The sequence below is a fragment of the Mustela nivalis genome (genome assembly GCF_964662115.1).
Source record: "Mustela nivalis genome assembly, contig: HAP1_SCAFFOLD_1759, whole genome shotgun sequence".
Classification (NCBI taxonomy): Eukaryota; Metazoa; Chordata; class Mammalia; order Carnivora; family Mustelidae; genus Mustela; species Mustela nivalis.
This window is the reverse complement of record NW_028134905.1, coordinates 675-69,970: the sequence shown is the minus strand read 5'-3', so window position 1 is coordinate 69,970 and position 69,296 is coordinate 675. Positions and strand designations below refer to the sequence as shown.

General features: G+C 55.0%; 2 protein-coding genes across 3 annotated transcripts; both read right to left on the bottom strand.

Annotated features, from left to right (window-relative positions):
* Positions 1 to 22,755: 22,755 nt before the first annotated feature.
* ACR (acrosin) lies at positions 22,756 to 28,363 on the bottom strand. 2 transcript variants are annotated; one of them, XM_082750725.1, is made up of 5 exons: positions 28,234 to 28,363; positions 27,103 to 27,309; positions 26,602 to 26,885; positions 23,914 to 24,059; positions 22,756 to 23,390 (listed from the first exon to the last, which is right to left on the bottom strand). In XM_082750725.1, exons 1-5 carry the CDS (start codon positions 28,299 to 28,301, stop codon positions 22,863 to 22,865), a joined length of 1,233 nt encoding a protein of 410 aa, XP_082606851.1. In that variant the 5' UTR covers positions 28,302 to 28,363; the 3' UTR covers positions 22,756 to 22,862. The 2 variants fall into 2 exon arrangements, with proteins under 2 accessions (XP_082606851.1, XP_082606852.1); XM_082750726.1 differs by having other exon boundaries at positions 23,164 to 23,382.
* Positions 28,364 to 33,143: 4,780 nt separating this feature from the next.
* On the bottom strand, positions 33,144 to 67,448 carry LOC309858026 (SH3 and multiple ankyrin repeat domains protein 3). The gene is made up of 12 exons (XM_082750704.1): positions 67,130 to 67,448; positions 65,911 to 66,024; positions 60,746 to 60,821; positions 60,374 to 60,456; positions 59,695 to 59,819; positions 59,463 to 59,595; positions 58,460 to 58,540; positions 54,507 to 54,530; positions 50,651 to 50,781; positions 50,011 to 50,095; positions 44,025 to 46,278; positions 33,144 to 35,631 (listed from the first exon to the last, which is right to left on the bottom strand). Exons 1-12 carry the CDS (start codon positions 67,407 to 67,409, stop codon positions 35,034 to 35,036), a joined length of 3,984 nt encoding a protein of 1,327 aa, XP_082606830.1. The 5' UTR covers positions 67,410 to 67,448; the 3' UTR covers positions 33,144 to 35,033.
* Between the last annotated feature and the right edge of the window lie 1,848 nt (positions 67,449 to 69,296).

Sequence of the window (69,296 nt, the reverse complement as noted above, 5' to 3'; positions counted from 1 at the left end):
TCGCATGTATGTGCGTGCCTGTAGGTCTGGATTTCACTGAACAAAAAGCCCCAGGAGAGCCACGATCATCAGCTAGACGAATGAGGGCCCCTGCCTCCACCTGCCGTGCGGGGAGCCCGGTCAGCTCTGCCCTCACGGAGACCACTGCAGTGGGTTTGGGTTTTGGTTTTTAAGATTTTCTCAGAGAGAGAGCATAAATGGGGGAGAGGGAGGAGCAGGCCCTCCTCTGAGCAAGATCAGGGCATGGATGCTGGGATCATGACCTGAGCCAAAGGCAGACACCACCAACTGAGCCACCCAGGCGCCCCGGACTTTAGAGTCTGAAAAAGAACAAGTATTTGGGAAGAAGAAGAAATAAGAACAAAGTTTATCTGCCTTTAAATTGCTAATACTTACAATTTCAACTGAAAATATTTACTTGACCCAGGATTTTGAGGAATGTGCTATCCTGGTGAGGTGGGCTTTTAAAAACCACCAAAAAAATGGGCACCTGGGTGGCTCAGTGGGTTAAAGCCTCTGCCTTCGGCTCGAGTCCTGGTCCCAGGGTCCTGGGATCGAGCCCCACATTGGGCTCTCTGCTCAGCAGGGAGCCTGCCTCCTCCTCTCTCTCTCTCTGCCTGCCTCTCTGCCTACTTGTGATCTCTGTCTGTCAAATAAATAAATAAGATCTTTATAAAAAGTACCAAAAAAAAAAGCACTTTGGTGTTATAAATGACCAATAAGTATTATTTTGACATAATGCCTTTATCAAGATTTCCTTCAAATACCATTTCCCATCAGTATTAGTTTTACATAACCATTTTGCATCAGGTTCCCTCTGAGAGGGGAGCAGGAGAGAGCAGGAGGCCAGAACGCAGCAAGGGTGCGGTCTCCCCACCCCCAGGAAGCTCTGGAGGGCAAACTGCCCCACGGAATTGGTCCCACTTGGGACCAGGGGGTCTTTGCATGGTAGTCAGCCACATGTGGGAGGAGGAGGAGGGGGAGGTGATGGCGCCTAGCCTCCATGGCCAAGGGGCTTCCGCCCCCTGGCAACTTAGCAAGGGCAGCTCTCTGGGAACAAGGGCTGGTGGAACCCTCAATTCTCACAGCAGCCAGGGGAGGACTGCCTAGGCAGGGTGCCAGGAGCGGCTGTGGCCACCCACCCTCTCATGCTCAGATCACCTGCTCCTGGGAGTTCACTCCATCCTAAGACAGGGAACGCCACGCCTGGGTCTTTTTTTAAGTATTTTATTGAGGTAAGACTTACATAACATAAAATTAACCATTTTAAAGTAAACGACGCAGTCCCATTTAGTACAGTTACAGTGCTATTCAACTCTCACCTCTCTCTAGTTCTAGATTATTCCCGTCACTCAGAAGTAAAACCCCTTGCTTATCAAGCAGCTTCTCCCCCAGTACCCTCTCCCTTCAGGTCCTGGCAGACTCTCATTGGCTTTCTGTCTCGGTTTGTACGTCCTGGATATTTCACATCAGTGGGACCCTACACTGTGACCTGTGTGTCTGGCTTCTTTCACTTGGCACCATGCTTCCAAGATTCATCCACATTTTAAATAGTTCATTCCTTTTTAGGACTGAACACGTCCCATTTTATATACATCCCACAGTTGGCTTACCCATTCGCTCGTTGGTGGACATTTGGGCTGTTTCCACCCTTCAGCTGCATGAATGTTGCCGCTACCACCAGGCTTGAGTACGGGCTCACAGCGGAGACCTCAGTGTTCCGATCTGGCTGTCCGAGTCTGCTCAGGCCGCCATCACCAATCACCACTGACTGACATTTATTTCTCTCAGTTCTGGAGCCTGGGAGCTCCTAGATCAGGGTGCCAGCAGGGTTGGTTCCATTCTGAAGCCACTTTTCTTGGCTTCTCGGCAGCTGCCATCTCACTGAGTGCACACATGGCAGAGATCGCTTTCTCTTCCCTCCTCAAACAACCACACATCCTTTGACACAAAGGTTGGGCCCCAGCCCTAGGACCTCATTTAACATTAATTACTCCTCTCAATGCTTGGACTCCAAATACAGTCACATTGAAGGTTAGGACTTCAACATATGAGTTCTGGAGGGCCATAATTCAGGCCATGGTACAGTGTATATCTAGGAGTGGTCCTACAGGGTCATACGCTAATTACATTTAACCACAATTAAACTTTTGAGGAACTTCCTGTCTTTTCCAAAGTGGAACCATTTACAGTCCTACAAACAATGCACAAAGGTTCCAATTTACCCACTCCCCAGCTAGCCCATGTTGTTTTCTACTTTAAAGACAAATCGAACCCATTTCTAGTGGCTGTGAAATGGTACCTCATTGTGGTTTTGATTTGCATTGCCCTAATGCCATGATGTTGAGCCTCTCTTCATATGCTTGTTAGCCATTTGTAAATTTTCTTTGGAAAAATACCTGTTCAAGTACTTTGCCTATTTTTAAATTGGATTATCTTTTTTATTGTTGAGTTATAAGAGTTTTTTATATATTCTGGACCTAAATGCTCATCAGATTTATGATTTACAGCTATTTTCTCCCATTCTATAGCTTGCCTTTAAACTTTGTGAATAATATCTTTGATGCACAAAAGTCTTTTAATTTCTAAGAACTCCAGTTTGTCCTTTTTTTCATTTGTTGCTCATGTTCTTGGTGTCATTTCTAGAATCCATTGCCAAATCCAAGGTCATGAAGACTTAACCTTTATGTTCTTTTCTAAGAGTTTTATGGCTCCAGCTCTTACATTTAGGTCATTGATCCATTCTGAGTTATTTTTTGTCCATGGCATGAGGCAAAAGTACACACCTGTGCTTGTGGACGTCCAGTTGTCCTGGCAGCATTTGTTGCAAAGACTGTTTCTCTCTGAATGGTTTTGCCACCTTGGTCCCAGTTGTATGAGTTTATTTCTGGACTCTCAATTCTATTCTGTGGTCTAGATGTGTAACTTCACAGTGCAGTTTTGAAAGTCCTTCAACTTTGTTCTTTTTAAAGATCATTTTGACATCTTAACAATATTAAGTCTTCCAATCCACGAACCTGGGATGTCTCTCCCTTTGTTGGAATCTCTAATTTGTTCCAGCAGTGTTTGTAGTTTTCACGTACAAATCTTTCACCTCCTGGTCAAGTTTATTTCCCGGTATTCTGCGGATGCTATTTCCTTTTTTTATTGCTCATCGTTGCTTATAGAAACACAGCTCACTTTTGTGTGTTGATGTTGTACCCTGAAACTGCTGAATTCTTTTAACTCTAGTTTTCTGTGGATTCTTGTGCACTTTCTATAAATAGAATCATACATGCCTACAGAAAAAGTTTTCATTTATTCCTTTACAATTTGGAAGCTTTTTGTTTCCTTTTCTTGCCTAATTGCTCTAACTGGAGCTCCCAGTACTGTGTTGAATAAAAGTGGAAAAAGCAGGCGCCTTTGCCTTGATCCTATCTTAGGGGGAAGGTATTCAGTTCTTTACTGTTGAGTACGGTTTAGCTGTGGGATTTTTCATACCTTTATCAGGTATCATTTCATCTACATCATATAATTTGAGAGGTATCTACTTGTTTATAGTATTTTCTTATGTTTCTTTTTCTTTCTGTATAATTAGTAGTACTGTTACTTCTAATTTTTTATTTTAACTATTTTCACCTTTTTTCTTTGTCATTATAGCTAAAAGTTTGTCATTTTTGTTGATCTATTTAAAGAACCAGCTTGTGGTATAATTATTCCCTCTCTATTGCTTTTCTGCTCTCTATTTCACTTATCTCTGATGCTTATTCTTTCCTTTCGTCTGCCCTTCTTTTTCCACTTCCGTAAAGTGTAAAGGTAGGTTATTCATTTGAAATCTTTCTTCTTTTTTTTTTTAAAGATTTTATTTATTTATTTGACAGAGAGAGATCACAAGTAGGCAGAGAGAGAGAGAGAGGAGGAAGCAGACTCCCTGCTGAGCAGAGAGCCTGATGCGGGACTCGATCCCAGGACCCTGAGATCATGACCTGAGCCGAAGGCAGAGGCTTAACCCACTGAGCCACCCAGGCGCCCCTCTTTCTTCTTTTTTAACATAGACATTTATCACTATAAACTTCCCTCTGCATATTGCCTTTGCTGCATGCCATAAATTTTTGCATGTTGTGTTTTCATTTTCATTTGTCTCTAAGTATTTTCTATATACCCTTGTGATTTCTTCTGTGATCCATTAAGCTTGTTTAAGAGCATTTCTTTAATTTCCACATAATTGTCACTTTTCCAGTTTTTCTTTTGTTGTTGATGTTTGCTTCACCCATTGTGGTTGGAAAAGATACTTTGTATGATTTCAGTCTTTTTAAAGTTATTGAGAATTGTTCATGGCCTAAAACATAGTATGTCCTATGGAATGTTCCATATGGGTTTGAGAAGAATGTGTATTCTGCTCTTGGGGAGAGTGTGCTGTGTATGTCTGTTATAGGTCATTGATTAACAGTGTTGTTAAAAGTCCTGGATGTCTTCGTGGACTTTCTGTCTAGGTGTTCCATACACTGTTGAAAACAGAGTGCTGATGGCTCTGAATAGTACTGTAGCACTGCTTCAGTATGTTAATGTCTGCCTCAAATATTTAGGGGCTCTGTTGTTTGGTGCACATGGGCATATGTGTTTTTAGAGTATGTCTGTCTGTGTTTTACCCTTCATCTTCTGATCGTCTTCTGGATGAATTGCCCCTTCTTTGCCTCTTCCAGCCACCTGGACTTCTGGTCCCTCTTGTCTGATACGGGGACGGCCACACCATGTCTCTCCGGGCTACTGTCTGGATGGAGGAGCTTCTCCACCCTCTCCCTGTAGCCCTCTCTGTGTCACTGGGTCTCCAGCTCCTGTAGACAGGATGCAGCGGGATCTTGTCTCAAACCATTCTGCCAAGCTCTGCCTTGAACTGGAGACATCCGCTCATTTACATGAGAAGTAACTGACTCCCTTCAGTCGTTTCCTCTGTGTTTTCTGTATGTCTTCATCTTCTCTGCACTGACTCCAGACCTATTTCCCACCTTGGAAACATTTGGACGAATCAAAATGTGCTGCTGTCGTTTCTGCAGAGATTTTCAGCCGCAGAACAGTGACCAGCCAGCGGCCCATTGCAAGAGTTACCACGTCCTCGGCTATTTACCAAATGGACCGTGACGACAAAATAAGGCCACCCGGGACTTGCACGTCCTTGATGAGGACATCAGCAGCAGCAAGTGGTTCAAACAAACCAAATGCAAGTTTGTTTTTACACTTTTCATGTTTACTTTTGGTCTTTGCTTCATAAAGCCACTGATAATTGAGGCATCTTTCAGGAATGGGATTTCTTTTTTTTTTTTAAGATTTTATTTATTTGTTTGACAAATAAAGAGAGAGAGGTCACAAGTAGGCAGAGAGGCAGGCAGAGAGAGAGAAGGGGAAGCAGGCTCCCTGCTGAACAGAGAGCCCGATGCAGGGCTCGATCCCAGGACTCTGAGATCATGACCTGAGCCAAAAGCAGAGGCTTAACCCACTGAGCCACCCAGGCGCCCTCAAGTATGGGATTTCTAAAAATTTTTTTTAAATTTTTATTTATTTGAAATAGAGAATGAGGAAGGAGTGGGGCAGAGGGAGAGGGAAAAGCAGACTCCCCGCCGAGTGGGGAGCCTGACACGGGGCTCTTGATCCTAGGACCGGGAGATCATGACTTGAGCTGAGCCACCCAGGTGCCCTGGGATTTCTACATATTTTAATAAAGAAGAAATGAAAAAGCCACAAACTACTTTGTTTGCCACAAACTCCTAAACCAAAAAGGAAAACGTGACCAGCCGCATTATCCACATCCCTGCACCTCAACAGCAGTTTTAGATGTTTTTCTGTATACTTTGTCTCTTTTTTGCATTCAGTTCATTAATTTATGTAAATTAGGGAAACTGATTTATAATATCATCGCCTTTAAAGGTATCTTCTATATACTTCTCCCCACCCCCAGACGCCTACCAGATCTGTCGCTAAGGTGAATGATGATGCAATCAACTGTTTCAGGAATCCGAAGCGGTTGCAATCTTAGATTCCTAAATGTGCAATGATCTCAAATTTCTACCAGCGTAAACAAAAAGACTCAAGTGGTCAAAAATCGCATAGTTGGGGCGCCTGGGTGGCTCCATCCGTTAAGCATCTGCCTTTAGTTCAGGTCATGATCCCAGAGTCCTCGGATCCAGAGCCCCATGTCGGGCTCCCCGCTCAACAGGAAACCTGCTTCTCCCTCCCCCTCTGCCTGCTGCTCTCCCTGCTTATGTGCACTCTCTCTCTCTCTCTCAAATAAATAAATAAAATCTTTAAATAAAAATCATACAGTTGAAGAAAAATGTATCAGTATAAAGATTATTTAACTACAACTTTATTATGTATTTCAAGCTACAAGCTCTCTTTAAACTGTCATCAAATTATAGTGCACACACCTATAATAGCTTAGGCTTGCTTAGGAACGCATCACTACATTAAAATAAATAACCTTCTAAATATTTCATAATTTGCTCCTAAATAATTTTCCTGGGGGAAAACAAGCATTCTATTTATATTTTTAATTAAAATATAAATAACAGTTTACCATTTTAACCATTTTTAAGTGTATGATTACACTCAGTGGCAGTAATAAAAATCATATTACTGATGATTCACACACCTGTACCCCTGAAGCAAATAATACATTATATGTTAATAAAAAGAGAAAAGAAAAAAAGAAAATTCACAGTATTGTGTGACCACCGCTATCAATTCCTGAACTTTTTCATGATCCCAAACAGAAACTCTATTAAACAGTAGGTCCCCATTCTGCCCTCCTCTGGGCACTGGTAACCTCTATCCTACTTTCTGTTCCTTTGAATTTCCTATTCTAGATACCTTATATAAGTGGAATCAAACAGTATTTGTCCCCTTGTATCTGGCCTATCTCACTTGAAATATTATCAAGGGTCTTTCATATGGTAATATGTATCAGAACTCCACTCCTTTTCATGGCTGAATAATATTCTACTGTATGTATATACAGCATGTTTATTCATTCATCTGTTGATGGACACGTGGGTTGTTTCCACTTTTTGGCTATTGTGAATAGTGCTGCTATGAACACAGGTGCCCATGTATCTTTCGGTCCCTGTTTTCAAGTCTTCTGGATATATATACCTAGGAGTGACATTCCTGGGTAATATGATAATTCTGTGTTGAACTTTTGAGGAACTGACAAACTATTTCCAGAGGGAATGCACTATTTTACATTCCTAGCAGCTAAGGAAGCAGCAATGGCATAGCGGTGAGCGTAACTGCCTTCCTAGCAGCTAATGGGTATGGGATTTAGAGGAATTTAGGGGAATTGATTGTGGTGATGGTTGCAGAACTCTATGAATCTCCTAAAAGCCACTGAATCACACCATTTAAATAGGTAAAATGTATGGTACATGAATTATTTTATCAATATAACTGTTAAAATATATATGATCTACAAGAAGTAGACAAATTTGCAACTATATTCAAAGATTTCAATAATCTTTCTCAGTAATTTATAAAACAAATGTACAGAAAATCAGTAAGGATATAGAAGATGTGAACACTATCTACTGTCCTGAACTAATTGACTTTTACAGAATATTCCCTCCAAAACAGAAGGCCATACACCTCCTTCAGGTGCAACCAGAACACTTACAGAGACAGACTATGTCCTAGGCCATAAAACAAGTCTCAGAAAGTTTAAAATGAATCAACCTATTCAAAATATGTACTCTGACCATAATATGGAATTAAATTATAACTCAATAACAGAAATATCCCCACTTATTTGGTAACTAGATGACATGCTTCTAAATAATTCATGTATCAAATATGAAATCAAAAGGGAAATTAGGAAGTATTTTGAACTAAAAATGTATAACGTATAAAATATGGTATGTCACTAGAGCTATACTTGGGCAGAAATTTATAGTGTTAAATACCTATATTAGAAGAAAAAGATTTCAAATCAATGACCTCAGCTTCCACTTCAAGAAAATGGAAAAAAGAATGAATTAAGCCCAAAGTAGAAGGAAAGAAATAACAGATTAGAGAAGAAATCGATGAAAGAGAAAACAAAAACAAATAGAGAAAGTTAATGAAACTGGAGCTGGTTCTTTAAGAAGATCAGTACAGCTGACTTTAGTCTAGTCAGACTAACCAAGGGAGAAAGGGAGAAAAGATTAAAAACTACCAGTATCAGTAATTAGGAAGATGCCATCAGCACAAAGACAGCAGAGAGGGAGTCACTGGGAGGGTGATAAGGGAAAACTGCGAACAATCTCGGGCCTAGAAATCAGACTAGCCAGACTAGCCAGACGAAAGGGATAAATTCTTTGAAAGATAAAACCTACCAAAGCTCATTCAGGAAAACAAATGGCTCGAATTGCCTACTAAATACCTATTCAAGAAATTGAATTCCCACTTCCATGCCCTTCCACAAAGTGAACTCCTGGTCCAGATAGCTTTACCAGCAAAGTCTACCATGCAAGGAAGAAATAACATGAGTTTTACATGAACTATTCCCAAAAGCTGAAGCATGGAACACACCTCCCAACTTACTTTATGTAGCCAGCATTACCCCCATCGCAAGATTAACAGAAAGATGTTGCATGAAAAGGAAATTACAGACCAATATTCTTCATGAACATAAATGCACCAGTATTTTTTTGTTGTTGTTGTTTTGTTTTTTTAAAAAGGCTTTATTCATCTATTTGACAGACAGAGATCACAAGTAGGCAGAGAGGCAGGCAGAGAGAGAGGAGGAAGCAGGTTCCCCACTGAGCAAAGAGCCTGACATGGGGCTCGATCCCAGAACCTTGGGATCATGACCTGAGCCAAAGGCAGAGGCTTTAACCCACTGAGCCACCCAGGCACCCCTCACCAGTTTTTTTTTTTTTATTTTAGCAAATGAAATCCAATAATATATAAAATGGATAATACACTATAATCATGGTGACGTTTATTCCAGAAATACAATGTTGATTAAACATTCCAAAATGGGTGTGCATGGGTGGCTCAGTCAGTTAAGTGTCTGTCTTCTGTTCAAGTCACGATCCCAGGGTCCTGGAACTGATGCCCACATGGGGCTCCTTTCGCAGTGGGGAGCCTGCTTCTCCCTCTGCCTCTTCCCTTGCTTGTGCTCTCTCTGTCAAATCAATAAATAAAATATTTTTTAAGAAGAGTTTAACATTCAAAAATCACTCAGTATAAGCAAGAGGTGAAGGATAAAATGAACCCTGTGGTACTGGATTTGATTGGAAACAACAGTATGAAAACCCCCATTTTAGATAGAATCAAATGGGTAGCTACAGAACCAATAGCAGCTAGGCATGTACACGTGGGTTAGGGCATACGCCTACATCACCGAATTTTGTCTAACCCAATCAGAGGGGCCAAAAGCTATGACATCTCAGTAGCAACAAGCGTGCCTCATGTCTAGATCTTGGTTTCCAATTAACATTCTCCAATTAAAGGAACTAGGTCATCTTAGAGAAATGACTGTTACCAGGACTGAGTCAGGGAAAATACAAGATAAGCCTGGAGCATCTTGTAATATGAAAGTAAAGAGATGTTCAAAAAATAAAATGATGAGGGGCGCCTGAGAGGCTCAGTCATTAAGCATCTGCCTTCCGCTCAGGTCATGATCCCAGGGTCCTGGGATGGAGCCCCACGTCGGGCTCCCCACTCAGTGGGAAGCCTGCTTCTCCCTCTGCCTGCTCTGCCTGATGCACCCTCTGCTTGTTGTCTCTCTCTCTCTCTCTGACAAATAAATAAATCTTCGTAAAAAAATTTAAAAATCTTTAAAAATAAAATAAAAGGATGGGGTCACACGAAATGAACACAGTAGCCATGTGAAAAGCATGCCCAATGGCCCAAGCTAGAACAATGTAACCAGCAAATTAAATAATACAGTATTGGATTATAATCCAAAGTATAAAATAAATATATATGGGTCTATACTGTGAAAATAATAAATAGGGGGAAAGAGTCAAATATTCCCAAAGAAGAATTCTGATTCTTCTTAAGATCTATCTATTTATTGGAGAGAGAGAGCACGAGTGGGCGGGGTAGAGGTGGAGGGAGAGACTCCTCAAAGACTCTCCTCTGAGCTCAGAGCCTAATGAGGGGCTCAATCCCACGACCCTGAGATCACGACCTGAGCCCAAACCAAGAGTCAGACGCCCAACCAACTGTGCCCCCCAGGTGTCCCCAGAAGAATGTTCGGTAATCTAGGTAGATAGGGACCCTTGCAGGAGCAGACATTCATCAACACCACCCTCCAGGGTGGGCTAAACAGAGCCACTCAGTTTCAAAGAAACAAGGATGGAGAGGAACAGTGAAGAAACCTGGAAGACACGACCTGCCCAAGTGACCAAGGGTTACTTCGCCACTGATGTCCCTTGTACATTAAGGACTCCCCCCTCCATGGGAGGGAGGAGAAGGTACTTCATCTCCATGGCATTCTTTCCAAAGCTCTCTCATCATGAGAAAAACATAAGACAATTCAAATTGGGGGATATTCTACAAAACATCTAACCAGTATTCCTCGGAATTGTCAAGGTCATTTAAAAGCAAAGCAACACTTTGTTATGTTATTAAAATCATGTTATATGCATGATTATAATATAATCAACACTTTGGGGATGCATAATTCATATACATAAAATAATTATGAGTGAGCAACTGTCCCAGCGCACAAGAGACCAGTGAGACCTGACACACAGAAGCATTGTGGCACCCTGGGTCAGACCCTGGAAGAGGAGAAGGACAATGATGGGAAAAATGGGAAAATGGGAATCAAGTCCGGGGTTTGACTAATAACAGTGTGCAAGTGTTGATTTCCTAATTTGAACACACATACTGTGGTAATGTAAGATGCTAAGGACGGGGAAACCTGAAACTGGGTGGAGGGTATGTGGGAATTCTGTACTACTTTGTAACTCTTCTGTAAATCTAAAATTATTCTGAAATAAAAGCATATTTTAAAAAAAGAAATCAGTATAATTCACCAGATTAACAAAGTAAAACAGAAAAATTACATGACCATTCCAAAAGACGCAGAAGAAGTTTTGATAAAATCCAACAGTCATTCTTGATATTGAAAAGATAAATAAAAATTTCTTGGCAAAGTAGGTGTGGAAGGGAACATCCTAATAAAGGGTAAACTGTAACATCGTACTTAGTGATGAAAGACTTGTTTCTACGCCCTTCAGATCAGAAACGAGACAAGCATCCCACGCCGTTGTTCTGCTTTATGGCACTGGCCAGACCTTCAGGAGGAGAGGAGGGAGGGAGGAAGAAGGCAGGCCGGCATCCAGTCTGGAAAAAATCGATGAATCTCTCTTACTCACTTGTGACTTGCTTTTCTCTGTAGAAACCCAAAGGAATGTGCAAAAAGCCCAGTAGAGATGGTAAACAGACACATGAAAAGATGTTGAACGTCACTAATGACCAGGGAAATGCAAATCAAAACCATAATGGAATAACCTCACACCTGTCTGAATAGTTAAATCAGAAAGACAAGAAATGAGTTTTGGAGAGGATGTGGAGAGAAGGGAACCCTGGTGCACTGTTGGTGGGAATGGAAACCAATACACTTTCCTGAAAAAATTGGAAATAACATATGATCCGGCAATTCCACTACTGGGTGTTGACCTGAAGAAAACAAGAAGATGTGTGCACCCCGATGTTTATTGCAGCGTTATTTACAACAGCCGAGATACAGAAGCACCACAAGTGTCCGCCGACAGATGGACGGAGAGAGATGCGGCGTATAGACACGATGGAATTTTATTCCACTGTAGAAAGAGATGGAGTCGTGACATTTGTGACAACATGGATGGACCTAGAGGGTGTAATGCTAAGTGCAATAAGTCAGAGAAAGACAAATACCATATGATTTCACTGACACGTGGAATCTGAAAACAAAACAAAAGGCAAAAACAGATGATAAATACACAGAACAGTCTGAGGGTTGCCAGAGGGGCGGGGGAGGGGGAGCACGAGTGAGGAGAAGAGGGAGAAGCTTTCGGTCGTGGGACAAGTGAGTCACGGGGATGAGAGGTACCGCACAGGGAGTACAGTCGGTGGTGCTGCCATCGTGTTGTACGGTGACAGGCGGCAGCCACACTTGTGATGGGCGTCACATACAGACTCGTCGGATCCCTGTGCTGCACACCCGGAACTAACATAACACGGTGTGCGTCAATGATACTTCGATTAAAAAAAGTGTAGGACAAGGCCATCTGGGGCTCAGTGGGTTGAGCCTCTGCCTTTGGCTCAGGTCATGGTCTCAGGGTCCTGGGATCGAGCCCCACATCGGGCTCTCTGCTCGGCAGGGAGCCTGCTTCTCCCTCTCTCTCTGCCTGCCTCTCTGCCTGCTTGTGATCTCTGTTAAATAAATAAATGAATGAAACTCTTTAAAAAAAAAAAAAAACAGCCTGCTAGAGGGATACCTGGGGGGTCAGTGGGTTAAGCATCTAACTCTGGATCTCAGCTCATGTCTCGATGTCAGGGTCATGAGTTCAAGCCCCAGCATGGAGCCGACTCAAAAAAGGGGGGGGGGCTGCTAGAATTAATAATGAGTCCACCAAGGTTTCAGGATGCATAATTAATACATATAAAATAATTATATTTCTATATACTAGCAATGAAAAGTTGAAAATTAAAATTAAATATCATTTACAATAGTATCAAAATATGAAATCCTTGGGAATAATTTTGACAAAATATTGACAAAAGACCTGCACATTCAGACGAAAACATTGTCAAGGGAATTAAAGAAATCTTACAAATTTTGTTGGAAAATTCACTGCATGAATGGTTCAGAGGACTCGATACTGTTAAGATCTCATGTCTCCACAAATTGACCTATAGATCTGGGGCTCCAAGCTGGCTCAGTCAGTAGAGCATGTGACTCTTGATCTTGGGGGTAGTAAGGTCGAGCCTCATGTTGATTACTTAAAATAAAATAAAACCTTTTTAAAAAAATTGATCTAGAGATTCAACATAATCACAATAAAAACTCCAGCAGGATTTGCTTTATAAATCAATAAGGTGATTCTAAAATTCACATGGAAATGCTAAGGACCAAAAATAACCAAAATAGCTTTGAAAAAAATTTTGGAAGATGGACACTGCCTAATTTCAAGACCTCTTGTAAGCTGTACATAGTAAGATAGTGTCAAGGTAAACTTGTTCAAAGGAACAAAACAGACCTGGAACGTAGAACCATACATATGTGAACAAATGATTCTCTGCAGAGATACACAGACACAGTAGAGGGGAAGGGCCCAACCCTGGAGCAACTGGCTTTCCATACAGAAAAACGAGCATCAATCCATAGTTTATCATAAACAAAAACTAACTCCAAAAGGACCGTAGACCTAAATGGAAAGCCCAAAACTTAAACTTCTAGAAGAAAACGTCAAAGAAAATCTTTGAGACCTTTCGTTAAGCAAAAATTTCTTCAATACGACACCAAAAAACTGATCTACAGAAGAGCATATTAATTGTACTTAATCAAAATTTAAAACTTCTATTCTTAAAAAGACACTATTTGGAGAATTAAAAAAGGCATAGACTGGGAGAAAATATTTTACAAAGTATATATCTGATAGAGGACTTATGTTCAGTATGTAAAAAGAACTCTCAAATCTCTAAAAAAAATAAAAAATAAAAAAGACAATAAAAATTTTTAAAAAGGCAAAAGATTTGAAAAGACCACCAGAGAAGATAGTCCAAGGCAGTCAGCACACGAAAACATGTGTAACGTCGCCAGCCTTAGGGGAATGCATGTGGAAACCCCATGGTTTGCAGGCTGGTGAGCTCGCCGTGATGCTGGGGGTGGGAGTCCCGAGAGAAGGCGAAGCCGCCCAGCCACTCCCCCACATACTTTGCCCTATTCATCTCTCCCTTCTAGCTCTTCGGGGATTGTATCCTTTTCACTGACCCAGTAAACAATCCCCAAACAGAAGAGCAAACGAGGCGCAAGAGGTTAGATGCGCAAAGCCTGAAGGAGATCCAGTGCTGGAACTTGCTGTGCAGAGCGAGTCATGCCCAGACAGTGCCAGCCACAGATCCCCATGGCAGTGGCAGACTTCAGCGGACCGGCCACCGCAACGCTGTCACGTCAGCAGATGTGTTAGGGGTTGGCTTCCGACTGCAGGAAAATGAATCAAGAAATGCCCATGTGTGGGGCACCTGGGTGGCTCAGTGGGTTGAGGCCTCTGCCTTCGGCTCAGGTCATGATCCCAGGATCCTGGGATCGAGCCCGGCATCAGGCTCTCTGCTTGGCAGGGAGCCTGCTTCCCTTCCTCTCTCTCTCTCTCTCTGCCTACTTGTGATCTCTCTGTCAAATAAATAAATAGAATCTTTAAAAAAAGAGAGAGAAAAGAAAAGAAGTGCCCATGTGAAGGGCATGTGAAGCCTTCTGCAAACACGCGAAGCCTTCTGCACCTACAGAAGGTCTCATGCTAAAGAAACATTAGCAGCTTTCAAAGGGGCTGGGAGCGGGATAAAAGGCCTTGGGGGGCAACGTGGCGGCTGCAGCAGGGTGCGGCAGGAGAGTAAGCCCTCGGAGTTCTTACCCCACGGGAAACGCGTCTTTCTTCTACTATTATTGGATCCATACTGAGAAGATGGATGTCACCTGAACCTACAGCGGTGGTGACTTCACAACGGATGTTGGTCAAATCCTCCTGCTGTAGGCCTTGAAGGCTCCCAGCAGTAGGGGTCGGTCATGGCTCAGGAGCACAGGAGAGAGCTGGATGGGGCCCTGGGGACTCAGTCGGGGAAGCATCTGCCTTCAGCTCGCGTCATGATCCCAGGTCTGGGATTGAGCCCTGCATGGGGCTCCCCGCTCAGCCGTGAGTCTGCCTGTCCCTCTGACCCTCCCCCTTCTCATTCTCTCGCTCTCAAATAAATAAATAAAATCTTAAAAATAATAATGAAACAATAAATAAACTTTAAAAAAAGTTTGTTGGTTTTGTGTGCGGAGCTTCTCTTGGCATCAGGGTGCACTGGGTGCACCTGCTGCGGAGGCCACAAGTGTGAAGCTGCCACAGCCGCTGATGAAGACTTACAGAAACTGTGGTTACTGTATTTCAGAGTTTTCTTACCTCTTGTGTTGTGACCCAACTAACATCAAAAGTGTATTTGAAAGGCTTCACAATTTTCATTTTCCTAAAGCAAATCCAAAACTCTGGGGGATACTTGTTACACCGCATAGAGCAGACGTGACCACCGGGACACGCCAGCAGCAGGCCGAGCCAGAGACCAAGGCCGCCCGCCAGTCACAACAGCGGGTGAGGACACTTCTTCTCCAGACCGCTGGGCGGCTGCCCCAACGAGCGGGACAGAACCAGGAACAAATCCCTCTGCCTGACCAGAGGGACAGAGCACTGTTGGAAGAAGAATCAAAGGAGCTGAAGCTCTGATTTAAAACTGGTTTGGGGGCGCCAGGGTGGCTCAGTGGGTTAAGCCTCTGCCTTCAGCTCAGGTCGTGGTCCCTGGGTCCTGGGATCGAGCCCTTGGTCGGGCTCTCTGCTCAGTGCGGAGCCTGCTTCCCTTCCCGACACCCCCGCCTGCCTCTTTACCTAGCTGTGATTTCTGTCTGTCAAATAAATAAATAAAAATCTTAAAAAAAAAAAAAAAAACTGGTTTGGGCCTGGGGAAGGTTGAAACAATCCAGTTTTCCGTTGTGGTGTTCCCGAGTCTGTCAGAACTTGGCACTGGTGTGAGAAGCACAGCCACCCGGAGGACTATGCCTCAAACTCGTGTGGAAATAGTCTACCTCATCAGGGCAAGTGCTCTCCCTCTATTCCCTCTCTTTCTGGTGAGCTGACTAAACAAACTGTATAAATTTGAAATGAAATGGTCTTGAGAGAAATTATTCAAATTTCTCTTAATTTTGAACCAAAGTCATTACATTAAAAGTCTTATAGTAACAGTTTTTCCTTTAACAGAAACGAAACAATACAAACATGAGTTTTCTAATTACACTATGATTAAGCTTAGTTCTATAGTCATAACTGTGCACAACGCATTTTTTTTAAAGATTTTATTTATTTATCTGACAGACAGAGATCACAAGTAGGCAGAGGCAGGCAGAGAGAGAGGAGGAAGCAGGCTCCCTGCTGAGCAGAGAGCCCGATGCAAAGCTCGATGCTCAGGACCCTGAGATCATGACCTGAGCTGAAAGTAGAGGCTTAACCCACTGAGCCACCCAGGCACCCCCACAACACATTTTTTTAAAAGGCATGTAAGTGTTATGAAATTGTAGAGTTAGTTCAGGAAATTATTCATGAAATTGGCAAAAAAGTGGACTGTTCCCCAATCACTGTGGCAAAGTGCCATTGTTACATCATAGATCTAAATTCACAAATTAGAGTATTTGAAATAGTTTAGTATTTGAAATGTTTTAGCATTTGCCATTTATTTTTTTAAGCTTTATTTGAGAGAGAGAACACACACGTGAGCATGGGGCAGGGGGAGGGGCAGGGGGAGGACAGATTATCAAGCAGACTTCCCACTGAATGGGGGATGCCTGGCTCCGTAGGGGGCTTGACGTGGGGTTCGACACCCACGCTGAAACCGAGAGTCAGACAGCAACCCACTGATCCACCCAGGCACCCCCAGCATTTGAGGGTTAAAACAGCGTGAGAGCATGTCCTTCTGCACCTCTGTGAAAGATGCTCTTAGTGTAGTCCAGTTCTGATGTTCACGGAACAGAGCGATAGTGGCAGCACTCCTGGTTTTGTTCTTGTCACACTCAGTGCCGTCTCAGGGTCTGGCTGGACAGAGCAGGGTTCCTGCCTTTAGTGTGAATTAGGTATTTGCAGACACCTAAAGACAATGTTTTCAAACTCCATGCGTGCCTCCTCTCTACATCACATGGATTTGCTGATTTAAGAAAAAATCTAAGAAGTTCTGCATCTATTCAAAAGTCCAACTTTTGCATTAGTTTTTACAAGTAGATTCCTTTATCAAATGAAGTAATGCTGATTTTACTACGAAACAGGTATTAATGAATCACTAACCCTAAGGGCCGGTTTACTCGATCTTTTTGTGGCCTCTATAGAACTTGCCATCACTTGAGTTCAGCTTATCATCCTCAGTGGGGAAAAACATTTTGGAAGGTCACTTCCAGTGGATTCTGCGGTCTTCCGCACAAGACCCAACCGAGGAGCGCTACTGGGTCTTTTTCGAGAGCATCCCACCCTACGTCAGTCACAGAGCACCCCGGCGCCTGCGGCATGGTTAGGAGGCAGCAATCACAGGCCTCAGACAGAACCACAGTAAACAACTTATCTAGAGGGGATAGCAGTGGTTTTAGAGAACTTGTTTCCTTTAAAAAGAACAATGTAAGGTTTGAAATGACTGGAATGCTCTTTAAACCTCAGTGTGTTGCAGCTGTTGGCTAATATTTGAACTCAAAGGATCCAAACATAATCCTCAAATTATTGTATTTCCATTATTATTAATTTTTTTAAGAATTTATTTATTTATTCAACAGAGAGAAATCACAAGTAGAGAGGCAGAGAGAGAGGAGGCAGCAGGCTCCCCACTGAGCCCAGAGCCCGACGCGGGGCTTGATCCCAAGAGCCTGAGATCTTGACCAGAGCTGAAGGCAGAGGCTTTAACCCACTGAGCCACCCAGGCGCCCCTCATTATTATTAATTTGTTCCTTACTTTCTTTTTTTTTTGAAGATTTTATTTATTTATTTAACACAGAGAGAGAGATCACAAGCAGGCAGAGAGGCAGACAGAGAAAGAGGAGGAAGCAGGCTCCCCGCTGAGCAGAGAGCCCGATGCGGGGCTTGATCCCAGAACCCTGGGATCATGACCCGAGCTGAAGGCAGCGGCTCTAATCCACTGAGCCCCCCAGGTGCCCCTGTTCCTTACTTTCTTATAGACAATCTCGCCTCATTGGGGAATAGCTAACTGTATGCAGAGGGCCACTTCTCTGCACACATCTCTTTTCAAAGGCTTTGCACTGAAGAAATGTGTAGAATTTTTTGTTTTATTCTATTTTAGGAATGTTGATTGTAATTTTGGAAGCCCCCTATATTCTACAAAGCGGTCTGAACAATGCCATGGATATGGAAAATATGTACATTGGGTGTGAGTACCTGGAGCTTCCGTGGCTGGAGAATGGAGTGGAGCGGAGGTGCTCGGACAGCCCATTCCTCATCGCTAAAGCCACGTCACCGTGACCACACTGACTTCACGATGCCACTCTCTGCGCAGAACAGTTCGACTGCCTTCATCTAATGCAACACTCACATCGTCTTCATCAAGGAAACGTTACTGAAGTTTGGATTCTTATCTCAGAAATTTAAAAATCCAAAACTAAGGGGCACCAGCTCAGTGGGTTGAGTGACTGCCTTCAGCTCAGGTCATGATCCTGGAGTTCCAGGACCGAGCCCCGCATCGGGCCCCCTGCTCAGCTGGGGGTCTGCTTCTCCCTCTGCCCTTCCCCCTGCTCATGCTCTCTCTACCCCCCACCATTCTCTCTCTCAAATAAACAAATAAAATCTTTTTTTAAAAATCCAAATTAACAAATCTTATATTCCCGACGCATTATAGCCTAAAGAATCATGTAAGCCTAGTCACACTCCTGAGTCTGTCCGGGCATGTATTTGGCATGATTTGGGCACAGTGGCACACATCTGCCCAGCAAGGTCAGGTCAGCGATATAGCTCAGCCAGCCAGGAGAGACATGTGCTGGCCGGCTGGTCCCGCCCCTGGGTTCTGCAGTGTCACTCCACATCTTTCTGAAAATATCATGGATGTGAATGAATTCTCACTGAGTGTGCAGATCAAAACTGGAATTTTCTAGAGCTTTGGGGAAAAGGAAAGAATTCGTGGAGCAAGATCAAAGCATATGTTGGAAGTAAATGAATCATAAAGGTCAAGGTGGCGGCCCAGGGCGCTTCTTGTGACAGGCAGAACTATCAGTCACCCTAAAAGTGGATGGTAAGGTGGGCAAGGTGTTGATTTGTGTTAATTTGGGGATTTTAGTATCTTTTTAAAAAGTAATCTCTACAATGCAACGTGGGGCTCAAACTCAGGACCCCAAGATCAAGCCACACACTCAACTGAGCCAGCCACGCATCCTGAGAATTTTGTTTTGAATATTAAGTTTGCTGTTTGGGTGCAGTGACTTCAGCAGACAGAAAAGCTCTGGGAGTTTGGAGACTCTGAAGTATCTTCGGAGAGGATAGACCTAGCTTAGTGGAGAATTTGGTCTATGACTCTTGCTATCGGTATGTCTTTCAGATGTTTCTCATGCTTGAAAAATCCAAATTCCATTTGGATGAATTTAATTTTATGCTTTTTTCTACCTCCTCCTTTCCCTAGGTGCCCTTCCACATTTTGTACTATCAAAAGGTAGCTCCCTACTACCCAATGATAAATTTTAACTATATTCATTTAGAATGCTTTAAATGTTTATAAACTACACTTGTGGATAAAAATCCCACACACAGGGGCGCCTGGATGGCTCAGTGGGTTGAGCTTCTGCCTTCAGCTCAGGTCATGCTCTCAGGGTCCTGGGATCAAGTCCCACGTGGGGTCCCTGTTTGGCAGGAAACCTGCTTCTCCCTCTACCCCTCCTGCTCCCCCTGCTCATGCTTGCTTGTGCTCTCTTACTCTCAAATAAAATTTTTAAATGTTTTTAAGTTAAATTAAGGCAAAAAGACAGGGCACACCAAGTGTCAGCAAGGGGCTGAAGGAGCTGGAACTCTCAGATACTGCTGACGGGTTCAGGAGTGTTGGAACCACCTTGAGAACACATTCCGGCAGCTTTTAAAAGTGCTCACCACACACCCACCCTAACCCTGCAGGTAGGCACCCTTAGCCAGGAAATGTGAAAGCATGTGCCCACACAGAGACTTGTGTCCAAATATTCATCGTTGCTTTATTTCTAGTGGCCTAAAACTGGGAACAGTCTGAAGTCCCTCGGCCGGGGGGCAGAAACACACACTATGGGGCCGGCACACTGGGGAGCACTTGGTGGCAGCGAGGACCAGGACACATTGCCACATGGATGTGCTAACTGCAGCAAGTGAAAGAAGCCAGATAAAAAGAGCACTTGCTGTATGATTTTGCTTATTAAAAAAAAAATTGTAAGTGCAAATGGATACACAGTGAGAGCAGCAGCGCAGAAGTTGCTGGGCCAGGGAGGGCAGGGGCTGGAGGGACAACAGAGAGACAAGGGAGCCTGCGGTGCGTTCACATGTCAAAACTTCCAGCTGCCGTGTGACCCACCATTCCACTGAGAACTTGCCCAACTGTAGAGACCAGAAGCAGGTCACTGATGACTCTTCACCAAGAATATAGTTTCTGCAGAAAGCTCCATTAGGTCAAGTTCTGTTTCTTGATCAGTTTTCTACACATCAAAGATGAGCTACCTCCATTTTTTTTCCACTTCCATTTACAACATACTAAAATTATATTCATTGGGACCAGTTTTTTCCATGCACATATAAGATTTCTCATATTGGGAGCTTGGTCCATTAAACATCTACCTTTAGCTCAGGACATGATCCGAGCATCCAGGGATCAAGTCCCTCATCAGTCTCCCTGCTGGGTGGAGAGGCTGCTTCTCCCCTCCCTCTATGTCTTCTCTCTGCTCATGTGCTCACTCTCTCTCTCTCTCTCTCTTTCAAATATGTAAATAAATCTTAAAAAAAAAAAGATTTCTTATGTTGATCAAATTCACAATTAGAGCTTGTGCCTACACACATCCTAGGTCTGTTATTCCCAAATGCTCAGGAATCAGGGTGTTATCACGTGCACAAGTTTAGCCACTGTCAAATCATGTTGTTACTGTTCTTAGCAGTAAATTGTGAATTCTGATCTTTAAAAAGAATACTTAATATTGCCTAAGCCGTCCCACAAGGGAACAGGGAGCATATCCCTCAGTTGCCCAGTGCCCCTGGGTGCTGGCTCATTGCACAGCCTGTCCAGTTTTGCCCCGCTCCTCCTGTCTCCATGTGCAGCAGTGTCTGCCCCAGGACCTGGAAGCCGTCTTCACGGTTAGACTATGCACAGGGATATGAAGGCAGAGCAGAGTCTCACTTTACTTGTCAACTTCACTCATAATTTTAAAATGAAAATTAGAACATCAATTAGTGTTGCAAAAGCCGGTGAATTTGATACAAACCAGTACTGGCTCATATGTAGCGAAATGGGTGTGCTGAGCCTGGAACAGCTAAGTTAGCTGGAACAGTGCCAGGGGAACTGGTTCTGGATCCTGGGAGGCTCTGAAGAGCAGGGATGAGCTAAAGAAGCCCCTGGTACTGCAGCTCCCCCAGATGTGTCCCAGTCCTCCCCAGCCACCCCTCCTCCCCAGCCTGAGCACACCTGGTCCCGCCATTGCCAAGCAAGCCTTGGGCACATGAAGGGTGAGAGGCAGCCCTGGGCTGCTGCCCTGCTTCTGCTCCGTGGACCATACGGCCGAGTGTGTGGTTTCTGTGTCACTCTGGGACTGCCATGGAGTGTTGTTCAGTGTTTCGATGGTAACTGGTGTCCGACACCAGGGTACAAAGCTTATATACCCAGCAGGGAGATTAAGAAATGGACTTTAGAAGAGAAAGACCAAAGCCAGCAAAAGGAATCACAGACATGCCAACTCTAATCTTAGCAATGTTGGCTCTTAGCCAAGGCAGAGAGAATCTGGTTTTTAATATAATCAAATGTTGCGACCCTACAGAGCTCTGGGCCACCCAGATCAATGTGCAAGCCCTCCCAGGTAGCCTAAGCATCCCAGGGGTTGTAAGTACACAGACGGTGTGCCCCCGAGCTCCCCTGTTGAAGTATAAGGTCACCCAGCGTCTCGTCACTCATTGGCTCTAAGCTAGAGCCCACATCTGTGAGCATTTATAGTGTGTCCCACTCTGACACCTTCTCATCTGTCCTATTTCATTGTCACACAACCCTCTGGCCATATTTCCAAGGCCACACAGCTGATGGGGGGCCAAGCAAGGGTTTGTTCGAACTCGGGCAGACTGATGAATCCCGAAAAGAGATTCCTGGCCGCTTCAGCAGCTGCTGTTGCAGCCCCAGCAGGAAAAGGACGGAGCCCTTGTTCCTCCTCGCCCGGAGACCCTCCCTCCTGCCCCTGCACCCTCTGCCATCCGTCTTTGCCAACGGAGCCCAGGCCCGTCGTGCAGCTGAAGCCCACGCAGGGTGGGCCAGTGGGCAGGCATGACTGGTTGATCCTGCAGCAGCTGCCGGGAGCCCGGGGATTCCTTTCCCGGCCTGCCGTCCCTCATCATCTGACAGCTAATCCAGGGTGCAGGCTTGATCTAGGCCCTGACCAGAGTGGGCAGCTGGCCTGAGCCCATAGAGACCACTTTCTCAGGAACTCACAAACGGGCATGGGCAGCTCTGGGTGAGGGCTGACTTGGGCCTGGGGTCAGCCACACGGAATGAGCGTCAGATGGCCACGTTACACCCCACTGGGGTCACTCTTCCAGTGGACGCAGACCCATACCCCACCTTCGGAGTCTGCTCACCTCCCGGGAAACCTTGCAGGGCCCACCCGCCCTGATTTAATCTGCAGAGACTCTGACCTGGCCTGCCGCCCGAGATCACCTTGTTCCAACTTCAAAACCCAGGGGTTAGGAAACCACAAATGCCAAGGACATCTAAGCCGTTCCCCCTCGTTGGAGGCTGACAGAGGGTGGACGGACTTGCTGGGGTAGGGTTCGGTTGCGTTGGGGAGGGCAGGGAGGAAGAAGTCCAGAAAGCATGTCTTTGTGGATATATATTTTTTCTATCTTTATATTTAGATTTAGATTTATTTATTTCATCTTTGTTTTCTTGAGAGTTAAGGGCTCACTGGATCTGTTGGGAGTGGGGTCAGGTCAGGAGGTGGCCGTCAGTTCGGGGAGATCTGTGGTCTCCATTTCGTAATACCCCTTCGCGCTAGAAAAGGTCTTCCCCTTCAAGATCTCTATGAGTTGCTGTAGTCGCTTGGCGAAAGAAAGTACTTGGGGAGGTCTAGTGACAGGGGGCGGTGCAGGGGGCGGTGGGGGTGGGGGTGGGGCCGGGAGTTTGGGTCGAGGTCCAGGACGAGGTTGAGATGCAGGGGGGCTGGGGGGAGGTGGCCGAGGAGGGTGCTGGAAGTACCAAGGGGGGCGAGCAGAGGGGTGGGCGGAGGGGAGTTTAGCTGGGGGTGCCTGAGAAGTCGAATGGAAAGGGGTGGGCAGCTGGGCCATGTGCAAGGCATTAGAGCCGATCTTGGAAGCGATCCAGCTCAGATAGGGCCAGGTGGCTGTGTAGACTCCGGGGCGCTTAGCTCGGGCACAGCCTACCCCCCAGCTTGTGATTCCCACGACCACATAGGTGTTTGCCACGTTGTCTCTGCACATGAGAGGCCCGCCGCTGTCCCCCTGCCCGGAAGGACACAGAAGTCACTCTCTGTCTGAGCCACTCTCTCCTGCCCAGGAGGGCCATAGGCCCTGGAAGGACAGTGTCTGCAGTCACATGGCTCCTGGCTGCCCTGAACCCAAGTGGCAGTGGTAACCCTGGGGTTAGTACCAACAGCTTCGGGTGGATGCAAGAAGGGTCTCCTTGCAGAGAGGAGACGAGAAAGGCGACCCGCGTGTCCACACATGAGGCTGTGCACCCGCGGGCGTGTGTGGGCGAGCGGACTTGCAGGGTTCGTGTTCTGGAGAGGGGAGATTAGCCTTTTCTCGGGGGTGCTATTCGGGCGGCATGAGCTCTGTGTTATGACGGGGTACAGCTCTCAGGGTGTGACCGGCTCTGGGTAGGGACAGCAGGCGGCCCCTCCCATCCTCACTGCGACAAGAGGGGACCGGGGAAAGGGTCACTGAAGCAGGGACCTGGAGGCAGAGAGCTCTGGGATTCACAAAGAGGTGTGGGCAGGGCACAGGGCGCCCGAGGGAAAGTTACCTGGCAGGTGTCGATCTTGCCTTCGGGGTACCCCGCACACACGTTGGTCGAACGAATGCGCCCGTTGTACCACTGGGTGGAGTTACACAGGTCGAGGTCGATGAGGTTCACTCGTGCCTCCTGCAGTGTCGGGGTGACCCTGTAGACTACAGCCGGGCAGCTCGGTGGTCAGCGATCACAGAAGCCACATTCTGGGAGAGCCCAGCCCCCTCCCCCCATGGAACCCCATGATCCTGACGTGCTCTGTGAACCCTCAAGTCCATGAAAGCCAGTGTCCTCCCCCCCACCCCGCCTCCCCTCAGATGCATCTGAAGGGTGTGGGGGGAGGGGGAGGGATGTGCAGGTGGGGGGCTGGGGGGTGGCCAGGGCCTGGAGGCTGAGCAGATTGGCTGAAGGAATGCATGCTGCGTCGCCTCATTTACGCCCCACAGTGACCCCCTGTGCTAAGCACTGTGACTTGCCTGTCCTCCAATCGGGAGCTTGGAGCACCACGCGCCCAAACATCTGGTAGGGTTGTGGTGTGGCTTGGATCTGGACCACACAAATCCAGGACTCACGTTTTGTTCCCCCGTAGCACGGCTGTGAGTCACCCGCCCTGCTTGCTATCCCCCGTTAGGACCCCTCTGCTCAGCTCTGGAGGGGATCCGCTGGAGCTGGGCAGACGAGTCCCTCCCCGTGGGCCTCCCATCCGTTTTGAAATTAGAGAAGAGGAGGAGGGGCAGGACTGCCTCCACACACTGGACCTGTCGGGGCGTGGGCTTCGGAAGATCCGAACATTCCTTTACAGCCCCAGATGCCAGTCACTGCCTTCGGTTAAGAAAGGCCCAGCCTAGGCTCTGCCTCCATCAGCCAACCTCGCACCCGGCTGCAGGGGCAGCTGTCCCTTCCTCATCAAGTGGCCAACCCCAGGCAAAAGGGTCCTACCACAGCCTGGGGGGCAGGAGGGGGGTGGCGGATTGTGCTTGGAACATGGCGGTGGGGGCCAAGCAGGACCAAAGTGGATGGAGCTAAGCACCCGGCAGGCACCCTGTAAACGGCTGACTGTGTGTTTCTCTGCTTCGACTGTCTCCAGTGCCCTGAGCTCAGCTGTCCGCATCACCCAAGAGGCGGCCAGTTTTGTCTTTGCACGGCCCCCAAGACAGGGGTGACACGGAAATTAGCACCGCAACAAGCCTGGTTGTTTACCGTGGATGGACCTGTTAGATCTATGTAAGAGACAGACGGCGGGGAAGAGAACAGGGTTTTCTCAATCCCAGCCCCTTTAGGTGTTGGGTGACAAACGCAAAGAAGTCCACAAGAACTTGAACTTCAGTAGAAAAAGAGGACTAGCCCAGAAGCATGTGGGCTCGAGGAGAAAGCAGAAAAAGGAGGGTCTGCAGGAATGTCACAGAAGTTTGGAGGCTGGGGATTTCCTTAAGATGTGTCCTTTGCAGTGGGGGATGTCTTCACCAGAAGATGCTAGATACCCTGTTAAGTTGAGGAGGTTCTAGAGCAAAAGAGGCCTTGTGCTATGTCCAGGACGTCGGTGAGAGCCTGGAACCCTTTGGAGCAGTAAGACAGCCAAGGTGGCGGTAGTAATGGGACTGTAGACGGGAACCCTGAGACCAGCTCTCCGGGGACTACAAGACCCCGGGACACTGTGCACATGTTGGGAAGGGCGGGCAGAGCAGGGCAGGCTGGGGGTGGGACAAGAAGAATGTTCTAGAGGCTGTGGCAGGGCCAGGAGGCTGACAGCCCAGTCTGGGGAGGGAAGGGCCAATAGAACCCAGTGAAAACAGAGTTGCCCGGGAGGAGAAGCACCCCCGTCAGCTTTGAGAGCAGGGAAGAAGAGCTACAGGCAGCATCCTGAACCACCAGGGTTTCATGGCCGAAAAGGCTGAGTTTTGAACCTCAAGTGACTAAAGTGCCTTGAATAAGGAACCCTCGGTTTTCCACTATCAAGGGACAGAAGAGCCAACCTCGCACCCGGCTGCAGGGGCAGCTGTCCCCTCCTCATCAAGTGGCCAACCCCAGGCAAAAGGGTCCTACAGACTCTCTCCTCATCCCCAGCGTGACTGGGTGGTCACCTGTGGACATCTGGAAGGCCTAGCCAAACTCTTGCTGCCCACAGCTGACCTCCAAAAAAAACCTGTCCCTTCTCTCCAGAGAAAACAAGGTCGCTCGGGTGGGGAGGGCAGTTTCTGACATCATAACCCCCCAGGGGTGGGGACCCCAGGTTCACTGAGGTCAGGAGAGCTGGGCTCTGGGGTCTCAGAGCTCAGAGACCATGTGACGTGGCCCTTCCACTCATAGAGAGAGAAACGGATGTTGGCAGGGGCACGGCCCTCGGCCACAAAACCCCATGGAGAGCTCTTCTCCAACTGTTGTTTCAGGTGACAGTACCCCATTTCCAGAAGGTAACAACTGGGGCTCCAGCTCCAGATACAGCCACAGTCCGACCCCATTCTACAAGTGCCCAGGGTCCCCTGTGCCTGTGTGCACCCTTCCCTCCGGCGACGGCACGAGCCATCCGTGGTGAGGCAGTGGATAGGGCACCCGGCCGCCAGCTTCTCTGGCTATAAAAGGGGACAGTGCCCTGCACTCTGGCGGCCATCCCCACAGGGCCCATATTCGGCCCTGCACCTCAGAGACCACTGAGGAAAGGACCAGCCCCGCCCCCACCCCTGTGCGAGCCCCTCCGGTACTCACCTTTCTCTTTCAAGAACCCCCAGCCAGCCACCCAGCAGACCTGGGGAATTCTCGGTGGGCCCGCCCTAAACTGGGGCAGGCAGCCCGTTCCGATGAACTGCCCGCAGGGGACCGGCGGGGTGATCTTCATGAGGGCGATGTCGTTGTGCTCCAAACTGGGGACGTATTTCTCATGAATGACGATTTTCTCAACGTATCTCTCCTGCTGAGGCGGCTTCGCCGGCTTGTCGTTCCCGTACACAATTTCGCTCGCTCCAAAGATCAGCCTCCAGTCATACACCTTCCTGTGGGCACAGAGGCAGGCCTGGTCACCTCCGAAAGGACGGGATCGACGGAAACCTCCTGTGGCCGTGACCCTCAGAGCCCTCCCCCAGCAAGGGTCTGGGCCCACCCACACATTGTCCGCTCGCCCCAAGGCCCAGGGCCCCAGGACAAAGTGTGCAGAGGGCCCTGGGGAAGGTCCCTTTCTGAAGACCTCCCTCCGGGCACTCCCACACCTACTTTTTGGAGACAAAGCAGTGGGCGGCGGTAAGCAGCCAGTGGGAGTTCAGCAAGGTGCCTCCGCACGCGTGGTACCTCCGGTGGTTGTGGGACGTGAAGACCTGCAGGCTGACCATCCAGGGCCAGGCCCCGATGGTCGTCTCCTGCCCTCCGACGACACGGCCACTCCCCTGTGAGCTCTGCCTGAAGCGCAACCCACAGGGGCCACTGAGGAGAGACCAGGAGCACAGTTCAAACCAGGGAGGGGCGCAGCCCGTTCTCACACCTACGCAACGTGGGAGGGGGCGGCTGGGCCAAGTGGGGCAGCCCGGAGAGGGGAGGGCAGGAGGGGCTGCTGAGGGGACACGCTGGGGGCAGCCAGGCTGGCTGGAAGCTGCAGGCTCCAGGAAATGGCTCTGAGGAGTGTGATTTCTGGGGTCTCGTGGGTGGAGCCACAGGCGAGGCAAGAGGGGCCGGAGGAAGCAGAATCAATGACAGGGCCCTAGAAGCACCGGAGATCCCCAGGCAGGGCGGAGGCCAGATGGGGAGGCGAGAGGTACTGGCTTGGGGCCTTTAGGGCCAGTTGTGGGTAGGAGACTCAGGGAAGGGCCGCAGGCGCCCTGGGGCCTCAGGGTGGGGCCGGAGGGTGGCGGGAGGAGGCCGGCCCTGGGGGCGACCAGCAGGGGTCCGGGGATGGGAGTCCTGGGAGCCAGGGGGCGGCCACAATAGTTCGGAGGGTACCTCAGGGGCTGTAGGAGTCTAAGGGGGAGGGGGCCCTAGAAGACGCCACGACAGTACCCTGGGGTCTTTGGGGTCAGCCACAGGTGGGGGCACCGCAGTATCTGTGGGAAGAAAGGGGCTTCTAAAAATTAGGACTTGGTGGTCTGAGGCAGTGAGGTCAGGGTAAGGACAGGGCCCCCCGTCTGCGCTGTGAGAGGCAGAGGAGCCCAGGGTCAGCCCTGGGGCCTCCAGGCGGAAGCAGCTGGGAGCAGGGATGGTCTGAGTTGGGGATGTGGGTCACACCTGTGAGACCCAGGGCACCACCCAGGCCCAAGCTTGGCCTCCTCCCCGGCCCTGGACAGAGGGAGTCCAGGTGGGGCCTGCTCTTCAGAAGACACTGTCTCTGCCCCCCGAGGGGTCGCTGGCACTTACTCACACGTGGCGTTCTCTTTGGCAACCGCGGACACTGCCAAGAGCAGCAGAGCGGCAGTTGGCAGCATCCTAACCACGCTCCTGCCCCAGCCTGGCCCGGAAGCCTAGTGACCTCACAGAGCTCTGAGGCCTGCGGGCCAATCAGCCAGGCTGCTCCCCTCCCCCCAGGAGTCAGGACGGGCAGGAGCCCTTGAGCTTAACTGGTCCAGGCTGAAACAAGATCCCAGCTTTCGGGAAAGACCCCTTCCCACCCCGAGGGGCATGGGGCTCCTTCCAGCCCCACCCTCTGTCCCAAGGCCAAGACCGTCGTCACTCCTAGTCACCCTTCGAAGGTCCCCGAGGATCTGAGGTTCCAATTTCGTGCAAGGTCGGCCCCGCTTGGGCAAGCTGTGACCACAGTTCCTGTTCCAGATCGTGGGCTGGGGGGCGGCTCTGTTCCCCTGTGTCGAGATGGCAGAGCCTGTCAGGGGTCACGGGTGTCAGGCTCACCAGATTAATCGATCCTTCACACTGCATGGGGCAGGTTGTCTTTCCCTACGTTCCAAGTACGTGGTATCAGCACAATTTTCCAGGAGCCACTTTGAATTTCTCTCATTCAGGACTACAAAGCTCACCCTTCTCTTCACGGCTGAGTGTCGCAGGATCTGGTGTTTCCCGCCTGAGTGTCTCCAAGTCTCCTCTCCGGGACCTCCATGCAGCATGCTGCGTCCCTACACTTCAGGGTCAGGAATTCTCATCACCGTTTCACTTCCTCTGATCCTCAGAGGCAGCATCTCCCCCACGGGGGAAGACAAACGCTCGCCTCACACACCCGCAGCTCACGAGGATCCCCCCTCCTTCAAGACTGGGAGGAAGTCACGGTCTGCACCGGCCTGAAGGGCAGCGTCCCTTCCCCCACCCGAGTGTAGGTTCTCCACTAGACCATCTGAGCAGTGAAAGGTGGTCCCTCGCCTACCTGCGTGTCAGGACACCTCGCAGCTTCTTCCTGAGTGTTCAGAGTTTTCCGGTTGTCAGATGCCTTCATTCCTCTGCTACCTTCTCGCACCGAATGTCATACCGCCTCATCTCCCATAGCATTCAGGAGGTCACGTCCTCCTCAACTGAACATTCATGGGGTCTTGTGTGTCTTTACCTGGGCACCAGGAACTACCACCTCCTTTTCCTGAATCTGAGGGTGTCTCTTTTCTCCCATCTCAAGGCCAAAGGCCTCATCTCCACCACCTCAGTGTCACTCTGTGGCCTCTTCTCTACCAGAGAACGCGGAGATTGTCTGTCCCCTACCTGAAGGCCAGGAGCTGCATCTCTCCTGTGGGAGGGCACGGAGGCTTCCTCAGCCACACTGACGTGCCAGGAATTCTCATGCCCCCACTGGCTGCTGGAAGTCGTCTGCCCCTTACGTGAGTACAGTCTCCCTCCCTGCCTAAGAGTCATGAGCTTTTACCTTCTCTACCTGAACATCACAAGGTCTCCTTTACTCGGGAAATGTCTGACAATCTTATCCCAGCTCCCTGATTGTCTGCAGGTTTCTATCTCCTTCCTGGGGATCTTGAGGTCTTATCTCCCCTACTTGAGGATTGCGAAATCTTCCCTCTCCCATCTGAGTGTGAGGAGGTCTCCGTGCCCTCCCTGAGTGTTCCTGCTTTGTCTCCTCCCCCTGAGTGTCGGGAGATGCTCTCACCTCTTCTGCTAGATCTGGAGTTTCCATCTCTGGTCTCTTAGGGACAAGGGGTCTTCTCTTCCCGCCCTGCAGGCCAGGTGTTTGCAGTTCTTCAACTCCATTGTCAGGCCTTTTATTTCCTCTCCATGACACTCAATGAGTGTCCCCATGTCTCCTCTAGGCCAGAAGATCTTGCCTCGCCTGTTATGGGGTGCCGGGTACCGGGTGCCGACAGTGCTGATGCCACTCAGTCCATGTTTGCTCAGTGACCTCTCTCGGGGCTGTGTGTTCCAGGCCCTGTGGAGACTGACATAACCCTTAGAAATGCCTGCAGAGGCCAGGATGAGGGGAGGCTTGTTTGGGCCTTCCAGGAATCTCTCAGAGATGGCCTCGTCTTTCCCGCTGAGGCTGGGTGGCGGCACGAGATCTAATTACAGTAGCTGTCACTTAGGGGCATGCATGTCCTCTGGGCTGCATGTGAGCCCTTGGCTCTCACTGCAGTGTCCTTCTACGAGTCCTGTTGCTCTGTGAAATCTGTGGGCTAAGGTCTGGAGAGTAACCCTGCGGCCGCTGCAGCCCTTCCTCCATCGGGACACCTGCCAGGGAGTCACCTGAACAAAATTGTTCCGATGGCGTGGAGTGGCCTGCTGGGACTTCCCGTCTCCAAGTGCCTTCTCTGTTTGGGGAACCCCTTCCTGTCCCTCCTCTGCCTTCTAACATGGGGCCAGGACATCTTCTCTTTGCTTGGTAGGGAGAGGCAAGGCCGGGGGGTTACGAGTTTTGGTATGTTGTTCCCATTCCTGCCAAGCAGCAAGCTGGGTTGCACCTACATGAACGTAACTGGGCCTCAGTAACCTCCCCTTGGGGGGGTCTCACGGCTTTTACCACTTCTCCCTGCTCAGCGGGGAGCCGGCTTCTCCCTCTGCCTCTGCTGCTCCCCTGCTTGTGTTTGCTCTCTCTCGCTCGCTCTCTCTCAAATAAACAAAATCGTCAAAAAAATTTTAAAAAGAAAAAAAATATTTTAAGCTTCAAGATGAAAACAGCACCTAGTTTTTCAAAACACTTGGGGTCACGCAATGACGCAGTGGAAGACCCAATGCCTGGCTTCTAAAAGGCAAGTACTGTCTGACCCCACAGAGTAACACTCACTTCTGGTTCTAGAAAGGGCTGCTGGTCACAGTACCTGTCCCTGTGGCCACAGGATAGGCACACGGTCCCCCAGGTTTAATTTTGTCCTTGACCCTAATGGAAGAAGCAAATGTCTCAAATACGAGTGTTCCAAAGCCCAAGCGAGAAAGGTAGGAAATTGCCAGACAAGTAAGACTATAGGGACAGAGGGTACGGTCCCAGGGGCTACTAGGGGCTTGACTCAGGCCCAGGCAAAGCTCCCATCACAGGGAGCAGGATGAGGGGTTCCCCACCCCATGCCCCTCCCCCCACCTCCCTCCCTGCCCTCTGCCATTCCCACCCCATATGCCCTCCTGCTTACCCCAGCCTACTTCCTGCTCTTCACTTCCAAACCCTACCCCCTCCCACCAGACTAGTCCAACTCCCACCGCATCTTTCCTCACACTAATTCCTCACCCCTCTCCAGAGAGGTCCTCTGCAGAGCAGACACCGTGTCCAGCCAGCCAGCCCAAGTTGTCCACAGGACCTCGGACAGGGGTGGCTGGGGTGAGGGAGGGTTAGGGCTACAGCCTCTGCTCCAGGCCTGAGGAAGAGCGTTGGTGAGTTTCTTGGGGGCCCCAAAAGGACATCCCGAGGCCAAGAGGAGACCTTTGCCCTGAGTGAGAATGTCTTTGCCCCAAAGTGTTTGGGGCTGCAACTCCCCAGCCCTGAACCTACACTTTCCTCTGCCACATCTTCTCTCAAGGGGTGTGTGCATGTGTGTGCACGCGCGAAGGGTCTGACTCCCCTTCTGAGGGGAGGGGCATATTCATCTTCTCCCCCAAATCTCTTGGGAGTCAGAGTGGGTGTTGCCGTGTCCACGGAAGGCTGCCTCTGCCCTTGCTCTTACTTTCTTCTGTCAGAAGCTGTGCTTACCCCAAGCTCGGACCCAGCCCCAGAGCGACTTAGGGCTCCGCGTGCAGCTCGGAGGATAACAGCCCCCACCCCCAGCAGAGGCTTAGGTCCAGAGCAAGTCGGGGTCCTGCCTCCACCCCTACACTGAGAGCCCCTTGCCCAGATCCCAGATTCCTGACTTCCTTCATGGCCTCTTGTTTGATGACCACAGTTTCTGACTTGAAAGTGAAACTTAAAAATTTGAAAAAATTGGAAATTTGAAGTTGTGGGGCTTTCTAGACAAATGGCAAACCTCTCGGGGTCCAAGCCTCACAGGGCCTTCCCCACTCCCTCCCAGGCCGTCCGGACCTGGCTCACACCCTCAAAGCCCCTCTGCTGCCCCCACGTCTTCTCAGTGAAGACACGGGAGTTCATGCCTCTTCTACCCACTTTGCTCCCTCTGGGATCTTCACACTTTCCCGTGGTGTCTCCCACTGGCCCCACGCCTGACCCAGCAATAGCCCCAGTCAAGGTGCACATTTATCACCGTGTCCTATCCGCAGCCCCCCTCGCCTTCTGACCGGTGCCTGATGTGTCTTCCCCGGGGGGGGGGGGGGCAGCCGCGCTCGCCCTCCCTCAGCTCCCATGGGGCCTCCTGAGCCCACTCTGCAGGAGAACACCCACCACTGGCCACACTGTGACTCCTCCTCCCACCCGCTGAGATGCCTCTGCCCTTCCTGTGGGCGGAGCACTCCCCACCATGTGCCACAGCAGACTTGCCACAGGGCTGGGGGGGGGGGGGCAGGTGGAGGCTCCTGAGACGGTCAGCGGTCAGCTCGGAGGGGAGAAGGAAAGCCTGAACAACAGCAGGAGCCATGGGGGCAGGACAGCTGGGACAGACAAGAGAGGGTTCAAAGACAGGAGCCACAGGATTCAGAAACAAAGGGACATGGCGGGGGAGGGGTTGCAGCAGGGGTCACAGAGGACAGACAACTGGACTTCTAGCCCAGGCCAGCTCCTCGGTGAGCTGGTAAACAGACGGAGAAACCTCCCAGGACCAAGCCCAGGCTGGGGTCCTGCAACAGTGCCAGATGAGACGAGAAGCGGAGCGTGTGGCCATGGAGGCCGGCAAGGACACCGGGTCGGAGGTCTGAGAGTTACCAGCGCCCAGGCGTGGATACTTGTGACAAGATTTGTCAAAGGAACAGCAGTTTGTGCTCCTAAGAATTCCTCAAACAAGCAACTGAAAAAGTTTCATTTCTTATAAATTTATTACATAATAATATTATAATAATTATTAATAATAATAATATAAGAAACATAGATCTCTGTGGGGTGTATCACAACATCAGGGTCAGGAGGCCTCAGGACTGGAGTAGGGGTGAAATCCCCTGGATGGAACTCCATACAAAAGGAGGGGTGAAGCGGAACTGACCCTGTAAAGTTAAAAACCCAAATTGAACGGAACCAAAAACCCACAGGTGAGTGTGAGACCAAGTGTGTATGTGGCAGTCTGTTACAGTGACTGCTCCCGTGTGTGTGACCTGGTCTGTTGGTGAAGGGGTTACTGGGTGTGACTCTGCCCAGGGAATGGGGCCGGTGGGCCAGGGCGGGGCGGGCGGGCACAGACCGGCGTGCCAGGCCCCTGGGCTGTGAAAACTTCAGTTTTCTGTGTTTTTTTTTTTTATTAAAAAAAGCTAGAAATATAAACAGAAACTTGTGAGTGACGTGGATGGAGCTTAGTCCAGACTCCAAACCCTAGGTTTAAAAACGTCCCAGGGCCCCCCCACCCCACAGATCATTGCTGAGTGTGAGGAGTCACAGTAAGGGGGGCTGGGGTGTCCTCTGGGGTCTTTGCCTCTCCCCAGGGCCTGCAGTGGCCTGACTCTAGGGGTCCTCTATGATCCCCCCCAGAAGCCCAAGGTTGGGGGGGCATTGCCTCCAAGGGCCCCTGGGAGCCTGTCACAGCAGCAGAGCTTCACCAGGGAGGCGGCTCTGGAAGGACAGGCTGGGCAAACAGCAGGTCCTAGGGTGCCTCTGACTTTCTTTGGAAGTGGGGATGTGCTTCCATGGCGCACACCCATACGCGCACCCCGCCCACACTGCTGGAGACCCCCCCCCAGGTCCGGAGTAGCCCCGGGACCGTGCTCCAATCAGGCACACACAGGGCTCCCATGCACTCAGCCGCACCCAGAGCTTCACACGCTCGCTCATGTGCGCACACACACAGGGCAGGAACAGGAGACTTTGGGGTCTGAGGCAGGGAGGCTTCTCTGCTGTGGTTGCCCAACAGTGTGGGGAGGAGGCTAGACCCCTCCTGGGAAGGGGCCACGTGAGGGACTTGGCTGGGGGGCGGATGCCAGGGCTCTGCCCCTCCTCAGGGCAATGGTCACCCAGGTCACCTGACCTTGCTAGTGCCCAGCAGGACTCTGCTGCCTGCCGCCCCTCCTCGCAGCACCTGAAGGGTCGGTGGGGCACACTATAGCTCAGCGATGGGAGAGGGCCAAGCCATGGGCCCCAGGGTGGGCTACTAGGACCCTGGCCAACCCCAGACCAGCTGGAGCGTCCCCCGCCCCACGTGGGGTGGCAGTGGCAGTGAGGGGCCAGAGATGGAAGACTGGGCAGCAGCAGCGGAACCAGTGGGGGGCTGTAGGGGAGGGGAAGGGAAGCTATTAAGGACAGAGATATTTGTTCCTTTTCTCGTTCCAAATATAGGGTGGATTAAAATATGCAAAACAGGGGGGCTCCTAGGCCCCCAACCGAGAACCCCAAGTCTCCCCCCTCCCCCCGAGTCACCAAGGTGTGTCCTGACCTCGCATGCTGGACTAGGTCCCCCCCTCTGGGAAAGTAGCCACCAGAAGCTGTGCGGGAGATGGTCAGGCCGGAGCACCCCACCCCCAACCCTCTCCCGCTCCAGCCCCCCTGGCCCTCGCCCTTCCTGACCGTGTGCTGGGTGGGACTCGCCGGCCGGGGAGGGCACTAAGCAATGTACAGGGCAAGTCTCCGAGCAACAGCAAACAGGACGATTCATGCAACATTCCTGGCCCGGGCGCCGTTGTGGGGGGCGGGCCGAGCCCGCGGCCCGGGGGTCGGGGTGGGGGGCCCTGCCGGCAGGGCGCGGCTGGGGCGTGGGGAGGGGGCGTCAGCTGCCGTCCAGCTGCCTGAGCGCGCGCTCGATGTTCATGCGGTGGCCCACGCGCGTGACGCCCAGCTCCACGAAGTCGTCCTTGGTGAGCGCCGGCAGGTGCGCGCCCTCGATTTCGTGGTCCTCGAAGCGGTCGCGGTGCTCGCCCAGGTGGATGCTCTCCAGCCAGTCGCCCACGTCGAACTTGCTCCAGAGCTGCAGCGGCTTTTGTTGGAAGGGCCGGCGCGGGCCGGGGGCCCCGGGGCCGGGGCCGGGGCCGGGCGCTGGCGAGGGCAGCGGCGACGGCGAGGGCGAGCGGCTGCGTGCGCTCACGCTGCGCACCACAAAACGCACCTCCTTCGGCTCGTGCGGGATGGAGAGGCTGGACGACTTGAGGATGGTGGGAGGTGTGAGGCCGAAGGGCCGCCCCGCGCCCCCCGCGCCCGCCCCCAGCCCCTCCACCCGCTCCAGCGACGCGGGCTTCACTGGGCTCGGGGCGCGGCGCGCCACGGGGTAGCGGCCGCCGGGCCGCACCGGGTAGGAGGCCCCGCCGCCCGGGCCCCCGGGGCTGCGCTGCGCTGAGATGGTGCTCAGCTCACCGAGGCTGCTGAAGAGCCTGCGGAGGGAGAGGGGGTCAAGGCCAGGTGAAGGGCGCCAGGAGACGCGGGGGCAGGCGGAGGGGGCGCGGCTCGCGGCCCGGAGGACGCTGGGGGCGGAGCTTGGGGCTGGGGGCTGGGTGGGCACCAGGAGACGCGAGGGCAGGCGGAGGGGAGCGCGGGAGGCAGCTCGGGTGGGGGTGGGGGGGCCTAGGAGCGGGGCCTGGGGCGGGGCTCGGGGTGGGCGCCAGGTGACGCGGGGGCAGACGGAGCGGGGCGCCGCCCGCGGCCGGGAGGACGCTGGGGGCGGAGCTTGGGGCTCGGTAGCCTTAGGGCCACCGGAAAAGAGGTGGGATCCGAGGATTACGACGGCCATTCTGTCTGGCCCCCAGGGTCAGAGCCAGGGCCCTGCTGGGGGAGAAGGGGACTAGATTGAATGGGATATAGAGTAAAACCAATCCCCCTTCGCAGCCCAGCGGAGGAAAGGCAGCCTTTCGCGGCAAAGGGAAGACCGCCCCAACCCTGACAGCCTCCCACACTGGCCCTGGGCACTGCCCCATCCACCCGTGCCCTGGAGGGGACGACTGTGGCACTACCCCTCACCACTCCCACACACAGCTCTGTGCCCCTGAGGAAACCCAGAGGAACCTGGGCGGGCTTCAGGGATGGCTGAGTCGTGATGACGACTGCTGGTGGCACAGACTGACCGAGCCCATGAGTCAGAAACAGACACCAGGCAGCGTTCATGCCCACGCAGAGCAGCCGCGTGTGCAGGACAGGTGTGAGGCAGCGACACACCCATGACACGCGGCCTCCCTGCACAGGACAGCACACACTGCAGCCACAGGAACACCCACACGTGTCACAGACATGCAGCAGTGTGGCAGGAATGGCAGTGGACTGCTTGTGAGAGACGCACTTATGTGCAGACACACACACACACACACACACACACAGCGCTTCCCTACCCAACATCAGCTGACGGGACCCCAGACCTGCAGCCCCTCCCCAGCATGGCCGCTCCCCAGTGGGAGGCCGACCTGGGAGGACCTCCGGAGAGTCCCGCTCCCTCGTCCCTCCCCCTTCCTTTCCGTTCTCCGCCCCAGTTGCCCCCGGGGAAGTCCGGGGAGGGGGCTGTCCGTGGGACAGAAGCCCCACTAAGCGGAGCAGAGCGGAGAGCAGGGCGCCCGGGACAGCGCGCGGACAGCGGAGAGCAGGGCGCCCGGGACAGCGCACGGACAGTGAGAGGCATGGGATGGGCATGCTCACTTACACAGCCGGCGCTCGGGACCACCGCGCAGCTAGACAGAGCAGCCACATGCAGATGGGCAGGAGAGAGCAATGAGAGAGAGTGTTAGCAGCCAGGGCCGCAAGGCAGGCACATGGCCCCCAGTCACAGCTACAGTGTGCCAGCCAGGTGCAGGGCTCCCTGGCCAGACACCCACGGGAGGAGGGACTCAGGCGTGGTGGGAGGAAAGCACCCTGGAGCCACTCCGGAAAGGGAACTGCAGGCCAGACCTGGGCGGATCTGGATGGATCCCTGGTCTACCTGTGGGACCTATTTTGGAGTTTATGACGGGCAGATCAGAGCGGTGCCCATCCACTGGCTTTACTTGGACCACTGTGAGGCGATGCTTCCTGTTCCCGTCCACTCTCTGCGGTCTGACCGGCCTCTCTCCAGCTGCCGTCCCACCTCCCTCTCCCTGCCCCTGCCTAAGCCAGGCGAAGGACCCTCCTCTGGGTTTGTGCAATCCCGACTGGTGCCCACCCCCTTTGTGCAATCCCGACTGGTGCCAGTCCCATAGGGCTCAGGGCACCCTCAGCACCCTTCCTCCCCTTCATGTGGGCTTTGTCTTTTCCTCTCGCACCTGCGCAAGGTCAGCCTCTCCCTGGAGATCCAGCTCCGTCTCCCACTCATCCTCGATTCCAATTTCCAACTCCCTCACCTTCCACTGGCTTCTCTCCTCAGCCTCCGTCCCCACTGCCTCCTCCCATCACTCAGACCCACAGCAGAGCCTCTAGACCAGGCCTCCCACACACACGACCCCCAGTGGAGAGGGGCTCCTAAGGACACCTGGGGTGCTCTCAGGGGACAGGCACCAACCAGAAGAAACCCTCCCTACTCCCACCACACCTGTCCTCCCTGGTACCACCTAGGCTTTGGGGCAAAGTAGGGGAAGGGGAGGATTGCCAGGGAGATGTTGCAGCAGGTGGTGGGTGCCCAGGTGGTGGTGATTGCTGGAGGTGCGGGTGGGGGGCAGTGCTGGGTAAGATGCTGAGGGAATGGTGCCCAGGATAGCCCCACTAGAGCCCTCACAGTGACCCCAGCCCAAAGCCCTGCATCTCAGGAGGGAACCCTGCCTAGCCCTGTCCCAAGGGCTGGGTTTCAGTGGAACCATGTGGGTGTGCGTGGAGCCAAGGGTCGACAGAAGCATACTGACAATTTGGCAGGACCACAGCCTAGCTGGGAAGGCAGAGAACAGGGTGGGTGCTGGGTAGTGCAACGGAGAGACTTGGCCTGAGCCCAGAGCAGAGTCTGGGTTCCAGGAGGCCTTTCTGGCCAGTGCTGGAGCCTTCCTGCCTGGCGGAGGGGGCAGCTGGCTCTAGTAGCACCCACGAAGACCTCCTGAGGAGAGGTGCTGGGGGCAAGAAGATGAGCCCTTGCCAGGAGGTGCCCTGGTCCACCAGGCTGGGAGTGGGGAGAGACGGCCAGTCCCAAAGGTACCCCGGCACGCTGGACGTGGGAGGACACCTAGAAGAAGAGCCTAAGGAAGTCTGGGCGCTCCCAAGGCCCCCGGACACAGCAGAGCGTGGCCGAGGGGTCCCCATGGCCCCAGTGCCTGCTCCTCCTCCCCTTCCTTTTGGGGAAAAAGGAACAGCCCACATCATCCCCTGGACAGGAATTCCAGCAGTGTCCATAGCCAAGTTTCCATGCCCTTCTGCACACCCATCACTGTCCATCACTGCTCTCAGCTGTCTGATCACACCACACACACACCCCCAGCCAGGCCCAACCATGGCATGGTCACATCACAGCACCCACCAGCCTCCCAGAGGGCTTCTGGGCTGCCCACCCTCTAACAACCGGTACCTCACCAGGCACCCCTGAATGCTGCCAGCAGCCTCCTCCAGACGGCTCAGCAAGGCTCCATGCCCCAGGCACCTCTTCCACCAACATCTGAATGTGGTACTGTCTCACTGCCTCATGACTCTTCAGCCACTGAGGTCTGGTCTTGCCCCCCCACACACACCCCTGTAGTTACCAAAGGAGCACCAGGACCCCCTGCTGACCTTTCTTCCATCCCTTCCTTCCTAGACGGGTTTTGCGGATTCTCCTTTTGTTCCCCACTTTCCTCTGGGTGGTGTGGTGCATTCCCCTGTCAGCTGTGGCTCCATGAGAGGCCCAGCTAACCTCTGAGCGCCACATCTCCACGGGGACCAAACACGCTCTCCCTTCACCCAGTCCTCCCCACATCAGGGACCCGGGAGCCACCATCAGCTCCTCCTTCTTTTCACCTGGAAGGCTCCTAGCTTTGCCCCAGGTCCTCATCCCCACTCCCACCCCTCAGCCACCGAAGGGTCCACTCATCTGATGGTCTCGCTCAGGACCGCTCAGCTCATTTCCTAACTGTTTTCCTTGACTCCTAGTCCTTAGCACAAAACCAGGAACACAACTTATACTGAAAAAAATGCCATCCAACAAAAATCATTTGACATATCTCTCCCAGGCTTGACTACCTGTTGGCCCACGGGTACCAACAGACGAGAAAAAGCCAAGCTCTGGTCCTGGCATCTGGCTCCGGCCTTCTGCTGCTGCACTCAACGCAGGGCAGGTCTGGGTCTGGGGACTTCTGCGGTCTGGGAGCCCTGCCCTGGGAGAGGGTGCCCAACAGCAGCACAACTAGACACAGACTTGCAGGCTCCGAGGCGCCCCCTCTCCAGCCTGGCGCCTTCTCACCGCCCACATCCACTCACAGCTGCGACCTCAGCACACTCCCGGTGTCTCTGTGTCCCCTCATCCGAGAGCCCTTCCTGCCCTCCCAGCAGGGTTCAGGGCTCTTGAAGCAAGGGACCCGCGTGCATGGGAGCCATGAGGACAAAGCCGATCCCGGCCCCAGTGCCCCGCCCGTCATGCAACAGTGTCCACCAGGTCCCGGGAGAAGCCCAGCAGGCCTTTACCACCGGCCGTCACACCGGGCTGGATCCAGATCCCTGCCAATTGTGGCAGAAAAACGGGGCCCACAGAAGGTCACCAGAGCGAGGTTCCTACCCCGTGATGGGAGAGTGTGACCCTTCTTAATGACTGTCTGAGACCTGACAGCTGAGAGGCCACAGCACAGAGCACATCAGAGGGCAAAGATGTGTGCAGGACATACACCCTCTGACTTCATATTTGCAAAGCTATGTCTCCAGGAATGTCTTCCAGTAAAACTCGACGTGGGGGCAGACGGATGTAAAACTGAGACCGCAGAACTTGGTGTCCCTGTGGAGCTCGGAGCCACCAGGGACTTCAGACCACATGCGGGATTCCAATCCACCCGTGCAGTGTGGAAGACAAACGGAGTTGGGTGCACGTGTGGGCCTCAAAGACCATGGTGGGGCTCTGAGAAGATGGAGGTTCTGTTTATAACCAGAGCTAGACGTGAAGCTAGAAGCATCAAGCCGGTGGATAGTCTGGGATTGATGTTCCAGAAAGCCAGAGGTCCTGGACCTTCTACCTGGAAAGATGGCCCCAGTACAGAAGAGCCAATCGTTTCAAGTTCCTGAGCTTCCAGTCTGTGGCACACAGGGCAGCTTGAGCTGCCAAGAAGATCCAGGGCTGCAGAAATGTCTTGGGACTAAACTGCATCAGGGCTGTCAGTGGGGAAGTGAGCGGAAGGGGTGTTTACTGTCCTGGGATGCCCACTGGGTGAAGAGAGGGACAGGCCTGGAGCTGAAATCAGGGAAACCCGGGGACCAAGGCTCAGAGGTGTGACCCCCCAGGTGGCCAAGGATATTACTCTGGGGCCTCTGCCAGGAATGGTCCTGGGAAGAAGGATGTCAGGACCAGATGTCAGGACTTCCACACTTTGAACACCCCTCTAAGAGACAGTGTCACTAGCAGTTCAGCATGAAACGAGAGGTGAGTGCTAGATTCTGGCCATAGCCGACTGCAGAGCAAGAGCAGCGAGAGGAAGACGCCAGGGCCCCCACCAGCCACACAGACTCCACGTGGCCACAGCATCCCCTGCTCGGCCCCCAGCCGGGAGCCAGAAGCGAAGGGTGGGCAGTGGGGCCCGCTCCCCAGGGCTGTGGTTTCACCCAGGTCTGAGGGCAGGAGGGGGCACCGAGGGAGAAAAGAAGTGTGAGCGGGAGCAGAAAGGAGTGCAGGGGGGCGTGGAAAGGGGAAGGCAGGGCAGAAGGATGGCCCAGGAGGCGGGACTGATCCGGTGGCACTGTGGGGACTCGGGCATCAGCGATTTCAGAGAACGCATGCTGTCCGGGATACACGTGACCCGTTAAGGTGTCAGTCTAACAAATGAACACGTGTGCAAAGGGACTACCGCTGTCACCAGAAGGGCTCTCACAACAGAGGCTCCAGACTACGGTTAACAGAGACTCAGGCTTAGGGCCAGGTACACACCACCACCTCCTGGCTGCAGCAGACTTGCTCACACGCTTCGTTCTCACGCCTGGAAGATGGAGAGTTTACTGCTGTCCGTCCAGCAGAGCTGCTGCAGAGGTGAAACATGGGCCCTGTCGTCTTCTAGGGCAGCAGCTGGCACTCTTTTCTTGAAGTTTATTTATTGAGAAAGAGAGAGGGGGGGGGCAGGGAAAGGGGCCCCGGGAGAACCTCCGGCAGACCCCCCACCGAATGCGGCGTCTGACACAGGGCCCGATCCCACAGCCCTGAGATCATGCCCTGAGCTGAAGTCAAGAGTTGGACGCCCAAACGACCACACCCCTGGGGTGCCCCTAGCACCTGGCACTCTTATTTCCCACAAAGGGCCTGGCTGAGCACACACAGTGAGAGCCCGCCATGCTGCAGGCCTGAGCTCTGTGCTTCAAGGTGACGCCGTGTGTCACCCCCGTCATGTCACAGGAAAGGGCTGACGTTCACAGAAGGGAAGGGGCTGGTTGCAGACTACCAAGCTCAGACGCAGCCAGCTGAGAGGTGGGGTCCAGGGTCCTCTGGCCCCAAGCTGATGCCAGGGAATGAAGCCAGCTGCTGAAGTTGGGAAGGGCCCTGTCACAGGGACCTCTGTTGTTCTAGGTCATCTGGCATCTGGAACCCAAGAACCTCCCTCCCTCACTCTCAGCACCTGTCTGCTAGGGGAGGCAAGCCCAAGCCTCGGCTCCCAGGACAGAGATGACTCGGGCCTGGCCAATGGCAGCCTCACTTCTCCCTGACCCCAGTGACTCATTCAGAGGAAAGCAGGGGCCCCACGTGAAGCCAGTCAGAGGCTGGAGCTTTGTAAAAAGTACTGAGCAAAAGAGGCTTACTTTCCTGCCGACCCGTGGAGAAGGGATGTGAAATCTGCAGCGGCGGGCCTTGCCCTTCCCCAGCCCGCGTCCAGAAGAGAAAACAAACCAGCTGGTTTGTTCCATTCCAGAACCATGGAACTCGAGATCCTTCCCCAGACGCCCACGGGAGCCGGCAGAGCAGATGACAAGCCCCGGCCTCACCTGAGCCTGACCATGGGTTCAAGAACCAGTAACCCTGAACCGACCGTGCACCGTCCCTCAGTGGTCTTGGTCTTAAGCCGCCTCCCTAGATCTCACATCACAAAAGACAGTGCTTAATTCAGCTCAGTTCTTTCATCTGTTCAGCAAATGTTTATTGAGGGCCTGCATGGTACCAGGCACGGTGCTGCCCACTTTAAATGGCTTTAATTTGCATTGGAGCCAAGGGACACAGAGGAATGGAGGGCCTGTCGAGGGAGGAGAAGCAGAAATGAAGACGGGCTGGTTGGGGTGGGGGTTGTCAGGGAACCACCGCCCTTAGGGGCCAGGTCCTGCAGAGGCCCAGGACCTGGACTGTTCATCCCAAATGGACACCCCTGGCCATGCCTCCTCTCGGGGCATTTTCAACAGTGCCCTGCTGGAAAGAGGGCTTTCACATTCAGCCGGAAGCTGGAAGAGGCCTTGCGGGGAGAGAGCCCCCGAGCAAGCGCCCGAGATGACAGGGGCTGAGGGACAACATTCCTGGACTACTCAGGAGAGGCGCCGCGAGCTCCCCAAGCCCCAGTTCATCTTTTGAAGAAGGTAAATCAGACAAGCCTCTGAGTAAGACCCAAACCCCTCACTGCTTTGGGAAGTCTGCCTTCCGAGGCCAACAGGAAAGGGCCTGCTACGCTAGTCTTCAGGGAACGAGGAGGAGGAGCCAGGTGGTGGCACCCCACACACTCCCCACAGAGCCAGAAGAGGGAGGCGGGCCTACGGGGCACAGAAGGCAAAGGCAGCTTGAAGAGGGTCGACAAAGGCCCGCCAGGGGATGAGCAGCTCTGCCTCAGACCGGCACCAGTGGGCAGGAACCAGCTCTCCCACATAGTTATGGAGCCCACAGGCCCAAGAGGCCCTTTCAGGAGCAGAGCCCTGGGAATGGGGTCCTCAAGGAAATGTCCAAGGGATCAGCCCAGGGGCGTTGGCGGCTCTCTCTACCAGAGCAGCACCCCAGCCCCTTGCTCAGCCCCTCCCCTCTTGGGTCCCCACCCTGGCTGGGAGGTAGGAAGAGAGGACAGACAGACAGACAGACAGACAGTGGAAGTATGGAGAAAGCGAGAGGGCAGATGGAGGGTGCAGAGGCAGTGCGACTTCCACCAAAGAACGGCTTCTAAATGCATCTGAAAACCATGCACTGGGCTCTGTTTAAGGGACACGGAGGCAGAGTGAGAGACAGCAAACAGGAAGCTGGTGGTGTGTCGTAAAAGGAAAAGGAATCCGTGTTCCCTAAGCCTCCAAAGGAAGCAAGGCCAGAGGCAGCTCCAGGAGTGGTGGTAGCAGCCATGTGGCCATGGGGGGCGGGGGGCAACTCCAGAATGGACCAGAGAACAACTCTTGACAGCCGAGGCAGCTTTAGTCAGGAGCAAGAGAGTGACAGCCCACGGGAACCCGCGGCAGGGCGTCTCCAGAAGGGCTGTGGAGGTGTTCACGCCCCACTGGGGCCCCTCCTCGGCGGCCAGCTCCCACTCCCAGCACCACAGGGATGGAGAGAACAGCAGCCCTGACACTTCAGACCCCCGAAAGAGACTTCTGTCTCAGACAGACGGCAAGGGCGAACGGAGGACAGAGTGGACAGGAAGGGACGCCACGGACAGGTAAGGGACAGGATGGACTGTGGAGGGGGAACAGAGGATACCGTGGACGCACGAGAGGAAGACCACAGAGGGGCTGTGGACCCGGGACAGGACCCTCCCCACACCGCCCTGCTCACCGAGCTGCCGCGATGGGCGACTTCTTGGCAGGGTCCAGCAGGCCGCCCAGGCCACCAGCCGGCTCTTCCCCCAGGGAGCGTGTGTCTTTGTTCAGCTGCTGCAGGCGGGAGCTGAGCTCACTGATCACAGCTGGTTTGTCATCTTCGGGCCCAGGGAGCCCCCGGCTCTCCACGGGGTCCCCCCACAGCTTGGACCTTCTCTGGAAGAGGTAGCGAGGGCGAGCAGGCCCGGCAGCGGAGGCCAGCCCAGCGGAGGCGGCATGGTGCTGCTGGGCCATGAGCTCGCTGTCCGAGGACTGCTTCAGCAGCGGGTCCCTGAAGGTCACCGGCCCCTTCCCCAGCGGGGACTTGAGCTTGGGCTTGGGAGGCACTGGTGGCTTCTCGAGTAGAAAAGTGTGTCCGTCGGCGAAGGAGGTGTGGGTGTCGGTGAGCTCCCCGCTCTCCGAGCTCAGAGTGGACATGCTGGACACCGTTGAGATAGTGCTCGTGGTCTCCAGGTGGGGGTCGCTGGAGCTGCGCGTGTCGGCCTCCTCCACCCCTGAGTCAGCCGCAGACTCGGGGGCGGGGGGTGGCTCGCTGCTCGGCTTCCCTGAGGCCGGGCCTGGCACCGTGGTGGGCGAGGGACCTGGGCCAGGAAGTGGGGTGGCCAGCAGGACCCCGTTGGCAAACTCTTCCGGAGGCGGCACCAGCCCAATGCGGGCCAGCTCCTCTCTGGTCTCCTCGTCACTGGAGGACAGCTGGGCAGGCGGCAGGTTCACAGCAAATACCAGCTCCGGCTCCTCCTCGGAGCTGCCCTGGCCTGGCCCGGGTTCGCTGGGCGGGGCGCTGCCAGGGGGCTGAGCCCGGGGACTAGCCAAGGGCTCCGCCACCACTGCTGACTGCGTGGGGGTGGGGGCCAGCTCTGGGGTGCCCGGACGCTCCTCTTCAGCCGCCAGCCCACTGGGCTCCTGCCCATTGCTGGTGGCGTGCACGACGATGAGGCCGGCTGGCCGCTGCAGGGACGTGTCCAGGACACTGAGGATCATGGACTTCTTGTCCTCCGGCGACTTACGCTCCTCCCGGGGTGCTTTCTCTGGCTCCCTGCGAGCAGGCACAGGAACCCAGGCCGGGCTCCTTGGGGAGAAGGCTGGGGAGGCCAGGGCCCCTCGCTCAGAGTCTCGGGCCTGGACATCCACAAACAGGGGCCCAGGGCGGTCAGCGTCAGGGCTGTGCACCGGCGTGGGAGACCGGGAGGGCGCCTGGGAGGCCAGAGCCCGTTCCCGGGCAGCCAGGGCAAGGGCCAGGGGGGAGCTGGGGTCCAGGGGCTTGCCGGTGAGTGGGTGAATGAAGGTGGAGCCTGAAGGCCCAAGGCTTGGGCCGCTGACCAATGGCTTCAGAGCAGAGACAGGGGAGGGCAGGAGCAGGTCACGGCCGGCGGTGGGGCCAGTCCCCAGAAGGCGCTCATCGATGGAGCGGGAGGGCTGCAGGGAGGGCAGGTCTGCGCTGGGCGGGCTGCCCTCGATGGCTCCCACCGACAGGAACACGGTCGAGCGGCGCCGCTCCTCCAGCCGCCGGTCCTTGCCGGGCCCCGGGCCCCCAAAGGCGAGGCCGGGGCTGTCTGCAAGGCCGTAGTCGAGACCACTTGGCCGAGGCCCCCGGTGCGTTGGGGAGGGCTCGCGGGCGAAGCTGCCACCGGTGGGGCCTGGGCTGCCCACGGCCAGGGCCGCTCGCTCCTGGGCGTCTTCTACCTGGAGCTGCTTCACCAATGGGCTCTTGCGGCGCTGAGGCTTGGAGGGCGCGAAGATGCTGGCGCTAAAGGCGCCCAGGTTGGCGTAGGGGCTGTCGGGCCCTGGCGGCCGCGGCCGACGCTTGGGACGCTCTGGCGGGGTGGCCGCAGGTGGCGGCCGGGGCACGTCACCCATCTCCGGCGCGGAATCCTGCAGGATGATCATGGAACGCGCGCGCTTCTGCCGCTCGGGGTAGGGCAGTGGCCCCAGCGGCGCGCCAGGATCGTACAGGCCTGCGGCCCCAGCGCCCAGGCGCGCTTCCAAGCCGGGCTTGAAGCTGGAGCGCACTGTGTCGTAGGCGCGGCCCGGAGGGGGCGGCGGCGAGAAGGCAGGGGGCGGCCCGGAGTCGAAGTAGTAGGGAGCTGGTGGGGGTGGCGGCGCGGTCTGCGGCGGGGGCGGGATGCCGCGGCCCTCCCGCACAGGGTCTTGCATCGAAGTGCTCCTCGGGAAGCGTCCCTCCAGCAGGGACGCCAGCTTCTCGTCCTCCCCTGCGGACAGAGTAGGTCCAGTGAGACGAGGCCCTCACGGACTCCAGCGCCCACCCTCTGCAGAGGGCAGCCGTGGTCCCAGACACAAAGGTTGCAAAGACACCCCCTTAGAAATTGGCGGGAAGCGCTAACTGGACTGGAAGGACGGAGTCAGGGAGGGCTTGGAGGCTGGGGTTGGAGACCAAAGGGGAGGCAGAGAGCCCAGAGCATGGAATCCGAGGAAGGCCCCCAGTCTGGGCTCCTCTCCCAACACCCAGGCTCTGCACCCCAAGCCCCCGGCTGGGTTGGGAGGCTCTGGGGAAGACTTGGGGAAGGTATTCGTTCTGACACAAGGCCGAGGAGGCCTCCACCGATGGACTGAGAAAGGACTCAGGTATACGGGGTTGGGGCCAAGACCCGCCCAAGCCCCACCACACTGAGAGGGCCCGAACAGCATCCCCAGTCGTGAAGACAGAGCTGCAGAGAAGAGGCAGGCGGCTGGCTTCCTCCCCAGACTGAGCAAGGCCACACCACAACAGTGGAACAAGCAGGGGTTGCTGGGAGTTCCCTGGTGGCGACCAGAGACGGGAGGAAGGGAGAAGGTCAGAAGTTAGGGGACGCGCTCCCAGAGTAGGAGCGGTGCGACTGTGGTCACAGGGAAGCCGACTGTGGCCACCTGTGCCATGCATCTGGCAGAAAGACAGCTGGTGCCCAGGTGAGAAGGTGCTCTGGGAAGAGATAAGCCCGGAGACCCTCCATCCCAGAGACCCAGATGGACTGACTGAGAGACACTGCCCGGTCACTGTGGTAACCTTAGTGGTTAAATCTCAGTAACACTGAGTGAAAAGGAAGGAGGAAGAATTAAAATGGCATTTTAGACTACGCACCTGATACACGTTTGAGTTTTACTCCCTACTGCCTGTGTGACCCCAGGCCAGGCCCTGAGCCTCTCTGAAACTTAATTTTATCTCATGAGCAACAGAGTCTTAAAATGACACCCACTCTGTCTGCCTCGATGTGCACGAGTAAGGCTCTGCGCGAGACTTGAGCTGGAATGCTCAGAGCCCTCACTGGCCTCTGCCGGGCCAGAACCTGGCAAGACCTCCCAGGTGTACTAATGGACACGGTGTGGACCCCTGTGCTACAGGCATGTTCCGTTAGGCTGCAAGTGCTCTGAGGAGAATGGATGAATGGCCCGTCCGTGCGGACACACACAGTGTCTGGCAGAGTGCCTTGGGGATCTACACCCGGCTTCACTCCGTGCTTGGTCACGTTTTTATGAACTCGCTACCATTCAGCTTGCCTGTTCCCAGCCACCCCCTCCCTTAGCCACTGGTTTGGTTGGCTCAGGCCTCCAACACCAAGCTACTGCCATCTTGTCCTGTACTACAGCTCTTGGACCCTGGGCACAGCAGAGATGGGCCTTCCTGGAAAGACTGAGGCTTGAATTCCAGCATTAGGGTTACTGGCTGGTGTTCCTTAACCTCCTCACATGCCAGTTCCCTAACCTCGGGAGGAGTGCTGGCCCCTGTGCTGGGGTGCCAGTGCGGGGGGCATTTAAAGCATGCAGCACAGGACTGAGCACCTAGAAGTGTCCGGTGAGGAGCCTGAGTTCCCCATTCATTGTTACCACTTTTAATCTGCCGCCCCCTCCACTGGACACAGACGTTGGGGCCGGGTTCGCTGCAGGTCCCCTCCCCACTGCACTTACTGCACAGCACGTCAGCCCCCGCTGAGCTCCCCTAAGCAGATTTGCCATGCCGAATTCTAACTTAGGGTGCAGACAAGTCACTTGGCTGGGATGAAACGGGAAATCGGTTCTGTCACCAGCCCAGGTAATCTGGTAACACCTGCCCAACAAACACAGCAAGCATTTCTCCAACATTTACTGTGTGCCAGCTTCAGGGTGCAGAGCCTGTGTCTACCAATTCCAGCAGCTGTTGCCTGTCCTGTGCCCGTAGGACAGCCCACTGGGTCAGCCTCGGAGCAGCCTTGAAGGCAGGCACAAGACAGTCCTCAAGTTACTGATCAGGGCCCTGAAGTTTCAAGGACCAAATCATGTGCCCATGGCCACAAGGGGGGAAAACCTTGGGAATCTGACACCTCGGCCAACATGTTGGTGACAAGCAGCAGGCCAGGGCCAGGAGACTGAAGATGAACCCCTCTCAGTCACTCATGGAGTCTGCACAGGAGGGTCCAGGAGAAAACCCACCAAGAGGCTCACATCCTACAGGGCAGACACTGAGATCTGCACCCGTGGCGGTCAGTTCCAGCATTGGGCTAGGCTGAGGGACAGGCCATCTGGGCAGAGTGAGGGCAGGTGCAAAACAGCAAATTCTGGTACACCTGGTAAGAGGGAAATGGAGACAGATGCCTCCCAGATGAAGCAGGAGAGACCTGGGGCCGGTCCACAGGGTCCCAAGGCAATGAAGAGCCCTGTGGGTCAACCAGAGGGACGGAGGGTGATGTCTACTCTGCAGAAAGCCCCCATTGGCCAGGCCTGAGCAGTGGGCTGGCCTGATATCTTACCAGAAGACGGGTAAGGCAGCTGTGTGACCTTGGGCAAGTCATTTTACCTCTTTACCTGTTTCCTCATCTGTAATACAGAGGTATTAATAATATTACCTCAACAGGGTTACTGAAGTCTTAAATGAGCCAGTGTGCAGGAAACAGTGGTGTAGTAAGTGCTAAGTAAGCATTACTTGGGCGGTGAACAGATCATGGGTGTGGTGGGGCACACATAGGCAGATGGACGGACAAGTGGACGGGTCTGTAGGTGAACGGATGCACAGGTGGGCAGGGGAGGGTGCCTAGATGCGATGAGCTGTGGGTGAGGCTTGAGATGACCCGGTCTAGAGAGACGGCTAAGTGGGGATGTGAGAGCAGCGCGGGGCATGATGAGGTCCCAAGGAGACAGGTGCAGAAGGCAAAGAAACTAAGGACACAGCTCTTCGAAGGACCCATGCTTAGTGGGGTGTGTTTTGGGGCAGGGGGGCATGAAAGACTGAACAGCCTGAAAACGGAGGGAAGAACCGAGAAACGTCCTAAAGCCCTGGGAAGGTGAGTGTCATGGAGGGAACAGAAAGACCAAATGCCGCTGAGGTTGGAGGGACTGGCCATGTGTTCACTGGAAGAATACCCTGGAAACCACTGGTGCCCGCTAGTGGGAGCGATTTCAATTTTAGGTAGGGACAGAGCTAATATGCCCCAGGCTGAGAAGCAGGTTGGGGACAGGGGACAGCACGCATAGGTGGCTTCTGGAGAAAACTGGCTGTGAAGGAGAAAAGAGATACAAGGCAATACCTAGGGCGAGGGGCAGGCAGGTTCAAAGGCAAGTCTAGGGTTAGAAACCTGACATATGTTCACGCTACAGAGGAAGCAACCAGGGTAGAAGACCCAGGGACAGGGATGCTGCTGTCAACGGAAGGCACAGGAAGGTGCCGCCACAGGACAAGAGGAGCAGAAGGGGTGTGCACACAGGACGGGGACGGCGGGTGGGGGCACACGGCGTGGGGAGAGGTGGATGGAGTAAGGAAGCCTCAAGGGTCTCTTTTGGCACAGTTCATCTGAACACACCCCACGTGTGCCCACAAACAAGGAGATTCCTAGGCTGTGACTTGGGAGAGGCAGTTCTCAGAGGGAAACTGGAAACCCCAGTAGAAGGATTAGGGGAGACAGTGTCCTCCAGCCCCACATCCACCCCAGCCCCAGCCCCTTCCTTCCAGCCCCGTGCAGCCCCCAGCCCAGCCGTACCTACAGACTTGGTCCGTGGAATCCCCTTCCGCAGGGAGCCGGGCAGCTTTTCTGGGCCTGGGAGGCCCTGGCGCTCAAACAAAGACTGTGGGAGTTGGGGGGTTACACGGAGGCACGGGGGCTCCCAGTTATCCAGCCCCAGCCATCCTCCTCAGCCTGAGGTCAAACATCCCATGCACTAATTCCAGTGGGGCCAGCGCGGACGGGGCTTGACCTAAGACTCGGACCCAGGTCCTAAGGTCTCCAGGGAGCAGGGCACAGCCAGTGGGGCCCTGGGCATAGAGTATGGATAAGGCTGACGTGGATGAGGCTGGAGGAGTCACCCAGAAGATGCCAAGTGAGAGCAGTGGCGGGGGGCACACTGCGTCGTACCCTCCACAAGGCCGGGGTGCTCTAGGTGGTCCTGGGTGTGACTATGCAGGAGATGCTGACCCACAGCCAGGGCAGTGAGCACCCAGCCTTGTGTTAACCTGTGGCCGTTCTAGGGGCTCAGGTTTCCCCACGTGTGGGCAGAGAACCCTTCACCCCCACCCCGGAGAGGAGGGTTCAAATGACGGGCTTCCACCCCAGAAGCACACACGCACCAGCGGGGGACAGGGAGCTCTGACCCCCATGCCCCCCAGCTGCTGGGGTGACTTACACTGATCTCGGCGGGGGTGATCCTCCGACTTGTGGGCCGCTGTTTGACGGTGGCGGCTCTGGAGTCGGCATCTGCGATGTCTGGCCTCAGCGCAGGCTCCGCGGCGGCTGCCAGGATCTCATCCAGTTTCTCTGCACAGCCAAGGGAGGCACTGTCTCAGCAACCCGGACCCTAACTGGCTCCTTCCCTGCGCAGCCCCACTGCTGAGTCCTCCCCAAAAGACTGGTCCACGCGGGGCCACTCAGGGAGCCCCTGGACCCCGCCCACCCCATGTCCCTTCCTCTAGACCTGAGCCAAGCAACATGCATCCCATCTGAGTCCCGTGACGGCTCTGTCCTGAGCAGCTGGGCTGGGTCACCCCGCCAGTCCCCCTCCAGGAGAAGCCTGACTGACTACTGGGGAGAGGACCCGGGGAGGGACCGCACTCTTCAGAGCCTGGGGGTGTCCTGAATTCGTTTCTCTTCGCCCTCTCCCTTTTCTCCTCAGCACCTGGCGGTCCTCGTCTGTCGGGGCCACTGCACCAAGAAACAAGCTGTTCATGGGCTGCAGACCCAGGACAAACCCTGGTCTACACCCGGCACCCACAGAAGATACAAGTAAGTCAAGAACAACTGAACAGGGGAGCCTTCTGAAAACAGAGCTGTCGGTCCCAGACTAGGGACCTAAAATAAAATGCCCCTAATGCAGATGAGGGGACCGGAGACCCTTGCCCCCCACCGCCCCGTCTCCCCCCAAGAGCAGCCCCGCCCTGGGGGAGAGACAGGAGGAAGGCGCTGGGAGGGACAGTGCTGAAGGGGCTCCCAGCAGCCGCGGAGGAAGATGAGGAGGCTGACCGAGAACAAGGCCCAGGAAGAGAGAGAGGCACCAGGAGGCCTCAGGCCGTGTTCAAACCCATCCCAAAGAAAGGCTGTGTTTGCTTATTTTTATTAAAGCTATTTCATGTTTTTACAAATGGTGTTTTTCCTTATCACCATGACTTGGAAACTGTGTTAGATACGTGTGTCTGAGAACGAGCAACCTGGATGCCTGGGGCGGGCACTCAGGCCAGCATGTGGGGTGCAGGAGGGGTAGGGGCCGGCTCCTGCCCACAGCAGCCCCACCACACCCCCATCATCACTCAAGCTCTGAATCCCCAAGGCCTTAGAGGTTCTGGCATGGCTAGAGGACTGCGCGTCTGGTCACACTCAGCCTCGCACAGAATGCCCCCATCAGAGGACACAGTCAGCCCCAACACCTCCTACTCAGCAGTCACCATGGGGAAAGAAGTCAGCTCCTCCCAGCTGGCTGGCCCCCAACCCAGACCAGACCCACACAGCGTACCCACTCTGTCCTGACTTAACCTCTCTGTGCCTCAGTTTCCTTATCTGATAAAGCAAGCGTGAAAATGGCCACTGCTTCAGTGTCTGCTCTAAGAACTGGCATGGACGTGAGAAGTGTTACACCTCCACCTGGCTCGGGGTGAGCCCTGAAGACATGCTGCCCGCATCTCCCCAGAGAGCCTGTGGGCTCCCAGAATGTGCTGCGTGTCCAGCCTGGGTCCTGAGTAAATACAGGAGCTCAACAAAGGGGACAGCTCACCAGCAGAACCCTAACCCACCTACAGATCTAGCTCACAGGTCCTGTGCATGCCTCCCATCACCACCGAGAGGGCTCGAAAGAGGTCATCTTCTTTGTTTTCATAAGGAAGCAAGGAATTTCCCTTTGGAAGCTGAACCCACCATCACCACCCTTGGTTCAGTCCTTGGTGACGTCCGGTTAGGGGAGCTTCCCATGCCCCTTCTCTCATTCCTCCAAAACATACAGAGAAGATGCTGGTGCAGTCCTCATTCTACCCAAGAAGAAACGGAAGCTCTGAGAGAGAACGCGCTCCAGGTCACAGATCAAGTGAGAGATCAGACTTCACCGTGGTATCCAGAAACCGCAGACATAAAGACACGAACGGAGAAGAAACATTTCCACAGGGCATGAGTTCACCTGAGCTGTGCTTTCTAGAGGCTGCATCTCTAGGTCAGGAAGGACGCAATCCCAGAAACCAAAGCAATGCGTACATGACGTTGGCAAAGCAAATGTTGTTGGAAAAGGTCGGGGGGCGGGGCGAGCGGGTGCTGAGGCCAGTCAAGAATTATTTCCAAAAGAGAAAAGAAGCAAGAATTCTGCAAACTACAAACTGGTGAGGTTGACAACAACATCCACCATTATTAGAAAATACAGTTTTCAATAAAGTATTTTAGATACTTAAAATGAAGGGGCGCTGGGGTGGCTCAATGGTTAATCGTCTGCCTTCAGCTCAGGTCATGATCCCAGGATTCTGGGATCGAGCCCCACAACAGGTTCCCTGCTCAGAGGGAAGCCTGCTTCTCCCTCTCCTGCTCCCCTAGCTTGCATTCCCTCTCTCGCTGTGTGTGTGTCTCTCTCTGTCAAATAAATAAATAAAATTTAAAAATCTTAAAAAAAAAAAAAAAGAAAGAAAGAAAGAAAATGAAGCCCATGAAGAACCAGGTCTGGGGCCTTGGGAAATGCACCCTCCCCTTGGCCGCACATACACTGGCTCTCAAGATTCCATCCGCAGTGGGGACACAGCTCAGAACCCAAGCAGGAAGGAGGGCCCCAGGGGCGATGACCTGCCCGTCACTTCCCCTCCAACTGGAAGAAGTATGCAGCCCACAGCCCAGCACCCTGAGAGCCCTGCTATTGAGCTAAGGGACAGAGCCAAAATATTCCAGAAATAGCTTGTATGTCTGCCTCATAGGGTGAAAAAAAGCGTTCCTCAAGGATACGTAGATTCAACACCTGGAAAGACACTGGGGAAAGCACCCAACCTGGGACTGGGGCAAGGAGCAATGGGAGAGCCCCAAGGGCAAGACTGTAGGCCATGGTGGAGAGTCGGGGCCCAGACAGACGGGGCCAGCATGGCCCCGGCACAGGGAAGGCCCTGTGGATCCCAGAGTGAGGGGAGGGTGAGCCCCAGGCACACAGACCAAAGTGTGGGTACACCTGCCTGGGGCCACAAAGCCACCACAGGCGTCCATCTGGCGCTGACTCCTGTTTAGCCAAAAATGAGTCCCCTGTCCACTTAAGAGACTGAGGAGGCTTGCAGAGGCCAGGCCCTGAGATCTCGCCAGAGGCTGGACCTCAGGCTCTGACCGCACAGGGAGGCTGCATTCCTCACAGCAAGGCTGGACACACAGAACATACCGGAAGGAGCCTCAAAGGGTACAGGTGAGGCCTGAAGGGAGCAGCAGGGGGACATAGGGGTCAGAGGAGCTCCGATCTCTCTCCCCAGTGCTGCTCCGAAGGGCGATCATCAGCACTGGGCTTGACCCCACAACAGTTCAGCACAGAAAAGGGAACCACACACCAGGCGCAAGGAGCCCCCAGAAAACGGGCAGAAAGGAGCACCGTGGGCCAGAGCTGAGCACCTAGTCAGTGCTGCTGACCCCACTGGCCCACTCCTCACGCTCCCTAGGGAGACCCACAGCTGAGCACTCAGAACCCTTCTCCCAGCTAGCTCCGGGACACCACACTATGGCCTCCCCTGGGAGGCCCTCCCAGCTCTGCCTCACCAGGCTGCCTCAGTGGCCTTCACACCCCACCCTGCCCCAACTCACCTGAGACCCCAAAGCCCATGGCTCTGCCTGCCAGGACAGCCCCACACAGCCACACCCCTGGGAACTCCCCATCCATCCTTCCCCAGCTCCCTCTTCCAGGGAGAAGGCTCCAGGAAGAAGGCCAACAGGAAGGTACAGCCCAGGTTTCTAGACCACACTGACTTGAAATGGAACCTCCTCACACATCAGCACCTCCCTAGACAGGGATCAGGTAAAGCTGGGGCCTGGGGACCGAGCAGAAGACTCACCCCCTTTCCTTCTCCGAATGGAGGCTTGCAATCAGAAACAGAGCAAAGGGGGTAAGAGGCAGGCTTCATCCCTCAGCATCCGGGCCCCCTTCCCACTCCCATGTCCCCGTCTTCCCCACTTCCCACCCCCCCCCAACAACCAGGACCCCCCAGACCTTCTACAACCCCTGGCCTACACCTCCCTATCAGCCCCAGAGTGGCGGATGTGCCCAAATGCCAAGGCGGTACATGGCCTGAAACTCACGGTGGAAACCACCCAAGCTGGCATGTGTACTTACGTGCATGCGAACCCAGGCACATGCACACACACACACAACACACACACACACACACACACATACATGCATAAAGGTGCTCATGCACACATAAACATGCTCACGGATCTGGACATGTCCACACAATCAACTGTTTGTTCAGAAAAAAGACACAACCGCCCCCCACCACCAAAAACAAGCTCAGAGGCTGCTAAGAGCTGCAGTGCTCAGTCTTGAGTGCCCCATGCATGGTGTTTCCACCAGACCATGGCCCATCAGGGCCACACACGGGCATGTCACCTGCCCTGACGTTCTCATCACAAAAGAAAAAGGGACCCAAAAGTTCCAGACTTCTCATGAGAAAGCGGATCAACGGGAGGGACTCAGACCCTCCCAGGCCCTCCCCAGCCTGCGTCTCCACTGATCTCTGCAGCCCCAGCACATTTCTGGCTCAAGCAGACGAACACGTGGTCGCAAGGAACCCCCATGCTGGAGGGCACTGGGTGTGTCCCACGCTTCCCCCTCTTCCCACCACCTGCCTCAGGAGGAGGGCTCCTCTCCCAACCTATTCCTCTCAGCCCTTCCGCCAGCCACCTCAGGGCCTCATCACCTCTGCTCACAGGATCCCCCACCAGGGCGCTCCTCACTGCCTCTCCCTCCTGCAGGACCTGGCTTCTCCCCAACACCCACGAGCAGCGAGCAACTGTCTGGGCGTGAGTCCCCACCCGTGCCACCTGCCTTTTCTGCGGCCTCACACTTGCCTTTCTTCCCACGTGTTCAGGTCATCTTCTCAAGAGACCACAGCACCCTAACGGGCTCTACCACTTCTCAGCACCACGGCCAAGATCCAGCGCATTCATGCTGTCGATAAACCCACAGGTCCAGTTTCTATCTGAGGAAAGTGCAACACCAGACCTGGGACGACCCTCAGATACCTGGGGAAACCCTGATGCCGGCCTGGCCCCCTCAACCCTAGAGAAGGTCAGCCGCAGTCTGAATTCCCGGGACAGCTCCTCTGGAGGCAGCAGGGCTTCTCCTTCTCCGAATGGAGCTACACGGAGAGTCTGGGTCCAGCTTCAACAAGAGCAATAACCCCTCCTCACCCAGCGGTGTGGATGGAGCCTCTGTGCGAAGCTGTCCCTTTGTCCTCCCCCACACTCCGCCGTTCAGGTACGAACTGCTGGAAACCACGCTGCACTGAGGCAGCAGCAGTGAGCCCCTCGAGAAGATGAGAGTGTACAGCACAGCCCTGCCGCCCAGCAGCAGGAGAAGGCAGACCAGTGCACAGAGACCAGAGGCTCTCCTGCCACTGCTTTCTTCAGACAGAAGCATCCCAGGAAGCAGAAGGCAATTTGCTTCCACAGGGCTCAGTCCCCTGGCCCCTGGATGCCCACACCCCTCTTCATGCAGAACTAAGAGGATCCCTTCTGAACGTGTAGCTGAACATGGCTATGTGCCAGCCTCTGGAAGAAATGCCTGCCTGGGACCCACCCACCAGAGCCTTGGTCTGGTGTCTAGCCAGACCCAGCTGCCTACTGGTACTGGTTTATCCATCAGTCTGGGCCCTCAACCAGTGAGACTGGTCAGCTCCCCGTGATAAGTTTTGGACACTTGTGACCCTGGGGCCAGAAGTCTCCTGGTTTCTCTGCCTCAGTCTTCAATAAGCAGGTTTAGCTGAGTACAGAATTCTAGGGGAAAAAGCATTTTGGTTCAAGACTTTTAAGTTATTTTTCCATTGTCTTCTGGCATCTACTGCTGCTGCTGACGACAACTCTGGTGTTGTTCCTTTCTAAGTCATCCGGCTGCTTTGGTAGTTAAGATCTGTCTTTGTCTATGATGTCGTGGAGCTTTAGTGTGACAGGTCTAGACGCGGACTCGTCTTTATTTCCTCGTTTGGAACTTGCACTTCTTCAAAATGGAATTGCATGTCCTTGTTCCATTTCAGAAAATTCTTAGCCATTTACTCTTCAAATATTGCCTCTTTCCAATCAGTTCGTTCTTTTCCTCTGGAACCCTCATCATACCAGATTTTCTCACTTGTCCTCCATCATCTCTCATATTCTCTTTGATAGTTCACCTCTCCCTGTCTTTCTGTGTGCATTTTGGGTAATTTCCTCAGAATTATCTTCTAATTCGCTGTTTCTCTCTTCAGCTAAATCTAGTGTACTGCTTATCCCACTCATGGATTTTTTTAATCTCAGTGACTATACATTTTCTTTCAGTAACAGCTCTTTAGGGATCCTTTTAAAACCTGCTTATTCCTTTTTTTTTTTTTTTTTTTTTTTTGGAGGAGTAGGGAATACGGTCCTTTATGGGCTGTCACAAAGAGCTACCCTTTATGAATTCTGTTACTTCTTTAAACTTCATATTTAAACACTTCATTTTGTGTCTTACTTATTATTCTTCTGTAATATCCAGTTCTTTTGATGCTAATGCCAGCCCCTGGACTTGGTTCTAATTTTCCCACTTCTCATGGGTCCACAGCCCCATCTCTCAGCTTTGTGGAAGCACAAGAGCCCCAAGCTCTGCCCTCGGGGTCTACATACTGTCCCCAGCCCTCTTGGACTATGGAAGCATGAGCGGCTTCCTCTCACTTTCTTCACGGATTCCTCTATTTCTTGAGACCCGGGAAATTCCTCCTCCTTTGAGTTGGCTATCTATTTTTGACTTTTACTTTATTCAAAGTATTTATGGGAAAGCAAAGTATGACCACATCAGCCTGGTCTATCTTGGTGACTGTCCTCCTCCTACAATGCAGACAAGAGTACCTGCGTGGAAGGAGGGTGGCTCAACGTGTGGCCAGGACGAGGTCAAGGATCACTCTATTAGTAAGGTCAGCAATAATGTGGGGGGACAGGTAAGTGTTCTTTCTATGGCTGGGGAAGAACAAAGCCTGACGCTAGGGTTGAGAGTCAGTCTAGAACCAGGACCAGGGCCTTTCCTGCGGCCAGGATGAGGTCAGAAGCCAGCCTAGGACCAGAGTCAGCATTCTTTCCACAGCTAGAGTCCTAGTCAAGTCTGGGACTAGAACTGGGTTCAAATTACAGGAAGACAGAGCAATCCTGCATATCAGGACATGCCTACGATGGGGCTATTAAGGGTCACATGGAATGAGACAGGCCCACAATGAGGCTATTGGGGGTCATTCTGGGATCATGCTCGATCAAAGCCCTGACACACTCTTCTTCGCCTCCTGTAGCTCACGAGGGCCTACCCCACCCTCACACTGGTGATGTTCGCATGGCCCTGTCAGGTCAGCGGTTCACTGTAACCCCTGCTTAACTCACAAGTGAACAGGGACTAAGCGGGCAGCAAGAAGCAAAAGGCCACACAGCCGGTGCCAGCAGAGCCCAGAGGGAGCCCAGGTCCCCTGATTCCTGCTCTTCCCACCCCTAGAGGAAGTGAAGCGGTCGAGCCCGGCCGGAGGCAGCAGGGGTACATGCACACAGACCCACTGGAAGGCCAGGCCCTGCTCCCTGACCATCTGTCCCAGTCAGCTCCCCGTCAGCCTCCAGCCCTCGTGCCAGCCACGTGGCATCCCCCTGCCCAGCGCTTCAGCACCCACCCCCTTCCCTCTGACCGTCCCAAGTGTGTCGGTCTGTCCTTCCTCCCCTCTGTCCCTGCCCAGCTCTGGCCCCAGCTCACACTGCCTGGCTTCCCGCTGGGGCTGTCTGCCCGCTGTCCTCCCCCGCTGCTCACCCAGTTCCTCGAGCTCGGCCGTCATGGACTTGGAGCGCAGGGTCAGCGTGGTGCTGGGGGCCCTCTTGGGGGGCGGTGGGGCTGCAAAGAAGAGGGAGGCCTTGGCCCTCCTGTCCAGCGGCAGGCAGCGCGGGGTGGCCAGGTGCAGGTGCCACTTGCGCTCCACCGCCTGGATCTCCTCGTACTCCCGGGACGATGAGTCGCACTGTGCCAGGATCTTGTTCAGGCTGCGGCTGGATGCAAACTTCTTCATGGCGCTGGGAGCTTAGGGGGTGCTGAGGGCCCGGCGGGGGCCAGGGGAGCTGGGGCCTCAGGAGCCAGGTGGTCAAGCGCCCCAGCAGGGGTCACGGTGCCGGCCAGCTCCTGCCTGGATGCCCACCCTGGAGGCTCCGAGGGCCAAGCCAGGGGGCATGGGAGCCATGAGGTGGGGGCTGGGAGGGGTCTCCCGGCAGGCTGGGCTCCTGCAGCTCCAGGGCTCCCCCCAGGCCCTGGAGGCCACTGCCCCTCGGGGGACCAGGCTGTGGTCAGCCGAACCGGGACCTGGGCTGGGCTGGCCCAAGCTGGCAAAGCCTCCTGGGCCCAGGCTGTGCCGCGACGTCGCGGGGAGAAGACGCTTTTCCTCTTCCCGCAGGTGCCGCCTCCCCCTTCCCTCCGACAATAAGCGGCAGCAGCGTCAACCTCACAGTTGCTATGGCAACCCCGGCCTCCAGGCAGCTGCTGGCAGAGTCAGGAAGGAGGGTTCTTCCACGCCAGGGGCTGGGGGGACGCCGGGAAGGAGGGGGTGGGGATCTGGGGGGGGGGGGTGACCTGGGGTCAGGGGTCAGAGGCTGGGGGGCCAGGGTTGGCAGTCTGACATCGGGGGCTGGGAAGGCACCCCGGGCCCTGAACGTTGGACACTTCACCTACGTTTAGGCATCTGACGTCAACAGTCTGGGGTCAGGGGGTGGAGAGAGGAACCGGGGCCTGGGGTCAAAGGTCTCAGGTCTGAAGCCCGGCCCCTCACCTCTGCGCCGAGCCCCGTCTTCTTCCGGCTTCCTCGTCACAGACACAACCTTCATGACGAGGCGGTTCCCGCCCTGGCGGATCAGGGCCACCACCTGCTTGTGCCCGACCTTCACCACGTTCACCCCGTTCACCTGGGACAGACAGGCGGGTGGGGGGGCGTTCCCCGTGGGTCCTCCCAGGGACTCGAGGTCAGCGCCCCGCCTGGCCCCACAGGTAAGGCCCAGCCTCACCTCGATGAGGAAGTCTCCAGTGCGCAGCCCGGCCCTCCAGGCCACACCCTCCACATCCACCGACTCGAGGTACTGGAGCGCAGGGAAGGCCGGCGTGGGCGTGAACTCCTCGATGGGGGTCTCCGCTGCGGGGGGAGGCAGTTAGGAAGGTGCCTCACCGGCGCGGTCCCAGCAGAAGCAGCTGGCACGTGGCAGCCTCCCACAAGGGGTTCAACACGCTGAGCCAAAGACGACTGAGGCAGGGTGCCCAGGGGCTGCCCAGGGTGGAGACCCGCCCTCCGCCCCACCAGAGAGGACTCCCGGTCCAACAGACACGCTCCAGCCGAGATCTCGGAAATCAACAGGGCGAAGAGGAGAGGCTACTGCCTCGGACTGGGACGTTCCAAACCAAGGACAGTCAGAGCAGGGGAGCAAGACAGGGTGGGGCCAGAAGGAGAGAGGGTCAGGGGCAAGACAGGGGCATAGGGGCCAAAGGAGCAGGGAGAGAGAGAGAGGGGGAGGCAGGGGCAAAGGATGGGGCAGGGGTGAGGGAGAGCAGCGAAGCTGTGGGGCAGGGGGGAGGCAGGAAGAGCAGCGAGGAGGAACAGAGATAAGAAACACCTCGAGCAGGGTGCCACCCCTGCCGGCCGGACACCCCGGCCCCACACGCTGGCTCGCAGTGCCGCCTACCCCCCATTACCTTTCGCTCCCCGGAGCACAAAACCAAAGCCCTCGTGGTCCCGTTTCTGAAGGACGGCCACCTTGTCGTCAATGACATAGTCACTGGAGGAGGAAAGGGCGGCGGTGAGGAGAGCCCCGCCGGAGAGCACAGCCAGCGAGCGGACCCCAGATGTGCCCCAGACAGGACCCGACAGGCACAGCCCACCCTGGAAGGTGTCCCCGCACAGACGCATGGAGGCAGAAGGCAGAGGTGGGCTGGGGATCACCTCCCCTCCTCTGCCCTCTTCGCCCCCAGGCCTCCGCGACCAGCTTTCGTCCTCCCTCGGTGTTGGACGTCCTACCCGCATGCAGGCCTGCCCCTGCCCACCCGCCCCGCCCCCTCCGCCTGTACCTGTGTGAAGTGAGACTGTCATAGGAGCCCACTGTGTAGTGACGGAAAAGGCGCTTGGTCCGGTCCTCCCGGGTTTCTGAGGGAAGTGTCAGCAGATGGAGAGCCACGTCCTCCAGCTGACCTGCACTGCCCCTCAGCCGTGCGGGTCACCAGCCTCTGCCCGCACACACACCTCCCCCGTGGAAGTGGGGGGCCCCAGGGCCCTAAGGTGAGAAGGCTGAGGGGACCATGTTGGAAACCCTGGCCTTGGGGGGGTCAGGGTCCATAAAGGGGAGAAGCTTCAGCTCATCTCTCTCCTGAGGGGTTGCACACAGCAAACAGGGCAAGGCCAGGGCCACCTTCAGAAAAAGCTGGCGAGCCCCAAGTCTGAGAGCAAAGAAGGCGTGTCCTTGTGTAGGCATATGTGTGTGACCTGGAGTCACGTATAAGTGCTGTGTTCCCACAGGCGTGTTGCGCTGTAGGCGATCCACACTGGCAGGAGGGGTCACCAGGTCCTCACTGAAAGCCTCACAAGAGCCCCCAGACGCTCAGCTTCCCAGGGTCCCTTCTCCAGAGCCTACCTCTGAGTGGGCAGGAGGTCCCTGGGGGACTGGGGCCCTTTCCTGATGTCACTGCACCCCACAGAGTCTTGTCGCCACCTGTACTGTCGACCCCAAAGTCCATCACAGCTGTCACAGGGCTGGCCAGCTGTCCCCTGCTGCCCCACCATGGCCTTACCGATCTCCTGCATGCCGGCAGGTTCCAGCCCACACCTGCAGCCACTCCGCTGCTCCGGGCTTTCTTGTCCAGCTTCCTGGAAGTAAGACCCTCCTGCACCTCACCCCCACTCCTGCCCCCACAGCTTCCAGCTCTCCAGGACCCCCAAGGACCCCAAGACAGCTCTGCTACGCCTCACATCTCAGCCACAGCTCCTCTGTCACGCCCTATCGTCCAGCATTTCTCGAGATTCATTCATTCATTCAACAAGTATTTAGGGAGCACCTACTGTATACCAAGCACTATTCGTCTTGGACTCTGAGGAAATAGCACAGAGCAGGACAAAGGCCCCACGCCCCGGAGTTTACCATCTACTTGAAGAAAGAGAACAGAAAGGCGGGAAATGGTATGTGTGTGACAGGTCAGATGATGGCCGATGTTAGGAGAGAAGCAAGCAGGACAGGGCACAGAGAAAGTTCGTGGTCCCAGGGTGGTCACGTGAAGGCTCATCAGGAAGGGACAGTTGAGGAGAGGCCCAGAACATCAGGGAGTAGTCTGAGGGCTCTGGGTGAAGGGCTTCCTGGCAACAGGGGCCCACAGGGCAAAGCCCACATGGCAGGACTGGCTTGGGACGCTCAAGGGACAGCAAGCAGCTTGTACAGCTGGGGCAGAGGGAGGAAGGGCGAGGAAATTAGATCAGAGACAGAAGCCACGGCTGACTGGGAGTTCCTCCTGGGTAAGGACCACATCTCGTGCATTTCTACGATCCAGCACCTCGTACAGTGCCTGACACATAACAGACCCTCTAAATGCCGACTGGAAGGATAGACGGGTGGAGGACAGATGGACAGACAGAACAAGATACAGACAGAAAAACAGATCTGATCAAAGGTAAATGGATGTAGACGTGGCCAGAGGGAAAGAGAACAGGCTGGAAGGGCGGGCATGGATCGAAGGGCAGCAGATGGGTAAACGGGGGGGGGGGGGGACAGCCGGACCGGGAGACGGAGGGACACACTGATCAGTAGTCCAGGGATAAATGGGTGGGCAGACGGACACACGGAGAGAAGGGTGGGCTGGCTGGGTCGGCAGGACGGCGGAGGAACAGCAGTGAGTCAAGGGACAGACGGACACAAGAGTGGATGGAGCGGCGGCCGGCCGGAAGAAGAAAAGGACCCCTGTGAGCATCAGAAGACACAGCTGTCGGCAGAAGTGCTGGTCTCACGTTCAGGGTCCTGCCACTAACACGATTCTCGGTAAGTCGACAGACCCCTTCGAGCCTCTCCTTGGCGGAAAATTCTACCTGGAGGGTCCTCTAGGTTCCGATGGCCTTTATCACCCGAACCCTCCCTGCAGCTCCCCTGCTCCCGTCTCTCCTCTTCCCACACAGCGCCTGTCACGCACCTGCACCCACCATCCTGCCGCTCCCAAGGCCAGAGCAGGCCAGGCCTCGTCATCGCTGGGGGGTGGGGGGGGAACACACCCGACCCCTTGTTGCCTCTGTCACGCCCTTCTCCAAACTAACCCCACTTCTAAATGTTCACAGCGCCTGCCTGCAGAAGGACCCCCTCAAACCACAGTTCATTAGCCTCCAGGTTTTAGATTTTGTCAAATTATATTTATTACATAACACAAATTCATTTTCCAGTTTTATTAATCAGACACACAGAAGCCAGCTGAAGTGAAAACACACAGCATGACCCCCCAAGAACAGCAAAGAGAGGGAGCGAGGAAAGGAGGGGAGGAGGGGAGGAGGAAGGGGCGAGGGGAGGGGGGACCTGGCCAGAGCCTTCCGGGTGCCCTACATACCCCTCCGTGCACATAGGACTTCCCTCACTTCTCGGCATTCTGCCTGCAGCTGCTCCTTTCACCCGTCCTGCTCCAGCCAGCGCCCTGGGAGGGGCACTGTCTCGTGACCCTGGGCATCAGCCGGGCCCGTGCATGCTGGCACAGTGTCCCCTTTTTGGCCTCTAAGTCCCTCTCTGTCCCCACTCCAGTCTCAGAGGCAGATCTTTCTCTGGATCTGGGCCTGTTGGAAGAGGGCTCCCATTCCTGGGCTGCCCTCTGGCCTCTGGCAGAACTCAGCCCCTGGGTCCCAGACTAGACACGACACACCCAGAGCGGCTGGTGGCTAGGACTCGGGCTGAGGACAGCGATCACTCCTACCCCTTGCAGCAGGCAGGCCCCTCAGGCCGCCTGCCCTCTCCCCACCCAGGAAAGGGCTCCATGGGCCAGGTACCATCTGACACTCTTTCAGCAGACACACAGCAGAGCCACCCTGGTCTAGCAGCCCTGCCCTCGCCCGGAGGCCTGCAGCTCCCTCTTCAGGTGACCCCTCGCAGTCTCCCATGCCCAGAGCCCCAGCCCCGCCACGCCAGCCTCACTCTGCCTGGCCTGAGCTCTGGGGGGGTGAGGGTGGACAGCCGGACTGGGTCCACCTCCTCACTCTGTCTGGCCTGGGCCTTGGCCCCAAACCTAAATGGCCTGCACCATCAAGACTGCACCCCAGTCTCCTGCAGCCCTGCCATAAACTCTTCCACCTGGGCCCACGGCCCCCTGACCAGCCTCACGCCCCCCACCCCACCCCGCCACTGCTCCATGCACACCCGAGCTCCACCCACCCAGAGCCCCTGTGGCACAGCAGCTCCAGCACAGACCCTACGGGCCCTGCCCACAGCACACACCAGACTCTGCCTTCCTAGAAAGGAACTAGGAACCACACACCTCCCAGACCTGTGCGACAAGTCAGAGAATTCTCTTATGTAAAAGTGCTAAACATACACCGGACATCCTGACACGGCTAGGAGTATGCCAGATCCCAGCTAGATCCCAGCACATGCAGATCTGGAACACCAGGCTGTGCCCCAGCGGACAGGCTCTGCCCCTGGCCCCAGCAGCTGACCACCTAGCGGCCTTCCAGCGGTCCTGCAAGGCTGCTCTCTGATTCCTCCTGGCCAACCCCAGGGGGCTTCTGTGTGCTCCCCCCACCCCGAGGGTACAGGAACACTCCAACATACCAGCTGTCACTGCTGTGCACACCTGCCCCTCTCTAAGCAGACAGCTGGCCTCCGTGACCCCGCTCCTAACACAAGGCCCAGTGTACATCGAACACATTATCGAGATTTGCTGCTCTCAAATCCCAGCTTCAAACTTAGCTTCTGGAGCCACACAGTTCTCACACCAGAGACCTTACTGCCCTCCCACGGGGCAGCACAGGGCCCAGTCCCGATTCAACGAATTCAGAGGCCCCTTCTTCCCCACCTCCATGAAGTTGGTACCAGGACCCAGACCTATTAAATCATTCCGCACCTGGACACACTGCCTACCTACCCTCCAGAGGCAGAAAACAGGGGGTGGGTGTCCCTTCCGTGCTCCCCGCCACCAGGAGAGCCGTCGGGGCAAGACAGAGAAAGGTCAAGTAAGGAGGAGGGGCACCTGCTCGGGAGGTCGGCAGCCGCTACTGCTTCGCCAGGCCATGGCCACATTCCACATAGAGCAGAGGTCCAGGACACACAGGCTCCTCTTGGGAAACCCTCAACCAACAGCCCTGGGCCTAAGCCCTCCATGTGCAGAGGGAGGGATGGGAGCACCCTCGGTCTAGACACGCCACAGCTAACGACCACCGGTCACCACTCAGGCGGGGGCTCCCTGTGTGACACCAGACCTCCAAGGCAGACAGAACACTCATGGGTCTGGGGCCCTCCTAGGAGCCCTGAGTACTCACTGCAGACACACAGCCAGACCTGGCCTGGGAGCTCCGAAAAGGGCAGCCACTACTCACTACTGGCAGGACCATCTCGGATCCCAGCACACAGAAGGCTCCTTTCTGGAGGCCCAGGCAGTCAGCAAGGTCTGACTACAGTTGCTCCCCAGCCTTAGAGCAACTTCGCCCTTACATCCTCCCTCCAGAAGGCTACAGCCGTGCCCCACCTGCTGCCCTCAAACCATCCCGGCCCCAAGGCACCCACAGCAGCCCCTCCGGGCCCCGCTGGCCTCACTTCCTCTTGGTTGGCCCAGGCCTCCCTGCACTGCCCACTTGGACAATCTGTCCACTTTGGAATGATGCCTCTTTTCTCATCCTGACCTCTTTACTCGTCTGCCAGCCACAAAGGCATCTCACACTCCAAACACCCAGGATTTCTGTGAGGACTATGCTGGGGGGAGGGGTGGATTATGGTCACAGGGAGTCACGTGTGGGGTCACAGAGAGAGGCACCTTGATACCGTGTGTCCCGTGAGCGGGTCCCATGTGTCTCTATGGCTGTGAAACACCCACGTGCACCCACAAGTACGCACGCGGTGTGCACGCTGTGTCTGTAGTGTACATGAGTTTGTGTCCACTTTGAACGTGTCTTTGAGTTTACTCTAGGCTTTCCTCTGTGAATATCCATGTATTTAGCTCTGAGCAAGACCAAAGGGGAGCAGAGGGCAGTGCCCCTCGGAGCTGCTCAGGGGCGTGGGGTCACTCACCGTGCCGCGTGTCATACTGTCTCATCTGGACCTCCTCCACGCAGTCGGCCGGGAACCAGCCCGTGCGGCCTTTCACGGTCCCCTCCCAGAAACCGCCCTCCCCAATGCTGAGCACTGGAGGGACAGAAGCCAGACAGCTGTCAGGGCACTGCAGGACACCCAGGGATCACCCCACCCACCACCGCAGGCTCGGGGTCTGCCCACCGCCCCCCTCCCAACTCCTTCTCGTCCCTTCTCTTCCTTCATTCTCCTGGCTTTTCCCTGGGAAGATTCTGGGATCCACACAGCAGACAGAAACGAACAGATGGACACAGCACCGGAGAGGCATGTGGAGGACAGAGACACACACAGACGGACACACTCGAGGGGGACATCAGGCAGGGGCAGGGCCACAAGCTCCTCGCAGTTGGCTCCTCTCTTCCCACCTCTTGAAGCAACCCCATCCTTGCTCTGTCGCCCACCCCAGGGGTCACTGCCAAAAGCTCAGGGTCATTGTGCGGTGGCCAAGAGGTTAGGCCACACGACAGCCCAAAGGAGGGTTGACCTCACAGCTGTCTCCTTCTCAGGATCCCATGGACGTAGGGCGCCCATGAGGATAGGACCCCCCAATGACAGAGGCCCCATCATGAGAGGAGCTTGTCACGGCACAGGAACTGCCCAGAACACAGAAAGCGTCAGTGACAGAAACCTTCATAATACACAGGCACTCACATAATTGTCACAGATATCCCCCACATTGGGACAGGGTCCCCACATATCACAAGGATTTCCAATGAATAAGTCCCAGAAGTGACACGGGAATCCCATAATTGGAGGAAGGTCCCCGATGGGATAGGGTCCTTCAAATCCACAGAACCCCAATGACCCCAACCTCCATCGTGACACAAAAACACCCCCATGACGAGAAGCACCTCTGTGGTGACAACAGGGAACCCACAGTGGCAGAGGACCGGGAGGGACCCACATGACAGGACCCCCGTAAAGAAAGACACCCCTCCCTGACACAGAGCCCTTCACGGTGACACAAGGAATCCCCCAGTGGCAGATGCATCCCATAATGACCACAGCGGCCCAGAGTTCCAGAGATGCCCCCAACGACAGAGACCCCGAAAATGGCATCGGCCCTTCCACGATCGCGGAGGACCCCCATCGTGTTCCCGGGAGGTGTGGCCCCCCCCCGCCGCGCGCCCCGCGACCCCGCCCCCCGCGCCCCCCTCACCCTTCACGGCCTCGCCGCGGTGCAGCGGGATCTCGCCCTCGCCCTGCGGGCTGTGCGCCTTCACGGCGATGAACTTGCGGCCGGGGACGGCGCTGTAAAGTTTCCGCTTCGGGCCCCGGGGCGGCGGCGCGGGGGGCGCGGGGGGCGCCGGGCCGGGGCCGGGCGCGGGGCCGGGGCCGCCGGGGCCACCGGGCCCGCTCGGGCTGTAGACGAACACGTAGGTGACGGACGCGATGCCGGGGGGCAGCGGGCACGCGAAGCCGGCGCCCGGGGCCTCCATGGCGCGCGGCCCGGCCCCGCCGCCGGCCTCACCGCAGCCGCCGCCGCAGCGCCCGCCGCCCGCCGCCCGCCGCCGCCGCCGCCCGCCCGCCCGCCGGGGGCCCGGCCCGGGGCCGCTCCATGGGCCGCGCCGCCGCGCCCGGCCCGCTCCCGCCAGCGCACAAGCCGCGCCCGCTCAGGGCTCCGGGGCCGCGGGGCTGCGCTCCCGGGCGCGCCGGGCTCGCTCCATGCCGCGGCCGCTCCGCGCGCCCCGCCTCCTCGGCGGCCGGGCTCCTCCCTCTGCGGGCGGCGGCGGCGGCCGGCCCCCCTCCCTCTCCGCCAGCGGCCACCTCACCGCGGCCCCACGGCGGGAGAGGCCACGGGCGAGGGGCGCCGCAGCGCACGGAGGGCGGAGGAGAGGTCGGACTGCGGCGCGCGCGGAACGCGGTCGGCAGAGCCCGGCGGCGGCGGCGGCGGCGGCGGGGGAGGGGTGTGGGGGGGCGGCTCCGCGGCCGGGAGGGGCTCCCCCAGCGGTCCGCCCCCACGTCCCCGCTCAGGCCTTGGCCTTCTCGCCACCTGGCCGCTGCCACGGGCTGGGCGCCCAAATCCTCCTCCAGACCTGGGTCTTCTCCTCGACACCTGTCCCTGATGCCCCTGCTGACCACTCCGTGCTGACCACCTTCCCCGGCCGGCTCCCCGGACCTGGGCACCGAGGCTGAGGCGCGAAGTCCTCCACCTTCGCGCTGCTCGGAAGCCTGCACTGGCTCCCCAGTACCTGGGCAGTCCAGGTCCACATCCTCGGGCAACAGCCGGGCTCTCTGGGAGGTGAGAACTAGCTACTCTCCAAGCACAAGGTCGGGCATCTTCCTTCTGCTCCTCCGGGCTATTCGTGACGCCGTCCCGGACACTCCCACTACCCTAACCCTACTCATCCGTCCAGTTCAGTTATTCCTCTAAGCCCCAACCCCATTTTTCTCTGCCCTGCTCTGTGATGCTGGGGGCACCCCCCCCCACCCCCGCCACACTCTGCGGGGCGCTGGGGGCTCCGTGGGCTCCGTGCCAGGCTCTGCCGACAGGGGGCGCTGGGTGGGGGGGGGGAGACTGCCTCCCTCCAACATTGCCCAACCCCCACCGCCACCCCCCCAGCTCAAATGCCACCCTCTCTCCTTTAACCAAAGGGGATCTCCTTCCCTGAGGTCTTCTCCCTCCACGGTGCACCAAACTTCCTCAGTCCCCTCCTGGCCACTCACCAGGAGCTCCCCTTACCTGAATCACTGCCCATCTAACTGCTTCTTAGTCCTGGGCCCCAGCTGTCAGTGTCCTTCTGAGACCTTTAGGACCCCCTGCTATTAGCTCCCCCCACATCTGGCACTCTAGGCACCCACTAAATGTTTGTAGAAAAACAGTAATAACCCTGCCGTCCCACACAGAGCAGGTCTTGGCTCTACGTTTGCGGAGAGGATGAATGAACATACAACAAATACATGAAGGGCATCTACAGGTTTCTGTTTCTGCAAAACTGAAACATCCCAAAGTTTGTTCTTTTAGTCACTGGGCTGTCCTACCCTTAAGAAATCCATGGGACATGCAAAAGCTTCAAGGGAGAACTGAGGTGATTTGGAGCAGGACAGACAGCGTTGGAGTCTGGGCAGAGACACGAAGAGAGAGGAGACATCACAGATTACAGCTGCACAAGCAGGGACAAAGGCAAAGGGAGAAATTGCTTTCATAAGTTCCTGCTGCACCCAAGCCCTCTGCTGAACACTCAGGCTTAGAAAATTGGGGAACGAGGTCTGCCTGGGGCCCATTTATGCCGCTTCCTAGCTCTGTGACCTCGGACACGTCACTGCCCCCATCAGAACATCAGGACCCTCACCCGCAGAACAGTGCTAAGAAAGCACAGCCTCAC

Bases quoted from the DNA above. Each gene is read 5' to 3' on its own strand.
- ACR (XM_082750725.1), bottom strand. From the start codon at position 28,301: ATGCTGCCAACTGCCGCTCTGCTGCTCTTGGCAGTGTCCGCGGTTGCC. The intron at 27,310-28,233 runs GTAAGTGCCAGC...GTCTCTCCTCAG, and splicing joins AAAGAGAACGCCACGTGTGA to TGGCCCCTGTGGGTTGCGCT. The intron at 26,886-27,102 runs GTAGGTGTGGGA...CTGTGCCCACAG, and splicing joins CACTGCTTTGTCTCCAAAAA to GAAGGTGTATGACTGGAGGC.
- LOC309858026 (XM_082750704.1), bottom strand. From the start codon at position 67,409: ATGGAGGCCCCGGGCGCCGGCTTCGCGTGCCCGCTGCCCCCCGGCATC. The intron at 66,025-67,129 runs GTGAGGGGGGCG...CTGTCCCTCCAG, and splicing joins CCGCGGCGAGGCCGTGAAGG to TGCTCAGCATTGGGGAGGGC. The intron at 58,541-59,462 runs GTGAGGGGCCGG...TCTTCTTTGCAG, and splicing joins AGACGGGGCTCGGCGCAGAG to CCCCACCGCCCCCCAAGAGG.